At 38.3% G+C, this 72089-nt stretch overlaps 1 long non-coding RNA gene and 1 other non-coding gene across 2 annotated transcripts; both read right to left on the bottom strand.

Annotated features, from left to right (window-relative positions):
* Positions 1-5588: 5588 nt before the first annotated feature.
* LOC122478186 lies at positions 5589-5695 on the bottom strand. Its single transcript, XR_006295916.1, has one exon. It is a non-coding gene; the product is annotated as a U6 spliceosomal RNA (small nuclear RNA).
* Positions 5696-60960: 55265 nt separating this feature from the next.
* LOC122477306 lies at positions 60961-62544 on the bottom strand. The gene is made up of 2 exons (XR_006295674.1): positions 62498-62544; positions 60961-61044 (listed from the first exon to the last, which is right to left on the bottom strand). It is a non-coding gene; the product is annotated as an uncharacterized LOC122477306 (long non-coding RNA).
* Positions 62545-72089: the final 9545 nt, after the last annotated feature.

Below are 72089 nucleotides of genomic sequence, written 5' to 3'. Positions count from 1 at the left end.
AGGGGAATTCTTCCGCTTGGTCATTCTGGATAGTCCCTGGCATGGTGAGGACCTGCAGGGCACTTCCCCTGTGCTGTGGTGTATAACTGGAGTTGGTGGGCGGGGCTGCAGTCAGACCTGATGTCTGCCCCCAGCCCACCGCTGGGGCCACCGTCAGACTGGTGTGTGCCTTCTCTTCCCCTCTCCTAGGGGCGGGATTCACTGTGGGGTGGTGTGGCTCATCTGGGCTACTTGCACCCTGCCAGGCTTGTGATGCTGGGGATCTGGCGTATTAGCTGGGGTGGGTAGGCAAGGTGCACGGGGGCAGGAGGGGCAGGCTTAGCTCACTTCTCCTTAGGTGATCCACTTCATTTTTTTTTTTTTTCTCAACGTTTTTATTTATTTTTTTGGGGACAGAGAGAGACAGAGCATGAACGGGGGAGGGGCAGAGAGAGAGGGAGACACAGAATCGGAAACAGGCTCCAGGCTCTGAGCCATCAGCCCAGAGCCTGACGCGGGGCTCGAACTCACGGACCGCGAGATCGTGACCTGGCTGAAGTCGGACGCTTAACCGACTGCGCCACCCAGGCGCCCCAGGTGATCCACTTCAGGAGGGGCCCTGTGGCAGCGGGAGGGAGTCAGATCCGCTGCCGGAGGTTTGGCTCCACCGAAGGGCAGAGTTGGGTGTTTGCGGGGAGCGAGCAAGTTCCCTGGCAGGAACTGGTTCTCTTTGGGATTTTGGCTGAGGGATGGGCAGGGGAGATGGCGCTGGCGAGCGCCTTTGTTCCCCATCAAACTGAGCTCTGTTGTCAGGGGGCTCAGCAGCTTTCCCTCCCTTTGTCCTCCAGCCTTCCCGCTTTCTGAGCAGAGCTGTTAACTTATCACCTCCCAGACTCTAAGTTGCGCTTGTTGTGGGAACACAGCCCGTCAGGCCCGTCCCCTTTTGCAAGCCAGACTTGGGGGCTCTGCTTGGCCGGCGAGCCGCCCTTCCGCCCCGGCTCCCTCCCACCAGTCCGTGGAGCGCGCACCGCCTCACCGCCCTTCCTACCCTCTTCAGTGGGCCTCTTGTCTGCGTTTGGCTCCAGCGACTCCGTTCTGCTAATCCTCTGGCGGTTTTCTGGGTTATTTAGGCAGGTGTAGATGGAATCTAAGTGATCAGCAGGACTTGTGGTGAGCCCAGCGTCCTCCTAAGCCACCATCTTGCCCGCTTTACCACATCTTTTTTTTAATTTAATGTTTATTTATTTTTGAGAGAGACACAGAGCATAAGCGGAGGGTGGGGGGAGAGAGAGAGAGAGAGAGAGAATTTGATGAAGGCTCCAGGTTCTGAGCTGTCAGCACAGAGCCCAATGCAGGGCTCGAACTCACAAGCTGTGAGATCATGACCTGAGCTGAAGTCGGACACACAACCAAGTGAGCCACCCAGGTGCCCTTAACCACATCTTCTTTATCGATTCATTGCTTGATGGACATTTAGACTCTCTCCACAATTTGGCTATTGTTGAAAGTGCTGTTATAAACATTGGGGTACATGTGCACCTATGAATCAGCACTCCTGTATCCTTTGGATAAATTCCTAGTAGTGCTATTGCTGGGTCATAGGGTAGATCAATTTTTAATTTTTTGAGGAATCTTCATCACAATGTTTTCCAGAGCGGATGTACCAGTTTGCATTCCTACCAACAGTGCAAGAGGGTTCCCCTTTCTCCACATCCTTGACAGCATCTGTTGTCTCCTGAGTTGTTAATTTTAGCCACTTTGATAGGTGTGAGATGGTATCTCAGTGTGGTTTTGACTGATGATTACTGATGTTGAGCATCTTTTCATGTGTCTGTTGGCCATATGGATGTCTTTGGGAAAGTGTCTATTCATGTCTTTTGCCCACTTCTTCACTGGATTATTTGTTGTTCAGGTGTTGAGTTTGGTAAAAATTTTTTTTACAGATTTTGGATAGTAACCCTTTATCCAATATGTCATTTGCAAATAAATTTTCCCATTCTGTTGGTTGCCTTTTAGTTTTGTTGATTGTTTCCTTTGCAGTTCATAAGCTTTTTTATCTTGATGAGGTCTCAATAGTTCATTTTTGCTTTTAGTTCCCTTGCCTTTGGAGATGTTTTTAGCAAGAAACTGCAGCAGCTAAGATCAAAGAGGTTGTTGCCTGCTTTCTCCTCCAGGGTTTTTATGGTTTTCTGTCTCACATTCAGGTCCTTTATCCATTTTGAGTTTATTTTTGTGAATGATGTAAGAGAATGGTCGAGTTTCATTCTTCTGCACGTTGCTGTTCAGATCTTCCAGCATCATTCACTAAAGAAACCATCTTTTTTCCCATTGAATACTCTTTCTGCTTTGTCAAAGATTAGTTGACCTTACATTTGTAGGTCCAATTCTGGGTTCTCTATTCTATTCCATTGGTCTATGTATCTGTGTTTGTGCCAGTACAATATTGTCTTCATGATTACAGCTTTGTAGTAAATATGTAGCCAAGAATCCTTTATACAGCAAGCCTGTAATTCAGAATAAAAGAAGAGAAAAAGGTTTTCCCATCTATTTTATGCCTACAAGAGACCCATTTTAGACCTGAGGACACCTTCAGATTGAAAATGAGGAGATGGGAACCATATATCATGTTACTGGAAGCCAAAAGAGAGCTGGAGTTTCCATGCTTATATAAGGCAAACTAGATTTTAAACTAAAGGCTGTAACAAGAGATGAAGAAGGACATTATATTATAATTATGGAGTCTATCCATCAAGAAGAGCTAACAAGTATAAATGATCTGAATTTGGGACTATCCAAATATATAACAATTAAACACAAATGTAAGCCGTCTTATTGGTAACAATGTGGTAATTGAAGGGGACTTTAATACTCCACTTACAATAATGGACAGATCATCTAGGCAGAAAATCAATAAACAATGGCCCTGAATGATACAGTGGACCAGATGGACCTGACAGATATATTCAGAATTTTTCATCCTGGAGAATCTGAATACACATTCTTATTGAATGCAAATGAAAAGTTTCCAAGATAGATCACATACTGGGTCACAAAACAACCTTCAGTAAATATAAAAGAATTGAGATCATACCATGCACACTTTCAGATCACAATGCTATGCAACTTGAAATCAACCAGAGGGAAAAGTTTGGAAAGCCATTAAATGCGTGGAGGTTAAAGAACATCCTACTAAACAAGAAATGGATCAACCAGACAATTAAAGAAGAAATTTAAAAATATATGAAAACAAATAAAAATGAAAACAAAACAGTCCAAACCCTTTGGGATGCAGCACAGACAGTCCTAAGAAGAAACTACATTACAATCCAGGCCTATTTCAAGAAACAAGAAAAATCCCAAATACAAAATTGAACAGCACACCTAAAGAAACTAGAAGCAGAACCACAAAGAAACCCCAAAGCCAGCAGAAGAAGAGGAATAATAAATATCAGAGCAGAAAAAAACAATATAGAATAAGGAAAACAACCAGTAGAACAGATCAATGAATCTAAGGGATTGTTTTTTGAAAGAATAAACAAAATTGATTAAACCCTAGCCAGACTTCTCCAAAAGAAAAGAGAGAGGACACAAATAGATAAAATCATGAATGAAAATTGATTTATCACAACCAATCCCTCAGAAATCCAAGCAAATATCAGAAATTACTATGAAAAATTATATGCCAATAAACTGGACAACCTGGAAGAAATGGACAAATTTCTGGACACCCACACACTACCAAACTCAAATAGGAAGAAATAGAAAATTTGAACAAACCCATAAATAGTGAAGAAATTGAATCAGTAATCAAAAATCTCCTGAAAAATAAAATTTCTTGACCATATGGCTTCCCAGGGGAATTCTATCAGGCATTTAAGGCAGAGTTAATACCTATCCTTCTCAAGCTGTTCCAAAAAATAGAAATGGAAGGAAGACTTCTGGACACATTCTATGAAGCCAGCATTACCTTGATTCCCAAAGAAGCCAGTATTATCTTGATTCCCAAAGCAGACAGAGACCCCACAAAAAAGGAGAACTACAGGCCAATATCCCTGATGAATACAGATGCAAAAATTCTCAACAAGATACTAGCAAATTGAATTCAACAGCATATAAAAAGAATTATTCACCATGTTCAAGTGAGATTCATTCCTGGGCTGCAGGGCTGGTTCAATATTCGCAAATCACTCAATATGATACATCACATCAATAAAAGAAAGAATAAGAACCATATTATCCTGTCAATAGATGCAGAAAAAGCATTTGGCACAATACAGCATCCTTTCTTAATAATAACCCTTGAGAAAGTCGGGATAGAAGGAACATAGTTAAACATCATAAAAGCCATATATGAAAAGCCCATGGCTAATATCATCCTCAATGGGGAAAAACTGAGAGCTTCCCCCCTGAGTTCAGGAACATGACAAGGATGTCCACTCTCACCATTGTTATTTAACATAGTGTTGGACATCTTAGCATCAGCAATCAGACAACAAAATGAAATTAAAGGCATCCAAATTAGCAAAGATGTCAAACTTTCAGTTTCGCAGACGACATGATACTCTGCATGGAAAACCTGACAGACTCCACCAAAAGGCTGCTAGAACTGATACATGAATTCAGCAAAGTTGCAGGATACAAAATCAATGTATAGAAATCAGTGCCTTTCCAGACACCAATAATGAAGGAACAGAAATGGAGATCAAGAACCTGATCCCATTTACAATTGCACCAAGAACCATAAAATACCTAGGAATAAACCTAACCAAAGGTGTAAAAAATCTGTATGCCTAAAACTATAGGCAACTTATGAAGTAAATTGAGGAAGACATGAAGGAGTGCAACATTCCAGGCTCATGGATTGGAAGTATAACTATTGTTAAAATGTCAATACTACCCAAAGCAATCTACACATTCAATGCAATCCCAATCAAAATTGCACCAACGTTCTTCTCAAAGCTAGAACAATCCTAAAATTTGTACGGAACCACAAAAGACCCCAAATAGCCAAAGTAATATTGAAGAAAAAAACCAAAGTGGGAAGCATCACAATCTCAGACTTTAGCCTCTATTAGGGAGCATCAGTATTTTGATGAACGCAGGGTAAGTATTAAGATTAAATCATCTTTTGGGGGGAAATATATACAAACATTTTATACTATCAATTATCTATCAACAAGATATAAATCCTGAAGATAATTATGTTAAATTATAAATTTGAACATTTTCTAAAGAAAACTAGAATACTTAAAAAGTATGCATTCTATTTTGATATAAATCTAGATCTTAAACTGGTGGGCTTACATAAACCTTCAGGATCCAAGAGACTGAAATTGTATGCAAAATACTGTTTTAAATGGTGAGAAAACAACCAATTTTCATCATATTCTCAGAGATCCCTTGAGCTGTGTTAATCACTGTGTAGACTACTGACCACCAGCAGCTGTATCTATTATATTCACACTTTCTCCAACAGAATGAGAATTTCTGGAGATGAGACTTGGGGTTATGGATTACCAGTAAGCTGAAAAATAACTGATTCAGAAGAATTAAGAGTTTCACTTTCTCTAGGCCCTCCTTTGAATGTTCTGTAGTTTTTTTTATTTTTTTTATTATTTTTTTTTTTCACGAATTTGCGTGTCATCCTTGCGCAGGGGCCATGCTAATCTTCTCTGTATCGTTCCAATTTTAGTATATGTGCTGCCGAAGCGAGCACGAATGTTCTGTAGTTTTAAGCAGGCCTCAAACCAGGATTGGAAAGGAAATGATACAAAAATTAGATCGCTGGTAAACACTATTTTAACATGGGTCAAATATTATCTAGAAGTTTTTGGCACAAATTTGAATCCTATGTTACAATTGACCAAAGAAGATTGATGAAATGAGTGGAAAGCTGCCTCTTCTTGGGAATAAAATTATGAAACACCCCTGAGAAATAAATTTAAGATGTATAGAGTACAAAAATCATAGGCATTTTGTATGCTGTAAACTTGGAAAATGTGATGTGTAACTTATTTCACCTTTTCAGTAGTTTAGGGATATTTACTACAAGAACATACTCTTTCCTATAGTTCACCCATCTGTGATACTATTTTAACGTAAAATTTTGAGAAGTTACCAGAACCCTGTACCAAACCAGGTACTAGGCTGTCAAAGCATTTCCTGTTTTGTGTCTCCTTTTTGCAGTTAGACCCATACTTGATACTTTTCACATGCAACAGAACTATATTAAGGACATTTGGACTTCAGTTGGGTTAATGATTCCCATAGTAGGAGTCTCTGGTTTTGACACTACTTGATTTTGTTGTTATGATGGGGATGTCATGAAAAAAGTGAGAGAACAGCAACCTCAAATTGCAGGAAATTATTCTGTTTTCAAGTTAGTTCATAGCAGTAAAACACATACCTTTGTTGTAGTTTGAATGTTATAAGGTTAACATGGTATGATTCAAATGGATGAGGTAGATCAGGATTTTGAAGTCTAACTCCTTGCTTCAAGCATAAGTTACTCTTTCAGTATATGACATCATTAAACTTGTCATTCAATTAATTTTGTAGGGAATATCTAAGTGGTCTGAGACTCAACTTGGCAATTCTCCCATTCTTACAATTATATGTTTAACTCTTGGCAATGCTGAATCTTCCTTTTCTTTTCTTTGGTATGCCTAAGTGTTTACCATGGTGTTACAGTGCTGAGGTGAGGAAAATGTTATGCATGGTCATACTACAACTATAAATATCACTGACAAATTTATTGTTTTTACATTGCCAGGAGACATGGATACTGATCCAACTTGTTAAACATTCGACGACTCTTTTGAGAGATTTTTCCAGTCCATTTGCCTTTTTATTAAACAAACTTCTATTTTCATCTTTGTTATTTCACTTGGAATTGTAACTGTTTGGTTCATGCTCTTTCTAATGTTCTTTCTTCCTGTTTTAGATAATTTTCCTAAACCAAGGATCTATTACCAGGTGCTGGGAAATGGGAGATGCATGTAGTTCTGTTGAAGATTACGAGGAAAACAGAGGCTCTAATAGATGTTAAAGTGCTTTTTAGTTTAGTCTTGTGAGTCTATTTCACTTAAAGTTTTCTTCCTTTTTTTTTTTGATATTTAAGCTGCTGTGTCAAACAAAAGCACCTGTGCCTACTTTGCATTTTGCAAGTAAGTTTAAGTATTAGCATATATTTTTCTAAACATGTTTATATCCTCTGTTGGATGATATGTTAAGATATTTTAATTCTAAAGCTAGGAGAAATGAATATAGTTTAATATCACCAAAGGTGAAACAATGTGCTAAGGCTAAGGGAGATAAATTTACAGCAGAAGTCATCTAATATTAAAGATATGTAAATACACACTCTTGTGTGTCCTTTGGCTTTCCCTCTCTACCCTCCCAGCCTGCTTTTTGGTTAGTTACAAAATTAATATGATAATATCAAAGCTGTTGAACTTGCATTTTACTCTATAACTATGATTAATATGTGCTCACTGTTTATAATAATATAAAAAGTCTCATAAGTGACACACATTTCCTTTGTGTGTATCATTTTCACGTACTGTTGAATCCTCAAATATTACTTGATTATGTGTTAAATCCATTTTGGAGAGCACAGAAACTAACATGCAATTTTATAGTGACAGTCACAAGAAAAATAGGATTTGATGTACAGAAATTCATTTTCCAGGCAATTTTTTAAATGTTACAATATTTGTGAAGAAAGTATTCATCCAATTTGTCAAACACAATATCTGCATACACAGCAACCCAGTATTTTTGCTTGGAATTTTCTCAAATACTTTTATTATATATTTTTCATGGGAGAGTCAGAACATGGTTTTTTTAAAAAGCCTTCATAATTGAATAGTGTATTTTTACTATAAATATAGCCAGGAAAAATTCTGGAAAAGCATATGAACCCAAGCAAAATCAGTCCCTGACTGGAAAAATGTACATCTGAACATTCAAACATAGCTTAAAATTGGCTGTTTGGGGTCAAAACTGCAATGTCAGTTGAGTCATCACTACTTTAAGCTGTAATGCAATCCTCTAATAATGCTCAGTAATGTTGGAATGGACCTTTTAAACTGCAAAGTGTTTTGTCAATATTAACCCATCTTTCTACCACTGTGAAAGTGTAATTGAGTTAGTACTTGCATTCTCATTTTACAGAGAGAGGGAGGAAGAGATAGTACATGGCCATACAAAGTGGTTGCATAATTTGGAAGAGAGTAAAAGGTCACTAATAGCTTTGAAAAGACTAATGAACAAAGTTAACAGATCCATTTAGTGGTCCATTCAAACTCCCATAATATTAAGACACTTGGGAAGCTTTGTAAATCAGGTTTCTGGGGATGTTTACCCTTTCCATGGATATTATAGTGAACAGGGATATAGAAATAGATGTTAAGCCAAGACAGAAGTAGGCTTATTTATGTGCCATTACATCCCCATGGAAGAATACCACATGGTAGTAATACCCTCTCATTGTTGCGTAGTGTGGAGCAATTTACGTTGTGCTTGTATACACTTATATTATTTTATCCTCACAATGAATAAATTACTTTAATACTTCTTAATATGGTCATAAATATCAGATAAAACACACTACACATACAAACAATGGGGTGCCTGGATGGCATGTGACTTGATCTCGAGGTCATGAGTTCAAGCCCCAGGTTCACATAGAGCTTACTTTAAAAAATAAGTCTGCATATACACACAAAATAATTTAGAAAGAAACAAAGATTTTTGAAGCATTATGTTGAAAACAATCTGTCAATTACTGGACTGAAATCAGTTTTTTAATGCACTATGATCATAATAAATTAAAATGATTTGTGAGTATAGATATAACCTGAGAAGCATTTCCCTGCATATAGTTTGCATAACTCTTCCTTAAGAAAAGTCACAGGAGCTCAAATCTAAAGTGTACCAAATGTTACTCAATACCAATATTCCCTTATGGAAGACTAAAATCTAGGTATTCAGATTTTGTTAATTATGCTAGATAATCAATTTATATTCTTTGCAGTGTACTAAAATTGCATATTAATTTAGCAAGTTTAACCAAACTATAATTATATCTTTTTTTTTTCTGAAATTTATTGACAAATTGGTTTCCATACAACACCCAGTGCTCATCCCAAAAGGTGCCCTCCTCAATACCCATCACCCACCCTCTCCTCCCTCCCACCCCCCATCAACCCTCAGTTTGTTCTCAGTTTTTAACAGTCTCTTATGCTTTGGCTCTCTCCCATTCTAACCTCTTTTTTTTTTTTTTCCTTCCCCTCCCCCATGGGTTCCTGTTAAGTTTCTCAGGATCCACATAAGAGTGAGACCATATGGTATCTGTCTTTCTCTGTATGGCTTATTTCACTTAGCATCACACTCTCCAGTTCCATCCACGTTGCTACAAAAGGCCATATTTCATTTTTTCTCATTGCCATGTAATATTCCATTGTGTATATAAACCACAATTTCTTTATCCATTCATCAGTTGATGGACATTTAGGCTCTTTCCATAATTTGGCTATTGTTGAGAGTGCTGCTATGAACATTGGGGTACAAGTGGCCCTATGCATCAGTGCTCCTGTATCCCTTGGATAAATTCCTAGCAGTGCTATTGCTGGGTCATAGGGTAGGTCTATTTTCAATTTTCTGAGGAACCTCCACACTGCTTTCCAGAGCGGCTGCACCAATTTGCATTCCCACCAACAGTGCAAGAGGGTTCCCGTTTCTCCACATCCTCTCCAGCATCTATAGTCTCCTGATTTGTTCATTTTGGCCACTCTGACTGGCGTGAGGTGATACCTGAGTGTGGTTTTGATTTGTATTTCCCTGATAAGGAGCGACGCTGAACATCTTTTCATGTGCCTGTTGGCCATCCGGATGTCTTCTTTAGAGAAGTGTCTATTCATGTTTTCTGCCCATTTCTTCACTGGGTTATTTGTTTTTCGGGTGTGGAGTTTGGTGAGCTCTTTATAGATTTTGGATACTAGCCCTTTGTCCGATATGTCATTTGCGAATATCTTTTCCCATTCCGTTGGTTGCCTTTTAGTTTTGTTGGTTGTTTCCTTTGCTGTGCAGAAGCTTTTTATCTTCATAAGGTCCCAGTAATTCACTTTTGCTTTTAATTCCCTTGCCTTTGGGGATGTGTCGAGTAAGAGATTGCTACGGCTGAGGTCAGAGAGGTCTTTTCCTGCTTTCTCCTCTAAGGTTTTGATGGTTTCCTGTCTCACATTGAGGTCCTTTATCCATTTTGAGTTTATTTTTGTGAATGGTGTGAGAAAGTGGTCTAGTTTCAACCTTCTGCATGTTGCTGTCCAGTTCTCCCAGCACCATTTGTTAAAGAGGCTGTCTTTTTTCCATTGGATGTTCTTTCCTGCTTTGTCAAAGATGAGTTGGCCATACGTTTGTGGGTCTAGTTCTGGGGTTTCTATTCTATTCCATTGGTCTATGTGTCTGTTTTGGTGCCAATACCATGCTGTCTTGATGATGACAGCTTTGTAGTAGAGGCTAAAGTCTGGGATTGTGATGCCTCCTGCTTTGGTCTTCTTCTTCAAAATTCCTTTGGCTATTCGGGGCCTTTTGTGGTTCCATATGAATTTTAGGATTGCTTGTTCTAGTTTCGAGAAGAATGCTGGTGCAATTTTGATTGGGATTGCATTGAATGTGTAGATAGCTTTGGGTAGTATTGACATTTTGACAATATTTATTCTTCCAATCCATGAGCAGGGAATGTCTTTCCATTTCTTTAAATCTTCTTCAATTTCCTTCAGAAGCTTTCTATAGTTTTCAGCATACATGTCCTTTACATCTTTGGTTAGATTTATTCCTAGGTATTTTATGCTTCTTGGTGCAATTGTGAATGGGATCAGTTTCTTTATTTGTCTTTCTGTTGCTTCATTGTTAGTGTATAAGAATGCAACTGATTTCTGTACATTGATTTTGTATCCTGCAACTTTGCTGAATTCCTGTATCAGTTCTAGCAGACTTTTGGTGGAGTCTATCGGATTTTCCATGTATAATATCATGTCATCTGCAAAAAGCGAAAGCTTGACTTCATCTTTGCCAATTTTGATGCCTTTGATTTCCTTTTGTTGTCTGATTGCTGATGCTAGAACTTCCAGCACTATGTTAAACAGCAGCGGTGAGAGTGGGCATCCTTGTCGTGTTCCTGATCTCAGGGAAAAAGCTTTCAGTTTTTCCCCGTTGAGGATGATGTTAGCTGTGGGCTTTTCATAAATGGCTTTTATGATCTTTAAGTATGTTCCTTCTATCCCGACTTTCTCAAGGGTTTTTATTAAGAAAGGGTGCTGGATTTTGTCGAAGGCCTTTTCTGCATCGATTGACAGGATCATATGGTTCTTCTCTCTTTTTTTGTTAATGTGATGTATCACGTTGATTGATTTGTGAATGTTGAACCAGCCCTGCATCCCAGGAATGAATCCCACTTGATCATGGTGAATAATTCTTTTTATATGCCGTTGAATTCGATTTGCTAGTATCTTATTGAGAATTTTTGCATCCATATTCATCAGGGATATTGGCCTGTAGTTCTCTTTTTTTACTGGGTCTCTGTCTGGTTTAGGAATCAAAGTAATACTGGCTTCCTAGAATGAGTCTGGAAGTTTTCCTTCCCTTTCTATTTCTTGGAATAGCTTGAGAAGGATAGGTATTATCTCTGCTTTAAACGTCTGGTAGAACTCCCCTGGGAAGCCATCTGGTCCTGGACTCTTATTTGTTGGGAGATTTTTGATAACCGATTCAATTTCTTCGCTGGTTATGGGTCTGTTCAAGCTTTCTATTTCCTCCTGATTGAGTTTTGGAAGGGTGTGGGTGTTCAGCAATTCGTCCATTTCTTCCAGGTTGTCCAATTTGTTGGCATATAAGTTTTCATAGTATTCCCTGATAATTGTTTGTATCTCTGAGGGATTGGTTGTAATAATTCCATTTTCATTCATGATTTTATCTATTTGGGTCATCTCCCTTTTCCTTTTGAGAAGCCTGGCTAGAGGTTTGTCAATTTTGTTTATTTTTTCAAAAAACCAACTCTTGGTTTCGTTGATCTGCTCTACAGTTTTTTTAGATTTTATATTGTTTATTTCTGCTCTGATCTTTATTATTTCTCTTCTTCTGCTGGGCTTAGGCTGCCTTTGCTGTTCTGCTTCTAGTTCCTTTAGGTGTGCTGTTAGATTTTGTATTTGGGATTTTTCTTGTTTCTTGAGATAGGCCTGGATTGCAATGTATTTTCCTCTCAGGACTGCCTTTGCTGCGTCCCAAAGCGTTTGGATTGTTGTATTTTCATTTTCGTTTGTTTCCATATATTTTTTAATTTCTTCTCTAATTGCCTGGTTGACCCACTCATTCGTTAGTAGGGTGTTCTTTAACCTCCATGCTTTTGGAGGTTTTCCAGACTTTTTCCTGTGGTTGATTTCAAGCTTCATGGCATTGTGGTCTGAAAGTAAGCATGGTATAATTTCAATTCTTGTAAACTTATGAAGGGCTGTTTTGTGACCCAGTATATGATCTATCTTGGAGAATGTTCCATGTGCACTCGAGAAGAAAGTATATTCTGTTGCTTTGGGATGCAGAGTTCTAAATATATCTGTCAAGTCCATCTCATCCAGTGTCTCATTCAGGGCCCTTATTTCTTTATTGACCATGTGTCTAGATGATCTATCCATTTCTGTAAGTGGTGTATTAAAGTCCCCTGCAATTACCACATTCTTATCAATAAGGTTGCTTATGTTTATGAGTAATTGTTTTATATATTTGGGGGCTCCGGTATTCGGTGCATAGACATTGATAATTGTTAGCTCTTCCTGATGGATAGACCCTGTAACTATTATATAATGTCCTTCTTCATCTCTTGTTACAGCCTTTAATTTAAAGTCTAGTTTGTCTGATATAAGTATGGCTACTCCAGCTTTCTTTTGGCTTCCAGTCGCATGATAAATAGTTCTCCATCCCCTCACTCTCAATCTAAAGGTGTCCTCAGGTCTAAAATGAGTCTCTTGTAGACAGCAAATAGATGGGTCTTGTTTTTTTATCCATTCTGATACCCTATGTCTTTTGGTTGGCGCATTTAATCCATTTACATTCAGTGTTATTATAGAAAGATACGGGTTTAGAGTCATTGTGATGTCTGTATGTTTTATGCTTATAGTGATGTCTCTGGGACTTTGTCTCACAGGGTCCCCCTTAGGATCTCTTGTAGGGCTGGTTTAGTGGTGACAAATTCCTTCAGTTTTTGTTTGTTTGGGAAGACCTTTATCTCTCCTTCTATTCTAAATGACAGACTTGCTGGATAAAGGATTCTTGGCTGCATATTTTTCCTGTCTAGCACCCTGAAAATCTCTTGCCAATTCTTTCTGGCCTGCCAAGTTTCAAAAGAGAGATCAGTCACGAGTCTTATAGGTCTCCCTTTATATGTGAGGGCACGTTTACCCCTTGCTGCTTTCAGAATTTTCTCTTTATCCTTGTATTTTGCCAGTTTCACTATGATATGTCGTGCAGAAGATCGATTCAAGTTACGTCTGAAGGGAGTTCTCTGTGCCTCTTGGATTTCAATGCCTTTTTCCTTCCCCAGTTCAGGGAAGTTCTCAGCTATGATTTCTTCAAGTACCCCTTCAGCACCTTTCCCTCTCTCTTCCTCCTCTGGGATACCAATTATGCGTATATTATTTCTTTTTAGTGTATCACTTAGTTCTCTAACTTTCCCCTCATACTCCTGGATTTTTTTATCTCTCTTTTTCTCAGCTTCCTCTTTTTCCATAACTTTATCTTCTAGTTCACCTATTCTCTCCTCTGCCTCTTCAAGCCGAGCTGTGGTGGTTTCCATTTTGTTATGCATTTCGTTTAAAGCGTTTTTCAGCTCCTCGTGACTGTTCCTTAGTCCCTTGATCTCTGTAGCAAGAGATTCTCTGCTGTCCTGTATACTTTTTTCAAGCCCAGGGATTAATTTTATGACTATTATTCTAAATTCACTTTCTGTTATATTATTTAAATCCTTTTTGATCAGCTCATTAGCTGTTGTTATTTCCTGGAGATTCTTCTGAGGGGAGTTCTTCCGCTTGGTCATTTTGGATAGTCCCTGGCGTGGTGAGGACCTGCAGGGCACTTCCCCTGTGCTGTGGTGTATACCTGGAGTTGGTGGGCGGGGCCGCAGTCAGACCTGATGTCTGCCCCCAGCCCACCGCTGGGGCCACCGTCAGACTGGTGTGTGCCTTCTCTTCCCCTCTCCTAGGGGCGGGATTCACTGTGGGGTGGTGTGGCTCGTCTGGGCTACTTGCACCCTGCCAGGCTTGTGATGCTGGGCATCTGGCGTATTAGCTGGGGTGGGTAGGCAAGGTGCTCGGGGGCAGGAGGGGCAGGCTTAGATCGCTTCTCCTTAGGTGATCCACTTCAGGAGGGGCCCTGTGGCAGCGGGAGGGAGTCAGATCCTCTGCCGGAGGTTTGGCTCCGCAGAAGCACAGAGTTGGGTGTTTGCGCGGAGGGAGCAAGTTCCCTGGCAGGAACCGGTTCCCTTTGGGATTTCGGCTGGGGGATGGGCGGGGGAAATGGCGCTGGCGAGCGCCTTTGTTCCCCACCAAACTGAGCTCTGTTGTCAGGGGGCTCAGCAGCTCTCCCTCCCTTTGTCCTCCAGCCTTCCTGCTTTCCGAGCAGAGCTGTTAATTTCTGACCTCCCAGACGCTAAGTCGCGCTTGCTGTCGGAACACAGTCCGCCCGGCCCCTCCGCTTTTGCAAGCCCGACTCGGGGGCTCTGCTTGGCCGGCGAGCCGCCCTTCCGCCCCTGCTCCCTCCCGCCAGTCCCTGGAGCGCGCACCGCCTCGCCGCCCTTCCTACCCTCTTCAGTGGGCCTCTCGTCTGCGTTTGGCTCCGGCGACTCTGTTCTGCTAATCCTCTGGCGGTTTTCTGGGTTATTTAGGCAGGTGTAGATGGAATCTAAGTGATCAGCAGGACGTGCAGTGAGCCCAGCGTCCTCCTAAGCCGCCATCTTGCCGCAACTCCTCTCTCTTTTTCTATAATTATATCTTAAGACAGGTAGATTTTCCCAGCTAGTCCTTCATAAAAAAAGTTAATTAAAAAAATAAAAAAACAAAACAAAAAAAAAAACTGCAGTGTAAAATAGGTTTTAGCAAATTCATGACACATATCCAAGAAAAGATATGTATTAAAGAGAACTTGGTAGAGGGATTAAAGAGAAAGTAAACAGCTAATTTGTTTTGTTATTACCATGGCAGGAAAGACATGAACAACTCTTTCATTTTCTTTATTTTCTTATTTTATTTTTGTAGACTAGCTTCTCGGAGCCTTTTAAAGTTCAAGTAAGGCAAAAGTGTTCACTGCTGAAGAGAAAAGAGCTTCTTGTCTTGAAGTTTGAAATTCTTCTTTTAAAAACATGCAAAATACTGATTCCTTTAGATGGTTATGTAAAGGTCAGAGTTCAGTCATGCCTGTTCATCTGAATACTTTGATTTTGAAAATCTAAAATGGAAAACATGTAGAGAAGACTGCTCAGCATTTGTTTCTTGGCTAGAAAACAAATATTTCTCTTTCACCTTTTTATTTTCTTTCTACATATACACACACTTATATGTACCTAGAAGCATTCTTTTTTTAGAATGAGGTGTACCTTATCAAAGTGATCACTAAACAAGAAATCATATTTCTGTGCCAGCCCCAAAATTGCATTATCTCCTCTTGGACAAGACTATACCTGGGAGTCAAATCCAGAAAGGACACTTGACTTTTGACTCTTCAAAAATGACTTTTTTGTATCACTGAGATCACATCTAGGTATAAAAATAGTTCAACTAGAAGGAAGATGCACCAGCTAGATTAAGACTAGCTGGCTGGAAGACATGAATACCTCTTTTCTTCTTCTTATGACTTTAATCGGAACCAGGGTATATCTTCAGCACCCAAGGAAAGCACCGAGGTTTGGTGAATATTTTGTTTAGGGATAAAACCATTAAGATACCCCTGACTATCCACATTCTCTGGCAATATGAACACACCTTCATTCTGGTAGTAAATAATAGAATAATAACAAACACTTACATAGCTTTTACTAAAGGCCAGATACTATTTTAAGCACACTGTACACATTTCCTCATTGTATATTTACAACAAGTCTTTAAGGCAGGTGACTTTATTTATCCACCTTGTAGGAATAAAGAAAATATGGCATAGAAAGTAACATTAAGTAACCTTATTACCATTAAGATTGGCCCCATGCCACAACGTGGATCCTCAGTTAGTTGTGCTGGACCATGTGGTAAGCTCTCTTTTGCATAGACTAGAGCTAGCTTAGCATATAGGACCAATGCAAGCCAAACAGCCTCCTCTTTTGCTTTATCCACTTAAGGCCAATACAAGAGCCTCAGATACTTATACTGTGTTAATAAGGATGGGCCAATTCAGAGCACAGTAGCAGTAAGAAACATAAGCTGATAAGAAGAGTAAAAGAGGAAGACAGATTGCCCCAATTCTTTGAAGCATCTCAAGAAACATTTTATTCTTAAGACTGAGCAAGGATACCACATCTAGCCATCTAAGCCAAACAAAATAAAGAAAAGAGGGATGGAGGGAGGAAGGGTAGAAGGGAGAAAGGTACAGAGAGAAAGAGAGAGACAGAGACACAGAGAGAACATCTCAGTGCTACAGTGCCTATTTCCATGGACTCCCAGTTTCTCAGAACGGCTTCCAAATAGTAACATAGATTAGATGCTTCTGAATTGATTAAGTGGAGCAAAGGGTCAAAATATATAGCAAAACACAGATCAAAAGGAAAAAGAGAAATGACTTTTCCAAACTAGTAGACAAAAGACATTGCGAAAGAAGAAATGCCAGGGCCAAATGGCCATGGCTGTGTGTATTTGCAGATGCATAATAATGGCTGATAGCGCATCCTCATAGTACTGTCATTTATAACCGCCTGAAATTCAAAAACCTAGTGCACATCATGTAGAAATCCCATGATATCTTAAATAGCTCTGATATAATTCAGATAAGATCCTCCTGACTTGGAAAATTCAAGATCACAGCCACTTGATGACTTGCCCCTAGGTAATGTCAGGAAGTCTGGCAATACTATGGCCCAACAACAGCATTCCAGTCTATAATCGTCTGCAACTCTCGTTAACATCACATGCAACTCATCCTTTTCATATCTGTCCATCCACACACTAATTTTTAGATATAAAACTCTACGCTTAATTCACAAGTCAGTTATAAAATCCTTACTGTGTGACTACTATTCTGGTAAGTGCTAGGTCCAGAGATTTCACTCAATAACATGACCCTGCTGGCAAATACTTGCTAGTTTTTGGTTCCTGGCCTGAACTGATCAGAAAGGTTGTCTATATTGAAAAAAAATTGCTATTCCAGTTCAAAGTCATATTGTTAAACTTCCATGATTTACCAAGCCTAAACTTTTGTTTTCTGTATTCAGTTTGCTCAGGTTGATTGTGACTGCTGGAAGCACATTGCTCCATTCCAAACTGAATGTCTCTGAGCATTAATGTAGTATTTTCACAAAATCATTATTAAATTCCAAAGGGATCCTGTGGACAGATGCTGCAGTGATTTCATTTGGAACTTCTTTGTGCACAGCCCTGGAGTGCTCTGTACTTGAAATATAAGATATTCACATGGAGAGTTGCATTGAAGAACACATGTCATGGCTTGGAGAATGAAATGAATTAAAGGGCTTTTTATTGAAGTCTCTTCCTCCAATGACCTGAAAAATCCTAGTCTGTTAGTATTTGGATCTTGGTATAAAAATTCTAGATCTGGTTTGATCTATGGGTATTGTGACTTTGGCTTCCCTGGGGGAAGGATGGAGGTGAAGTTGTAATAAAACAACAAAAACAAAACTAAGTTAAAACAAACAACAGCAGGGCACTTGCATGGCTCAGTCAGTTAAGTGTCCGACTTCAGTTCAGGTCATAATCTCACGGTTTGTGGGTTTCTAGCCCTGTGACCTGCTCTGTGATGATAGCTCAGAGCCTGGAGCTGCCTCGGATTCTGTGTCTCCATCTCTCTCTGCCCTTTCCCTGCTTTCTCTCTCTCTCTCTCTCTCTCTCTCTCAAAAATAAACATTTCTCTGACAAAACTATGAAAAATAAATGTACACACACATCCACACATCCATTGTATTTCAAAAATAACAAACACATAGATGAGATAGTTAGTTCCAGTCTGTTGAGAAGCGACTCAGTGGTTATAATGAAAATTGTCAGTGTATTGCTCCTGTTTTATTCAAGGTGAAAATATCACTTTAATCGTTTTCAAAAAAAGGTGATCTTTTCTGTACTCCTGATCATTTAATATGACTAGCAAATACAGTTTGCACTAAAAATTGCATAATGAACATGGCAACTTCATAGGAAACTAAACGCTATGATCTCAAGTCCCCCTTAATCCATAATTCCCTTGGAAATATTTATTATATTAACATGAATGACAAAGAACTTAAGGGTTAGTGTTTAATCAATATATATATATATATGTATATATATGTGTGTGTGTGTGTGTGTATACACACATATATATATATATTTATTTTTCTAATGAGGATTTACTGATTATGACTAACCAAAAAGAGGCAAGGACATTAAATACAGATGTCAGCTCTAACATACACACTGATAAATATTGTCCTATTACTGAATACCTTTTAATAGAAGAGTTAATAGGAGTCAAGGTTGATGTATAATCAGAAATTCTACTCTTATTAGGTAGTTTGAAATTTATCGTTATGTGAGATATTCCTCAGTTTCTCATTTTAGTCATGTAGCCCAGCTGAATCCATACTGGTCACATGACAAATATTCAGGGCTCAAATATGAGTGTGCCACTATTCACCATTTAAAAACAAAAATTAAAAACAATTATGTCCAAAGACAAGGTAGCAAGACATATTTGGGGACTGTTCATTTGTTTCTCAAAGACATTGACCATCATTAAAAGAAATGAGATAAAAGCACCTTGGTATTAGGAGTTGAAGTTAGGGATAAATGGGAGTAGAGCAAATTTGGATTATGCAAAGCTAAGTGCACAGAGTGAAAATATTTTAACATATTTTTATTGTCATTTTAGATGTTTAGATATTTTGTCTCCCTGCACTTAGTTATTAATAATCCAATTTTTCTCCACTTCCATTCATCCCTAACTTTAACAAACAAAAAGCAGAATTTTAAATGTAGAGAAGAAACAGGTGGCTGCCAGAAGGAAAGTGGGTGCGAACAGGTAAAATAGATAAGGGGGATTAAGAGCTTCAAACTTCTAGTTATGGAATAAATAAGTCCCAGAGATAAAGGGTACAGCATAAGGAATATAGTCAATAATATTGTAATAATGCTGTCTGGTGATAGATGGTGACTACACTTATCATGGTGAGGACTAAGTATAGAATTATTGAATCAATCTTGTATATCTGACACTAATATAACATTTTATGTTAATTACACTTCAGTAAAAAAAATACACATAACATTTAAAAAATTACTTCCTGTGCTACACGTTAAAACTATCAGACTCTACACTGACCTAATTAAACAGAAAAAAAATTGAAGGTCAAGGGGGAGTGGCACTTAAGTCCAGGCATTAATTTTTTTTTATTTATTTATTGTTGAAATATGGTGGTGATGGTTTTGGTTGCAGACTCCAATGGTTAGGCATGTGAAATGTCAAGTGAAGAAGGAAGAAGGGATATTGCATGTGTGCAAGAGACAGGGGAAGATGTTGAATGAATCCAAGGGCACCCTTTCAGGTTCATTGGCATGTGAATTGGAGACAGGAGAAAGCCTATATGACTTTGTTACATTTCAGATTTAGCTAAAAATGCTAGTGCATGCAAAAGGACTATTAAATTCTTGAGCAGATGTTTCAAAATGCTGTATATTAGACAGTCCTCTTCAGTCAGAGATCTGCAGAATTCCTTCCTGAAAAATAATTCAAACTTTTATTATTATAAAAATAGCAAACAATCACCACCAGAACACGTGAAGGTCTGGTTTTCTCAATGGCCAGAAACACATCTATTTTAAATTCACTAACCACTAATTTTTTAATGGTTTAAGAAACCATTGTTATAAAAATAAAGGGAAAAAAACATGCTCTGAAAAAATTAAAGGAAAACCCATTTTCAACAAGGTATCTAAATTTAATACGAAACACACCTCTGAAAAATGACAGTCCCTGGCATTCATTCCCTCTTGATCTGCACCTTTAGATGAATTACTGGAACTATCCTCTGAAAGAAAGGGAGAGAAGATATTTTCATTGTTAGGTCATAAATGTGCAAACTTAGTATTTTATAGAAACTCTTTATAACCCTTTTCTCTAGGGACAAGACTAAAACATGTACTATTGGCTAGACTTTTTCTATGCCTTCTTTACTGTATATGCTTATTTTTTGAGAAACATGATTTGGCCATCAGTCAGCGTCTTTTTGAGCTATGTGCCTGTGTGGTTCAGGAATATAGTCCATCAAACATGGAGCCATGGGTTTATGTACACCATAATGCTGATAGTTAAACAAATTCTGAGTTTCTACTTGCTGGTTCAGGGTTTGTATGCATGCATTTCATCAGTCTGACAAAGGAAGAGGAGGAGTATGGTCTCTATGAGTAAAATTTTATGATTTCACAATTTTAACTGACCATGAACCTTTTGTTCCCAGTAATTATACAGTTAGTAGCTATGGTTCCTATCCACTGAAATGTGCTATTTTTGTCCCTCTACTGAATATCTATCAGATAAAAATGAGACAATGCCTGTGAATTGCCTACATCAATACCGAGCTTATAGTAGGTAAAAAGTATTAGACCCTATTCATCACCTTTGAGATCAAAACCTACCCCTGTATGTTAGTGCAATTTGGGGGACATTACTTATTGAAGCCAAAATTTTCTTACTTGTACAATAAGCATATACTAAATATGCTTTACAGCATTTTTGTAAAATTAAAGAAAACAACTTTGCCTTAAGCACAGAATATTGTACCTAACTCATAGTAGGAATATAATGAATTGCAACATTCAACATCATTGACATTTTTTTCAAATTAGTGAAACTAAAATTTGAAGAATTGTATTCCATTTGGGCTTTATATCAATGACTTATTATCACATTTTATGTAATTTTTCAAATGATTTATGTAAAAGTAATAGTCATTTACACCTATTGTATAGGTGTATAGACCATTTGAACATGAAATAGAATACAGTGGTTCTTCTTTTGGGCGATTAATTTTGTATGTGTATATTGGGGTGCCCTTAAAACCTTCCTTTGTTAGGAATGTTTACTGTTGACTCATTTCTGTTCACTTTAGGACAGCTGCCTACCATATTTTTCTGACTCCAATATATGTGTCTATGTCCAACCCAGAGGAGACATGTAACCATGAATATTATTTTAACACTAAAATTGACTGGGTTCCAGGTCAATTATAGTGATGATCCTATCTGTCTTTTCAGTTTCAGGAGGAGGTGTAGTATAGTGTTTGAAAGGTAAGCTCTAATGTCAAATTGCCCATGTGAATTCCAGATCTGCTTTTGCTATCTGGGTGACCAAGTATTGTTGTGAGGATTAAAGGAATCATTACATGTATAGTGCTTAATTTATGGCAAGTACTTAATACATTTCAATTATGATGACCATGACAATAATCAAACAATTGAAATGGCTCAAGAGATGTAAAAGATTTTCTTTAGCACGCTAAGGTTTTTTTAGTTCTATAAAAGGCAATCATGACTTTTCTCTAAATATTTTTGGTTTGGTATTTGACACTTTTATTTTAGGACAAGACTCTGTCCTTTACTTTCCCTAAAAGACACAGTGGCCTTTTTCATTCAGGGCTCTATTTCCTTGACAGTCATTGTATTCCAGTCTAGTACTGCCTGTGTAAGGGAACAAATTTCAGTACTTTGTTTCCAATGGGAATTGCTGTCTGGTTCGTGAGAATATGACCTTTATTGGCCTTTTCTCCTTTCCTAGCACTCATGGGAATATATAAAATATGAAAGAGGCTTTCTTACCACATAATTAACTTTTTAAAAAATGTAATTACCACATTTGAAAAATTCATTAAGCTAGTACTTTCATACAGAAACTAATATTCCTCCAGTTTACAAAATGAACTTGGAGATATAGCTACTTATGTGGCAAAAGTAAGCCATCATGTCTGACTCAGAGACCAAGTTATGGACCATCCTTTTTATTGTCATGGGCAACTTTCACTATAATGCAGTTAATGCAGGTCTTTAGAAATGTCTAGATACTTAGGTAGTCTTTAGAGTCAGATGCATCTGGGTTTGAATGTTTACTCTGTCAGCTGCATGATCATCTTACTGTAGTTGTAGTACAGGTTTAACCTCCTTAAACCAGAGTTTCCTTATCTTTACATTGGGAAGTATATGAGATAATCTATGTAATATACTTAGAAGATTTGGGGCGCCTGGGTGGCGCAGTCGGTTAAGCGTCCGACATCAGCCAGGTCACGATCTCGCTGTCCGTGAGTTCGAGCCCCGCGTCAGGCTCTGGGCTGATGGCTCGGAGCCTGGAGCCTGTTTCCAATTCTGTGTCTCCCTCTCTCTCTGCCCCTCCCCCGTTCATGCTCTGTCTCTCTCTGTCCCAAAAATAAATAAAAAATGTTGAAAAAAAAAAGATTTGCTACATAATAAGTAATAAATGGTTTCTCTTATTTTTATTTTAATCTTAATGTGCTTGGCTTCCTGGATTATTTTTCTATTTCACACACTCTTTAACAAAGAATACATAGAAATCTACTGCTTTTATCTATTTAATGACATTTAATTGTTTTTCCTTATTTTTTTCCCTCGGATATGGCCAGTGAGATGCCCCTGACCCCAATCTGAGGTGTTTTCTCATTTCATATTTTAGTTACAAAAGATGGGAAAAACTGGCACAGTGCTTGGCATGTACATATATCAGTTTTGCAAAATAATACCTTATTTATTATTATAACTGCTATTATCAATGTTATTATTTGATGAACAAAATTTTATTAAGTCATTATGTAGAAGGCCTAGGATGTTAGTTACTTTAGGGCAAGAGCACACCAATTGTTTTCTTTTTAAAAATTTGTTCAAGTTTAATTTATTTATTTTAAGAGAGAGACAGAGAGAGAGAGTGGAGGAAGGGCAGAGAGAGAGAGGGAGAGAGAGAATCCCAAGCAGGCTTCACACTGGCAATGTGGACCCCAATGTGGGGCTCAAACTCATGAACCATGAGATGATGACCTGAGCTGAAACCAAGAGTTGGACATTTAGCTGACTGAGCCACCTAGTCTCCAGTTTTCTTAATATGCTCTTCAGCAAAGACCACATTTACTGTTCATGGTAGGGGCCCAAAGCACTACTGTGATTCTGTGAAGTCAAAATAAATATGTTGTGCAGTACTGGTCCAAAGAGACTTAGAACAGATTTTTTAATACATTTAGCTCACTCACTTTCATGCTGAAAATGTAGGCAGCTGAACATGAGCTGAATAAAATTGGACTGCCTAGCATTAGTCTCTCAGGAGTTTGAAGAGATTATGCTCTTCACTTGAATGTCTTTCTAATCTAAATAAAAAGGACATACTAATGATAAATAAATGATGTAAATATTTATCAGCAAGACCATTAATATGACATTACAAATACAAGTTAACTATTCTTTTGGCACTGATTTAATTTTCCTTTAGATTTTTCAATTAATGAAGTACAGCAGTGAATTGAATTACTTATCTGTATAGTTCACATGTACCCATTTTGAGGCTCTTCCACCAGGTGCCATCCTGCCTGTAGCATCTCTATGGCCTTGAAAGGAGCTGCCAAAGTGGCAAGGATCTTTTAAGATTGAAGTAACTCCCAAAAGACCTAGGGCCTTTGCCCTTAACTTAAATAGTAGATAGCTATACCTGCAGACCCCTGCCTCTTCTGCTGGCTATAAACACTCACCTGAAAAGAGCTAACTCCACACAGCAGGAACTATAAAATAAGACAGAAAGCAAATAGCCACAGTTATAGTTTCAGAGCCTATCTGTGTGTTTTGCTCTTGCCAGTTCTCTGGACTATGGTTCTTAATTTGTCATGCTATAATTGACTTGCTGCTTTCAATATCTTATTTTTGCAGACCTCTAGTATTATTCACATGGCAGAGTAGGCCCTACACCAGTGAAAGTGGTCCATGCCTTCAGATATCACAAAGTTTCAGTGTGTGGTTTATAAACCCAATGAAATCAGACATACAATAAGTTGTGCTTCAAGTAGAGCAAAGATATAGCCCTTCTAGCAAGTTAACGTGTGGCTCTCCCTTCTCTCTTGGAAATTTATGTATTGCTCTCTCCATCTTCTATCTAGTAATTATTGAAAGGCATGAAAATTCCATACTGGATTCAAAATGGATCAAAGACCTACATGTAAAACTTGAAACCATAAAAATCCTAGAGGATAACAAAAGCAGTAACTTATTTGACATTGGTGACAGCAACTTCTTTGGAGATATGTCTCCTGAGGCATGGGAAACAAAAGCAAAGATAAACTATTGGGACTACATCAAAATAAAGTTTCTGCACAGTGAAGGAAACAATCAGCAAAAGTAAAAGGCAACCTACAGAATGGGAGAAGACATCTCCAAATGACATATATGATTCAGGGTTAGTATTCAAAATCTACAAAGTACTTATCAAACTAAACACCCCAAAAAACAGATAACCCAATTAAAAATGGGCAGAAGACATGAACAGATATTTCTCCAAAGAAGACATCCAGATGGCCAATAGACTCATGAAAAGACTTTCAACATCACTGATCAGCAAGGAAATACAAATAAAAACTATATGATAGGGGCCCCTGGGTGGCTCAGTCAGTTGAGCATCTGACTTTGGGTCAGGTCATGATCTCACAGTCCGTGAGTTCGAGCCCCCTGTCAGGCTCTGTGCTGAAAGCTCAGAGGCTGGAGCATGTTTCACATTATGTGTCTCCCTCTCTCTGACCCTCACCTGTTCATGCTCTGTCTCTCCCTGTCTCAAAAATAAATAAACGTTAAAAATTTTTTTAAAAATCTACAATGATATATCACTTCACACCTATCAGAATGGCAATAATCAATAACAAAAGAAACTACAGGCAAGGATGTGAAAAAAGGGGAACCCTCATAGACTATTGGTGGGAATGCAAAACGATGCAGCCACTCTGGAAAACAGAATGGAGATTCCCTAAAAAATTAAAAATATAAATAACCTACCATACAGCAATTGTACTATCAGTTATTTACTCAAAGAACACAAAAATGGTAAGCAAATGGGATACATGTACCTTAATGTTTATAGCAGCATTATCTACAATAGTCAAATTATGGAAACAGCCTAAGTGTCCAACAACTGGTGAATGTATATATATATATATACATTCACCACTTGATGTACATAAATAAATATATATATACATATATACATATATATATACACACACACATACAATGGAATGTTACTCATCTATACAAAATAATGAAATCTTGCCATTTGCAAAGACATGGGTGGAGCTAGAAAGTCTTATGCTAAGCAAAAAAGTCAGTTGGGGAAAGATTCCCTCATATGTGGAATTTAAGAAAGAAAGAAACAAACAAAAAAAACAAAGAGGAAAAAAGGTAGAGAGAATATCCAAGAAACAGACTCGTAACTATACAGAACAAACTTATGGTTACCAGAGGGGAGGTGGGTTAGGGGAGGAGTGAAATAGGTGATAGGGATTAAGGAGAGCACTTATTGTGATAAGGACCAGGTGTTGTAAGGAAGTGTTCAGTCACTATATTGTATATCTGAAACTAATACTACATTGCATGTTAACTTACTGGAATTAAAAAAAAATCTTTAAAAACTTTCTGTATATTTTGTTGTTCATCTTATTTGAAACTCTCTTCAATGTAAATCTTCCTAAAAGTATAATCTATGAGCACTAATTGACTTATGCAAATGCATACAAATTTTGGTTACAGGTCTAGGAAAATATGTTTTTTCCATGGTGTATTATATTTTTACTTCATTAGTTAAGAAAAAATTTAGACAGTGTGCTCATCTCCTTCTCATATAAAATATGGTTTCATCCTGATTAGCTTTTTATTTCTTCCCGTATTCAGAAAAGAAATTTGGTCAACATAATAGGATAAGATAGAATATTATATTATGAGAACAATTCTACTGTTTCATTGGCTTAAATTATCAAGATTTATTTCTCATTTTTCAAGGCTAATGGAGTCTCTACATGGCATTGTCAGTCACTATGGCAGAGCAAAAGAGATAAATCAATAAATTGCACAATGGATTATAAAGCTTCCACTTGAAAATGACACAAGTCACTTTTGCTCATATTTTAATGACCAAAAAAAATGACATAGTCACATATAATTTCAAGGATACAAAGTAGCACAAATCTATAATTTGTCCAGAGAAAAATCCATAAATTGTTGATGAAAAACATTAATGACTAACAAAATTCTCCATCGGATGACTTTTCAAGTAACTTCTAATATGTTTTTTAGTTGTCATTCCTACTTCTCCCACCCCCATATTGCAATCAGTCATATGCTTAGCAAATGATAACATCAAGGGCTCCATTTTCAAAATTAGGTGTATAATTAGATTGTTAACCCACTGGGTAGGAATTTTTTCAAAATGCTTCAGAGTCTATACAGTACTTCAAAAATAGTTTCCAGTGCTGTTGCTATTCACCAAATCCTTAATTTGATAACCAAGATTTGGAGCTGACTGTCTATATTCCTCAATTCCTGTTTGAGGGCTCCAAAGTGGACTATGAGTTACTAGAGGAGAATGCTCTAGAGATTGGCTATCTCGAATAAAATAGCCAGACCTCAAATATCTCACACTGATGTGTGAATGTATAAATATATTTAATACCATTTTATGGAACTTTCTCTTTGGTAGACTTTTGCCAGCTTTGAATCCCTTTGAGCAACAAACTCTCCTCAAAACAATTGAAAAGTGTTTATTAGAATATTCCATGTTGTAAATAAATTCAATGAGCAATTTAAAACTGTAATATGCCTTGATACCACCAAATATAAGCTGCAAACACTCCTTTTATTATATAATCCCAGTACTAAGAAAAGTTACCAGGCAAATGGGAATGATCATATGAATCATACATTTTAAATTTCAATTTCTGAATGAGATGATCACATCATTCATTATTACATTTCTAGCCATAGATGAAGGATCATACTTTCCATTTTCTCTAGAAACTGTATTTCTCTAAAAGCATATGCAAAAATTTAGTTCAAAAATTTTATTTTTTTTTTAATTTTTTTTTCAACGTTTATTTATTTTTTTGGGACAGAGAGAGTCAGAGCATGAACGGGGGAGGGGCACAGAGAGAGGGAGACACAGAATCGGAAACTGGCTCCAGGCTCTGAGCCATCAGCCCAGAGCCTGATGCGGTGCTCGAACTCACGGACCGCGAGATCGTGACCTGGCTGAAGTCGGACGCTTAACCGACTGCACCACCCAGGCGCCCCTAGTTCAAAAATTTTAAATATGGTATTTGGTTGCTGCCCTGTCTGTATGACGATGGTAAAGAAGTATGACTTTGAAATTAGACTGGTTCTTTAAAAAAAATTAATGTGTATTTATTTTTGAGAGAGAAACAGTGTGAGCGGGGGAGGGGCAGAGAAAGGGAGACGCAGAATACAAAGCAGGCTTCAGGCTCTGAGCTGTCAGCACAGGGCACAACGCGAGGCTCAAACTAGTGGACTTAGAGATCATGACCTGAGCCTAAGCTGGTCGCTTAACCTACTGAGCCACTCAGGCGTCCCAAGACTAGTTCTTTATTAGTGAAAGTTCTACAAATTTCTCTGTATAGCTATGCTTTGTGAACATTTCCCTCTACTTGGACCAACGGAAACTTTGTTGGATTTATATTTTTCCCATGGGACATCTATGCTTGGTGGGAAAAAGCAGCCATAGTCAAAACTTATTAAGACTTTTCTAATGTGTCAAAAAAAAAGGAGAGACACTAGTTTTTTCCAGTATTGTGGTTAGATTCCCATAACTGCCTCTTTTATCTTGAGGTACAGTTATGATGAACAGGGAGCATATACATGTTTGTCTGTTTTCTAATTTCTATTATATTAAGAGGAAGAATGATCCTTCAGAGACCATCTAGCTAAAGAAAAGCTGAATTGAGATCATGCAAGCACCACAGAGCTGCCATCCTTTTTTCAAAAAGGGTCAGCGTTATTGGTCCCAGTTAATGGTAAGCTTGATGTGGATTACAGTAACTGCTTCCTGAAGGTGTTACCATGGACACAGATATCAACATTTTTTCCAGGATAAGTTATACAGTGAAAGAAAAACTGTAAGAATATAGTTTCCACCACTGGATCTTGCAGAGAAGAAAGATATAAAGACCTCCTGGCCACGTGGTCACATGTGTTTCAAAAATTTGTGGAACACTTTCTATTATTATTTATTGAGTGATCTATATTTATTGTACTAAACACTTTTCAGACATTATCTCATTTAATCTTCATAATAATACTTTGAAATAAATACCCTTATTATTTTCACTTATTTTGGATGAAGAAATTGAATCTGAAGAAAATGAATTATCCAAGATTATGCAGCCAGTAAGTGGCCTAAGTGGGATTCACCTCTGTTATGTTTATTCTCAAAGTTGTGCTCTCCACCCGTTTATTATACTGGTGCAGATTTGTAATACAGAGGAAACCATAATCTGTGTTTGGAAGTAAGAACTCAAATACAGCAGTGCCTGACATGTAGCAGATACTTAAAAACCCTTTTATCAAATTAATTAATGGTGAGGTTAATTTTCTAAGTGTGTTGGCAGAACTTTAAGATTGCCTCTAAGAGCCCCTGCACACACTTTGTACAGTACCTGTGCCTGTGAATATTATGTATCTTAATTCCATGATTAGGTTACGCTATATGTCACATTTGACCTTAACACAGGGAAATTACCTGAGTGGGCCTAGCCTATTCACATGAACTCTTTAAAATAAGATAATTTTCTCTGACTCATTGTAGAAAAGAATGTCAGAGATATAAAGTATGAGAAGATTAACATGTTGTTGCTAGCTTGAATACGGAGAGGAACATATTATAAAGAATGTGCATGGCCATTAGTAGCTAAGAGTAGACCTCAGCCTACAGACAGTAAGGAAATAAGAACCTTGGATCTAAAATCATACAGAAGTGAATTTTGAAAAAAAAAAAGGGAACTTTTTCCCAGAGTCCTTAGATAAGAATCCAGTTCAACTATCACCTTAATTTCAGTCTTCTGAGATCCTCAGCAGAGAATCCAGGCAGGTGATGACAGACTTCTGAAATACAGAATTATAAGCTAATAAATAAGTGTTGTTTTACATTGTTAAATATGTGGTAGTTTGTTACATAACAATAAAAAAGCAATATACAAGTTGTTTTGTTTTATTTTATTTTTTTTGTAAATATAATTTATTGTCATGTTAGCTAACATAAAGTGTATACAGTGTGCTCTTTGTTTCAGGAGTAGATTCCCATGTTTCATTACTTACATACAATACCCAGGGCTCATCCCAACAAGTGCCCTCCTCAATACCCATCACCCATTTCCCCTGATGCCCCCATCAATCCTCAGTTTTTTCTCTGTACTTAAGAGTCTGTTATGGTTTGCCTCCCTCTCTGAAACTATTTTTCCCCTTCCCTTCCCCCATGGTCTTCTGTGAAGTTTCTCAAATTCCACGTATGAATGAAAACATATGACTGACTTATTTCACTTAGCATAATACCCTCCAGTTTCATCCAAGTTGTTGCAAATGGCAAGATTTCATTATTTCTCTTTGCCAAGTAGTATTCCATTGTATATATAAACCACAACTTCTTTATCCATTCATTAGTTGATGCACATTTGGGGTCTTTCAATAATTTGGCTATTGTTGATAACGCTGCTATACATTGTGGTACATGAGTCCTTATGCATCAGCACTCCTGTATCCTTTAGATAAATTACTAGTAGTGCTATTGCTGGGTCATATGGTAATTCTATTTTTAATTTTTTGAAGTACCTCCATACTGTTTTCCAGAGTGGCTGTACAAGTTTGCATTTCCACCAACAGTGCAAAAGGGTTCCCCTTTCTCCACATCCTTGCTAGCATCTGTTGTTTCCTGAATTGTTAATTTTAGCCACTTTGACAGGTGTGAGGTGGTATCTCAGTATGGTTATGACTTGTATTTCCATGATGATGAATGATGTTGAGCATATTTTCATGTGTCTGTTGGCCATGTGGATGTCTTCTTTGGAAAAGTGTCTATTCATGTCTTCTGCCCATTTCTTCACTGGATTATTTGTTTTTTGGGTGTTGAGTTTGGTAAGTTCTTTATAGATTTTGGATACTAACCCTTTATCTGATATGTCATTTGCAAATATCCTCTCCCATTCCATTGGTTGCCTTTCAGTTTTGTTGTTTGTTTCCTTTGCTGTGCAGAAGGTTATCTTGAAGAGGTCCCAATAGTTCATTTTTACTTTTATTTCCCTTGCCTTCAGAGACGTGTCAAGTAAGAAGTTGCTGCAGCTGAGGTCAAAGAGTATGTTGCCTGTTTTCTCCTCTAGGGTTCTGATGGTTTCTTGTCTCACATTTAGGTCTTTCATCCATTTTGTGTTTGTTTTTGTATATGGTGTAAGAAAGTGGTCCAGATTCATTCTTCTGCATGTTGCTATCCAGTTTTCCCAGCACCAGAGAACTAAAGAGACTGTCTTTCATCCATTGGATACTCTTTCCTGCTTTGTCAAAGATAGTTGGCCATACATTTGTGGGTCCAATTCTGGGTTCTCTATTCTGTTCCATTTGTCTATGTGTTTGTTTTTGTGCCAATATCATACTGTCTTGATGATTACAGCTTTGTAGTTATGGCTAAAGTCTGGGATTGTGATGCCTCCAGCTTTGGTTTTCTTTTTCAACATTACTTTGGCTATTCTGGGACTTTTGTGGTTCGATACAAATTTTAGGATTGTTTGTTCTAGCTCTGAGAAGAATGCCAGTGCAATTTTGATTGGGATTGCATTGAAAGTATATATTGCTTTGGGAAGTATCAAAATTTTAACAATATTTTACCTACAATCCATGAGCATGGAAGGTTTTTCCACTTCTTTGTGTCTTCTTAGATTACTTTCATAAGTTTTCTATAGTTCTCAGCATATAGATCTTTTACATCTTTGGCTAGGTTTATTCGTACATATTTTATGGTTCTTGGTGCAGTTGTAATTGGGATCAATTTCTTGATTTGTCCTTCTGTTGCTTCATTATTGGTGTATAGAAATGCAACCGATTTCTGTACATTGATTTTGTATCCTGTGACTTTGTTGAATTCATGTATCAGTTCTACCAGCTTTTCAGTGGAGTCTTTTGGATTTTCCATGTAGAATATCATGCCACCTGTGAAGATTGAAAGTTTGACTTCTTCTTTTTCAATTTGGATACCTTTTATTGTTGAGGCTAAGGCTTCCAACACTATTCAATACATTAGTTATAATATTAAATCAACCATACTGCATATAGTTCTTATTTTATTATGAGTTTTGTTTTTTAAGATTGTCAATTATCTATTTTTCCTATGAAATAGTTGAACCCATATTTTAAAATTTCATACAGAGGGAGTATCACAGTCTACAGATATTTTATTACCAATATTTATACATTTGTGAAAATAATCCAATGCTTTTTAAAAAAATATTTATGAATTTGTGTGTGTGTGTGTGTGTGTGTGTGTGAGAGAGAGAGAGAGAGAGAGAGATGGGGGGGGAGAGAGAGAGAGAGCAGGGAAGGTGCAGAGAGAGACAGAGACAGGAAATCTCAAGCTGGCTCCACACTGACAGCGCAGGGCCTTAAACTTATGAACCGTGAGATCATGACCTGAACTGAAATCAAGAATCAGAGGTTTAACCAGCTGAGCCACCCAGGCACCCCTAAGATAGTCCAATACTTTTAAGATCAACAACAAATTGAAAGAATCACATGTGCTTTTTTTACTTTAAACTCACCATATTTCACTAACCAGTATATTTTCACTCTTCTCTCTTTGTAGCCAACATACTGTAATTCAATGCTATTAATCATTCTGGTCTAGCATATTATAGATAGGTCTTTAAAAAGTTACAATCACCATGTCCTGCTGTAACATTATTAACTGAATCTTTGGTAGCTCTATTATAGCAATGTGTGATATATAGCTTAAGAGCTACCTAGAAATGTAGTTATGTATAAGAATTCAATCTGAATGACAGTTTCACCATGCTTTAGGCGTTATATAATGATTTACAATTTCAAATTGGACGATTTGTGTTCTTTACTGATATAATTTAAAAATGTTTTTTTAAACTTGTATTAAAAGGGAATGGTGGTGATTTCAATAATGATATACAGCAACAAATGTATTAGAAATGATGAGGAAGTTGGTAACACTGATGCAGCTTTTTCTTTATGCTCAACATGATATGATCTAAAGCTTGGATTGCAGAAATGTCATTCCAAGTAATAGTGTCATAGGTTGAGCAAATACAGATTTGTTTGTATTCTGATGGGAATTTCTTAAGGCTGAGAGCTAGGAAGAAAATCATCTTTTAACTTGTAAACTGAGCAAATTTAATCTGGAAATCATTGAAAGAAAATAAATATGAAGCCCCAGAATGTCATCTTTATAAGTTATTTTTATACCCATAAATATTTTTGAGTGAAAAAGCTGGCAGCTTTATTGAATACCATACCTGCATTTTGGTTGAAATGCTACTTACATCCCTATCAACTTCCAGTGGATTTCTCTCACAAGCATCAGTATCACTTAAAACCTGGGATAAGTTCTTGCTATTGTATGACTACTTCATCAAAGGCCTTTGATGAATAAGAAATAAGTATAATTGGGATAATACAATAGTATGAGTTGACTTTTTGCATGATCCAGATGATGTTAGGAAAATATGAAAATGAATATTTTCAATATTTCTTAGTTATAGTCAGACAGAACATTATTCTTTTCCTCTGGGAAATTCAGTTTTTTTTTAATCATTGTGTACTACATTAGTCAGGATTTCCTACATTTAAGCTGAACCATAATTTAATAGAGCTGGGTCATATGATCTATATTTTGCAAGCTAAAGAGCATCACATGATTTCAACAAATAAATTTTTCAAAAACCAATTTAAGGCTCTGATAATTCTCAGCTTCTGCTTCTACTTTACTAACCTATGTCTTCTAAGCTGCATTCCTTAAAGCTTCAAAATAAGAAGGCCTGAATTTCTTGTGGAAACATTTTCCTCCTTATACAGTCACCCAGAAAAGACTGGATAATAGCTATGTTTTAAAGAATTTATAGACAAATTTAGGCAATATCTTTGATGAAGTGTTTCCCTGTGCTACAGTCATGAAAGTGAGAAAAAGAAAGGTAGGTATATGCAGAGAAGTGGTAACATATTATTGCACTCTGATACCTTTTTTTTTATTACATTAAATTATTTTCTTAGTTGTAATCTGAATATAATCATATCGTTCTAAGTCTTATATAAATGAACAGACCAATCCAACTAGGAATCTCAAAAGAGGTATTTGAGAGTAGCCCTTTAATGGATTTAGGGAGGGAGATGATTGAAAGAAGAGAAGGCAGACTATCTTAAACCCAATTCATTGCTTAAAATGAGAGGAGTATTCAGATTCACCTGTTTTTCTCTTAAGCTTATTCTCCCTTCACCTGAGGCCATTAAATATCCTCCTGGAGTAGGAATTAACAAAGTACAGCCTGTGGGAAAAATTTGGTCTATAACTTCATTTTTTTGAACAAATTCTTTAGGAACAGAGTTACAAGCATTGGTTTTGTCGATGGCTGTTTTTGCACCACAATGACAGAGTTGAATAGTTGCAACTGTATAGTCCTCAAACCTGAATAGTTCTCTCTGACCCTTTACTTAAAAAGTTTTATCCCTTTCTTAAAAGTTTGCCTTTCCCTTATTTTCACCTCCATTGTCTTCTCTAGGAACAAGTCTATCCAGAAAATAACATAAGTAGCTATCATTCAGTACCCTGAAACTTAGTGTCAGCTTACCTCTACTGCAGGTGACTAATTTTTAAGTATATAATTAAATTTTTATATTTGTGCTTGATCATTTGACTTTGTAACCTACCGAATAGTACAGAGACTATGTCTCAAGTTTTCTTTGGTTTGCATTTCTCTGTCCCAAATTTTGTTACTGAATCCCAGCACAGTGACTGTACCTCTACTACCCACTGGATAACTTCATTCCTGCCTCTTGGTCACCTAGAGTTTGAGTATCACTACCCCACAATTATTACACATCCATTAATTGAGGCATATGGGCACCTGTATGCTTGCCTGGGTTTCAAAGTACAGCCATAATTCACTTTGAATGCTGTGTATTGGATGATAGATTGGGCTCTCAGAACTATTGACTGAGTCAGTCCAAATGAGTGTGTTTCTCATCCACATGCAAAGTTCTAGTTTCAGATTCCCTTCTTCCAAGTTTTCTTCATCTTATTACAGGTAAGTAGCCATGCTAAAACAAGAAAAAAAATATGTTGGGTCAGGAATTTAATTGGGGAATGAAGAAGGATGATTTTATCACAAGCACAGACCTATCAAAATAAAATATATAGAGAGAACAAAATAGTTTCTGGCCTTCTGAAAGGGAGTAGAATAGAATCCTGTCTCATTTTTTAAAAAAATTATTTTAATATTAACACTAAGTATCCATTGAGTTATTTATGCTAAGGGCAGAAATATACAATTTAAAGTAACTTTGAGCCTTGGGCCTCAAAGGGGATAATTGTGGTATCAGACTATGAAATCTGGTGTTGGGAGCAGCTCCCTTTACTCAAGCTGAATGTAAAATATGTGGCAGAGGAAACTTCAAATCTTGATGATATATCTCCTGCAGAGTTGAGGTAAGAACGTGTTCTTCAGGGATAGGCTAGATGAGCCCAAATAAGGAGTATTTGAGGCCTGTTCTTTAAGTAGTCCTTCATGTTAATTCAGATATCATTTTCAAAACTAAAACACACACACACACACACACACACACACACACACAAACATTCAGTATACAGCCTGACCTTCCAAGTAATCTTTGGAAAGAAACCCTGGGGTAAACAGCCTGGGAAATAACTGGGAAAGCTTGGAAGAAGGCAAATTGGGGAAAAAAAAAGTAACACACACGTACAAAAAAAAGGTATGTGCAAAATTTCTGCTTATAGAAAACCTACTCTTGGCTAATCACATCAAATTCTATATGCCTGAAAGTGGAATTAGCATATCTTCCAAAAGGACATATATTTTTTTATCTTTTAATAAATGATACATCCAAGCTAACAACAATAGAGTCACCTTGAAAGTTTTCATCTTTTTGATCTTCTGAATCTAATCTTTCAAGAAATTATGTTGATTCTCCCACTAAAGATATACTTGTCACATCACTGTATTTCCCTTGCTGTACTTCTGGACTTAGGACTCATAATCTCTAACCTGAATTTCTACTATAGTTTGTAAAGTTCCAAACACTCCCCACTGCAGGCAAGAAGAAAGCAGCCAAAACACAACAGTAGAGTGTACACAGCACACACCAGAGACACTTTCTAAAGTGTTAGGCCCTGGACAGTATATGACAACTTGATATAGCCATCAATCTCAAGAACAAGAAATACAGCAAGTTTTACTAACACAGAGAAGATAGAGACTAGACAAAATGCCAAGACAGGGGAATTCATCCCAAAAGAAATGACAAGAAAAGGTCATGGCCAGGGATCTAATAAAAACAAATAGAAGTAATTTTCCTGAAGCAGAATTTCAAACAATAATCATAAGGATACTACCTGGGCTTGACAAAAGCGTGCAAGACACCAGGGGGTCCCTTAAAGAAGAGACAAAAGCCTGAAAACTAATCAGGCTGAAAATTTAAAAATGCAATAAAGTTGCTAAACCTCCTAAATGTAATGACAGGCTATCAGAATGGATGAAAAAGCAAAAACAAGAACAAAAACAAAAACAAACAAACAAACAAAAAACAGAACAAAACAAACAAACAAACAAGGGGGAAAAAATACAAGACCCATCTATATGCTGCCTACAAGAGACTTATTTTAGAAGTAAAAATACTTATGGACTGAAAGGGAGGGGATGGAGAACGATTTATCTTGCTAATAAATGACAAAAAAACAGCTGGAGTAGCCATACTTATATCAGACAAACTAGATTGTAAACCAAGGACTGTAACAAGAGATGAAGAAGGTCACTTCATCATAATAAAGGGGTTTATACAACAAGAAGATTTAATAATTATAAATATATATGTGTTGAACTTGGGAGAACCCAAATATATGTCAATTAATAACAAACATGAAGACACACTGATAATAATAGAAAATACTTTAACACCACACTAACATCAATGGACAGATCATCTAAGCAGATTTAAACAATGAAAGAATGACTCTGAATGACACACTGGACTAGATGGACTTAACAGATATATTTAGAACATTCCATCCTAAAGCAGCAGCATACATATTCTCTTCAAGTGTATATGGAACACTCTCCATAATAGATCACATACTGGGTCACAAATCAGTCCTGAACACATACAAAAAGATTGGGATCATACTAACAATACTTTCCAAACACAATGCTATGAAACTTGAAATGAAGTACAATAAAAATTTGGAAAAATCATAAATACATGGAGGCTAAAGATCATCCTACTAAAGAATAAATGAGCTAAGCAGGAAAATTAACAAGAAATAAAGACATACATGGCAATAAATGAAAATTTAAAAATGACATGCCAAAACTCTGAGCTGCAGCAAAGGTGGTCATACGAAGGCAGTGTATAGCAACACAGTCTTACTTCAAGAAGCAAGAAAAGTCTCAAAACTAACCTTACACCAAAAAAAAGCTAGAAAATAAACAGTAAAAAAAAGCCTAAACCCAGGAGAGAAATAATAAAGATTAGAACAAAAATAAATGTTGTAGAAACAAACAAATACACAAAAAGTAGAATAGACCAACAAAACTAAGAGCTGGTTCTTTGAAAGAATTATAAAATTGGTAACCCCCTAGCCAGAAAAGAGAAGGCACCCAAATAAATAAAATCATGTAATGAAAGAGGAGAGATCACAACCAACACCACAGAAATATAGGCAATTATAAGAGAATATCATAAAAAATTATAAGCTAAAATATTTGGCGACCCGGAAGAATTGGATAAATTCCTAGAAGCATATAAACTACCAAAACTAAAACAGGAAGAAACAAAATTTAAACAGATTGATAACAAGCAAAGAAATGGATTTACTAATCAAAATCTACCAACAAGCAAAAGTCCAGAGCCAGTTGACCTCCCAGAGGAATTCTACCAAATATTTCAGAGTTAATACCTATAATTCTCAAACTGTTCCAACAAATACAAATGGAAGGAAAACTGCCAAACTCTGTATACCAAGCTAGCATTACATTGATCCAAAACCAAAGACCCCACTAAAAAGGAGAATTACAGTTCAATATCCCTGATGAGGATGAATGCAAAAATTCTCCAAAAGTTACTAGCATATTGAATCAAACAGTACATTTAAAGATTTATTAACCAGAAATAAAAGACATCCAAAATGGCAAGGAAGAAGTCAAGTGTTCACTATTCACACACAACATGATACTCTATGTAGAAAACCCACCTGCTTCAGATTCTGTGTCTCCCTCTCTCTCTGCCTCCCCCCTACACACTCACACTCTGTCTCTCTCTCTTCCCAAAATAAACACTAAAAAGGGGGGGGCATGGGTGGCTCAGTCAATTAAGTGTCTGACTTCAGCTCAGGTCATGATCTCACAGTTTGTGAGTTCAAGATCTTCATCAGTCTCTGTGCTGACAGCTCGGAGCCTGGAGCCTGCTTCAGATTCTGTGTCTCCCTCTCTTTCTGCCCCTTCCCCATTCACATTCTGTCTCTCTCTCTCTCTCAAAAATAAATAAACATTGAAAAAAAAAGAAAACCCGAAAAGCTCCACCAAAAAGTTGCTAGAGGTGACACACGAATCAGCAAAGTTGCAGGAGACAAACGTGAGGTATATAATGCTGTTGGATTTCTATACACCATAATGAAACTCCAGAAAGAGAAACCGAGTAATCGATTCCATTTACATTTACACCAAAACACATATGATACCTAGGAATAAATCTAACCAAAGTAGTAAAAGATCTGTACTCTGAAAACTGTAGAAATCCTGTGAAATAAATTGAAGATGACACAAAGAAATGGAAAAAAAACCTTCCTTGCTCATGGATTGGAAGAACAAATATTGTTAAAATGTCGATACTTCTGAAATCAGTCTACACATTTAATTCAGTCCCTGTCAAAATAACACCAGCATTCTTCACAGAGATAGAACAAGCAATCCTAAAATTTGTATGGAAATACAGAAGACCCTGATTAGCCAAAGCAATATTGAAAAAGAAAAACAAAGCTAGAGGCATCACAATTCTGGACTTGAAGTTCTATTGCAAAGCTGTAGTGATCAAGATAGTATGGCACTGACACAAAAACAGACATATAGATCAACAGAATAGAATAAAAAACCCAGAAATAGACCCATAACTATATGGTCAACTAATCTTTGACAAAGCAGGAAAGTATATCCAAAGGAAAAAAAAAAGTCTCTTCAACAAATGTTGTTGAATAAACTGGACAGTAACATGCAGAAAAATGAAACTGGACCACTATCATACACCATAGAAAAATAAATTAAAAATATATGATAGACCTAAATGTGTGACAAGAAAGCAACAAAATTCTAGAAGAGAATTCAGGCAGCAACCTCTTTGACCTCAGCTAGAGCAACTTGTTACTTGACATGTCTCTGTAGGGAAGGGAAACAAAAGCAAAAATGAACTATTGGAACTTCATCAAGATAAAAAGCTTCTGCACCATGAAGGAAACAATGGACACAACTAAGAGGCAGCTTATGGAATTGGTGAGGATATTTGCAAATGACATATCAGATAAAGGCTTAGTATCCAAAATCTATAAAGAACTTACCACACTCAACATCCAAAAAACAATCCAGTGAAGAAAGGGGCAGAAGATATGAATAGACGCTTTTCCAAAGAAGACATCCAGATGGCCAACAGACACATGAAAAGATGCTCAACATCACTCATCATCAGGGAAATACCAATCAAAACCACAATGAGATACCACTTCACACCTGTCAGAGTAACTAAAATTAACAATACTGGAAACAACAGGCTTTGGCAAGGATGCTGGGAAAGGAGAACCCTCTTGTATTGTTGGTGGGAATGGAAACTGGTGTAGCCACTCTGGAAAACATTATGGAGGTACCTCAAATTGTTAAAAATATAACTGCCCAACGTCCCAGAAATTGCACTACTAGGTATTTACCCAAAGGATACAAAAGAGCCACGTGTACTCATATGTTTACAGCAGCATTATTAACAATGCCAAATTATGGAAAGATGCCAAATTTCCATTGATGATGAATGGGGATAAATATATATATATATATATATATATATGTATATATATATATACATATATATATACATATATATGTATATATATACACACACACACACACACACACACATATATATATATATATATATATATATATATATATATGGCAAGCCATAAGAGACATTTAACTATAGAGTACAAACTGAGGGTTTGTGGTCGGGAGGTGGGAGGGAGATGGGCTAGATGGGTAATGGATATTAAGGAGGGCTCCTGTTGTGATGAGCCCTGCGTGTTATATATGTGATGAGTCACTAAATTCTATTCCTGAGACCGATATTACAATATACATTAACCAGAATTTAAATAAAACCTTGATATAAAAAAAATCCACTTTCATATGACCCCATCAACTTTCTTTCTGTGACACCAAAGACTTTTATCAAGTGCTCACTCTGCCAGTAACATTCTAACCGTTTCCACCTTTCCTTGTACCTACTAAAATTGGTATTTCTCATTACTACTCACCTCTCCCCAGCACCATCAAGGGTAACCACTAACCTGAATTCTAACACTATACATTATTTTTTTAACTTTCTATATATGAAATAGTATATTATATATCCTTTAATGCCTGGTTTCTTTATGTAGTATCATATTTGTAAGATACAACCATATTGTTATGTGTAGTTGTAATTTTTCATTCTTCATTCTTTATAAAGCATTTTGCTTTATGAAAATACCACAATTACTTGCTTATCAATAATGTTGATAAAGACAAGTGGAACTCTCATAAACTGCTTGTGGGAAAGTAAATTGAAACATTTTGGAAAACAGTTTGGCAGTTTATCCTAAAGTGAACGTGTACACATTTTGAGACAGCAATGTCACTACTAAATATATGCCCGACAGATAAATTAAATGTGTCCACCAAGTGACAGATATAAGAATATTTCCAGAAGCACCACTTATTATCTTTTTTTTTTCAATTTAGCCATTCTACAATGTATGTAATTGTATCAAGTTTTTTTTAATTTGAATTTATTTTAATGAAAACTAAAGTTTAGCACCTATCACCAGCTTGAATATCATTTTTGTAGGGTACTTGTTTAAGTCTTTTGTGTATTCAAAAATTGTACTCTCTCTCTCTCTTTTCCTATTTATTTGGAATGCTTTTTTTTATATATTATGTATATCAACATTTTCAGAAAAGGATTAATATATTTTGGGAATACCTTCCCCCACTTTATGCATTACCTTTTCACTCTAATTGGTATCTTTTGATGCACAGAAGTCTTAAATCATAATATAGTCTAATATATCAATTTTACCTTATGATTTGTAATTTTAGTTTTCTGTAGGAAAATATGTGCCTACTCCAATGTTATGAAGTTGTTGTTATATATTTCTTATAAAAGTTCTGCCTTTATCTGATTTATTTATTTATTTAAAATGTTTATTTACCTTTAGAGTGAGATCGTGCAAACAGGGAGGAACAGAGAGAGAGGGATAGAAAGAATCTCAAGCAGGCTTCATGCAACCAGCATAGAGCCCAACACAGGGCTTGACATGGAGCTTGAACTCACAAATGGTAAGATCATAACCTAGCTGAAATGAAGAGCTGAACACTTAACTGACTGAGCCATCCAGGAACCCCTATCTGTCATATTTAGATCTGTTTTTCTTGTCTTTTTTTTGTTTATAATAATATATAGGAGCAAAATTCATTTTTCCACATTTGATAGCAAATTGACCCAGTATAATTTACTGCAATAGCAGGCCTTCCACCGTGCCATGTAGTTTCAACTTCATCATATACCAGGTAATTTACATAGGTGTTAGTTTCTGGACGTTCCTAGATGATCCATTAGTCTACTTGTGTCTTCTGGTTTCAGTATCACACTTTCTTAATTTCTGTAAGAGGTCATTATAAGCCTTCCTGCTTTGATTCTCTTCCAAATTACTTTGACTATTCTCTACTATTTACATTTCTTTTTTTTTTAATTTTTTTTTCAACGTTTATTTATTTTTGGGACAGAGAGAGACAGAGCATGAACGGGGGAGGGGCAGAGAGAGAGGGAGACACAGAGTCGGAAACAGGCTCCAGGCTCTGAGCCATCAGCCCAGAGCCCGACGCGGGGCTCGAACTCACAGACCACGAGATCGTGACCTGGCTGAAGTCGGACGCTTAACCGACTGCGCCACCCAGGCGCCCCTACTATTTACATTTCTATATAAATTTTAAATCAGCTCATCATACTCAATAAAAAGCCCGTTGGGGTTTTGGAGAACTGACATCTTCATATGGACCTTTCTAATTTGTAATCATGAATTTTTCATGTTATTTTCAGTTCTTTTCTCAGTGATATATTGTATGTTTCTGTGTAGCAGTCTTGCCTGCCATTCTTCAAAATTATCCCTTAGGAACTTAGTATTTTAATGCTATTTTAAATGGGATAATAAAGTGTAATTTCCTAATTTTGTTGCCTATATGTGGGAAAATTATATTTTATATTGGTTTTGTATGCACTGAACTTGTTAAATTTATGTTTTTATTCTAAAACATTACAGATGTCTTTTAGATTTTACATGTACACTGACAATTTCTATGTGAATGTTTTATTACCTTTCCAATGTCTTATAGCATTGGATAGAACCTCTATTAAATAATAAATATAAATGATAGTTGGACATCCTTAATGAGTGAAAACTTCAGGGGTAAGTTTTCTATATTTTGCCATTCAGGTTAATATTTTCTATACATTTTAGTGGACATTGTCTATCACATTAAAGAGGCTCCTTTCTTTCCTTAATTTTCTGAGAGCTTTATCATAAATGGGTGTGCAATGTTATCAAGTATTTTATCTGTCTCAAGATGATCATATGTTTTCCCCTTTATTATTTTAAAATGCAGAAATATGTTGATTGATTTTCTAATTTTTTTATTTATTTTTTGAAGGAGAGAGAGAGAGACAGAGCATGAGTGGTGGAGGAGCAGAGAGAGAGGAAGACACAGAATTCAAAGCAGGCTCCAGGCTCTAGCCTGTCAGCACAGAGCCCGATGTGGGGTTCGAACCCACAAACTGTGAGATCATGACCTGAGCCAAAGCCAGATGCTCAACTGACTGAGCCACCCAGGAACCCCTATGTTGATTGATTTTCAAATGTAAAACCAACATTGCATTCTCTGAATAAACTCTACTTGATCATGATGCATTATGCCTTTTATGTACCACTGAATTATTTTTGTTAATATTTTTGTTGGAAAACTTTTGCATTTATGTTTAATATAGCTTTTAGTCTTCTTTCTTACAATGTCCTTGTCAAGTTTTGGTATTATGGCTACGCTAGGCTTATATAAAGAGTTGGAAAGATTTTTTTTTTCTATCCTCTGAAAGGATTTGTGTAAGTTTGATATGATTTCTTCCTTAAATATTTGGAAAATTTCAGCAGTGAAACAAACCAAGATTAAAATTTTCTTTGTGGAAGTGTTTTTAATTACAGTTTAAATTTCTTTAGTAAATTATCTTGCTATTCAGATTTTCCATTTTTTGGTCTCAACTTTAGCAAATGATGTCTTTCAAGGAATTTGTCCATTTCAATTATTATTGGGAAAAAGTTGTGTAATAATATGCTTTTATTACCCTTTAATGTACACAGGGTCTTAAAGATAACTCCTCTTTCCTTTCCTGTATTGGTAATTTGTGCTTTCTCTCTCTATTACTCAATCTTCCACAAGAATTTTTAATTTTGATAAAGTCCAATATAAGTATTTTTGTTGTTGCTTGCATTTTTCATATCCTATCCAATAAATCATTGTCAAGTCCAACATCATGAAGCTTTCCCCTCTGTATTTCTAGGAGTTCTATAGTTTTACCTCTTATATTTAAAACTTTGGTCAACTTTCCTTTTTTTATCTATGGTATAACGTAAGAGTGTAATTTAATTCTTTTGCATGTGGATACCCAGTTTTCCCCATGCAGTTTGTTGAAAAGACTATTTCCCTATTGAATATTCTTGAAACTCATGGCAAAAATCACTTGGCCATATATGGAAGGGCACTTCTGGGCACTTTCTTCTATTATTTTGTTCTTTATGTCTTTTTAAAGTTTATTTATTTATTTTGAAAGAGAGAGCAAGAGAGTGTGAAAGAGTGGGGAGGGGATAGAGAGAGAGGGAGAGAGGGAGAATCCCAAGCAGTGCGCAGCCTGATGTGAGGCTTGAACTCATGAATGCAAGATGATGACTTGATCCAAAACCAAGAGTCACACACTTAACTGACTGAGCCACCCAGGTACTGCTTATATGTCTGTTTTTATGCCAGTATCACAGTTTAAATTATTGTAGTTTGCAGTCATATCTGAAATCAGGGAGTATGAGACCTCCAACTTTGTTCTTTTTCAACACTGTTTTGGTTATTTGGAATTTCTTGAGAATCCATTTGAATTTTAGGATAGATTGCTATATTTCTACCAAAAAAACATCATTGGGATTTTGATAGGAATTTAATTGAATCTTCAGATTTCCTTCGTTATTAACATCTTAATATTAAATCCTCCATAAGCATAGCTTCACGAACATGAATTTATTTGTATCTTTAATTACTCTCAGCAATGTTATACAGTTTTCAGTGTACAATTCTTTCATAACTATGATTAAATTTATTCCTAAGTATTTTATTCTTTCTCATTCTATTGTGAATGGAATGGTTTTCTTCATTTCCTTTTTGAATGGTAATTGTTAATGTATAAAAAAGAAACTGATTTTTGTATGTTAATTTGTATTTTGTAACTTAATTTTTAAAATACTTCAAACACATTTTTTGTGGAATCCTTCAGATTTTCCACATAGATAATCATGTCATCTGCAATCAGAGAAAATTTTACAACTTCACTAACGATTTGTATGCTATTTATTACCTTTGCTTGCCTAATTACCCTGCCAGATACACAATTCTCATCTGACAGTTTATTCCTTCAGCACTTTAAAAATTAAAAAAAAAAATTAACATTGATTTACTTTTGAGACAGAGAGAGACAGAGCACAAGTGGGGGAGGGGCAGAGAGAGAGGGAGACACAGAATCCCAAGCAGGCTCCAGGCTCTGAGCTGTCAGCACAGAGCCCGATGTGGGGCTCGAACTCACAGACCACAAGATCATGACCTGAGCCGAAGAAGCTCAACCAACTGAGCCACCCAGGGGCCTCTGTTTTTTCAGCACTTTAAATATATTATTCCAAATCAATCAATCAATCAATCAATCAATCATTCAATCCACTGCCTTCTGGCCTCCAACTTTTCTGCTGAGAAATCAACTGCTAATCTAATTGAAGATTTTTACATGACCACTTTTCTCTTGCTGCTTTCAAGATTCTCTCTTTGTCTTTGTCTTTCAACAGATTAATTATAATGTATCTTGGTGTGGGTATCTTTGAATTTATTTTACTTGGATTTTGTTGAGCTTCTTGGACTTGTAGACTCATCTCTTTCCTAAAATTTGGGAACATTTTAGCCATTATTCCTTCAATTTTTCCTACTTCTTTATCTCTCTTGTCTTCTTCTGGAAATCTAACAATTATTACATTTATCATTTCTTATAGATCCCTTAGCTTTTGTTCACTTTTCCTTGTTCTTTTTTTCTTTTTTCTTCTTGGAATTGATAATTTCAAATGTCATTTTTAAAGGTTGGCTGATTCTTCTGTCCCTTTAATTCTGCTGTTAAACCCCTTTAGTAAATTTATTTTAGTTATTGTATTATTAGGTTCCAGAATTTCTCTTGCATTTCTTGTTATGATTTCTATCTCTTTATTGATATTTATGATTTTGTTTACATAATTTTTCCTGATTTCCTTTTGTTCTTTGTTGATGTTTTCATTTAACTCTCTGAACACATTTAAGATGGTTGATTATGATTATTTGTCTATTATTTTTGATTCCAGGTTCTTTAGGTAATTTTTCTGCCACATCATTTTATTCCTTTGAAGAAGCAATATTTTTTTTCTATTTTGTGTATACCTTGTAATTTTTTTTTAAAATAAAATCAGCCAGCTCTGAGCCTCTGCAGACTATGCAGATTGGCTCTCTGTCAGGGAAGACCTTCACTAGTTAGCAGGCCATGATCTGTGCTTGAATATCAGCCTGACATGAAGACCTATTGTTTTCTCAGGCCTTTTCTTGGCATGCACCTTGCCTGTGTGTGTGTGTGGGGGGGGGGGTGTGGGTGCGGGTGTGGGTGTTGGTGTGGGTGTGGGTGTGTGTGTGTGTGATTCTATACATGGCTGTTTTTAAATGTCTTTTTTTTCCTCCACAAGGAGTGTCACTTCTGTTTCTTTTCAGAGCCTGAATGTTCTATTGTATTTTCCTATGATCTCTTGCTATTGGACCCTTCAGTTATGTAGTCCACTTGCAGCTTTCCTAATCAGTTCTCATGTATAATGCCTTCCACTTCCTGCAGATTTTCCCTGACTCAGATATGCACTATATTGCATTTCCTTATCTAAGCCCTGATTTAGGTGAAACAGATCAATTCTTTATTTATTGTTTAGACTGTTTAAAACACTGCAAATAAAGTCTACTCTCCTTTTTCTAGTTTGAGGGAATGGACTAAAACTTGTCCAACAGGTTTCCCCTGACTGCACTGTGCTGTGCTGTTGAAGAGGTGGGACAAAGTTGAGTACAAATGCCATGAAATTTCTTACCATTTTGAATGTGGCTTTTTCTTAATTGTGCAGTCTGTTGGTTGCTGTAGACTTTGACTGTTTTCCATATCTCTTATAAATTCAATATAATTAATGCTTAACATCACACATAATCAGGGAAATGCAAGTTAAAACTACAATAAGATATCACCTCACACCAGTCAGAATGGCTAAAATTAACAACACCAGAAATAACAGGTGTTGGTGAGGATGCAGAGAAAGGGGAACCCTCTTACACTGTTGGTGGGAATGCAAACTGGTGCAGCCACTGTGGAAAAGAGTACAGGGGCTCCTCAACAAGTTAAAAATAGAACTACCCTATGATCCAGCAATTGTACTACTAGATATTTACCTAAAGGATAAAAAAAATACTGATTCAAAAGAATACATGCAACCCAATGCTTATAGCAGCATTATCTTCAATAGCTAAATTATGGGAAGGACCCAAATGTCTGTGGACTGATGCATGGATAAAGAAGAAATTATTTATAAATACACATGGGACACACACACACACACAATGGAATATTAGCCATAAAAAGAAATGAAATCTTGTCATTTGCAATGACATGTATAGAGCTACAGATTATTATGCTAAGTGAAATGTCAGTCAGAGAAAGACAAACTCATGATTTCACTCATATGTGGAATTTAAGAAACAAAACAATCATAAGGGGAAAAAAGAGAGAGGAAAACCAAGAAAAAGACTCTTAACTATAGAGAATCAACTGATGGTTACCAAAGGGGTGGGGGTGGGGGTGGGGGATCGGTGTAATAGGTATTTCAGTGATGAGCACCAAATGGTGCATGTAAGTGTTGAATCACTAAATTGTACACCTGAAACTAGTATTACGCTGTATGTTAATTGACTGAAATTTAAATAAGATCTTTAAAAAAGTCAACATAATTGTTTTCTAAAAGTTTCTGTGGGGTAATATGGACCTGGAGTTTGCTAGTCTACCATCTTGTGGACATCACTCTTCTCTTTGGAATTTTTGAGGTCTAATTTATATCCAAGGGTATGTTATTGTGGTGTGTGTCCCATGTGTATTTGGGGGAAAAAAGTGTATTCTGTAGATGCTGGATATAGTAGTATAGACATTTAAATTAGATCATTTTGTTTCTTTGTCTTATTTAAATTTTCTATATCTATATTGACTGCTTTTTCTTATTCTGTTACCAAAAGAAGTGTTTTAAAATCTCCAGCTTATAGGATGGATTTTTTTAAATCTCATCTTTCACTCCTGTCAATTTCTGCTTTATATATTTTAAAATTATGTTACTTGATAAAAACAAGTTTGGGATTTTTGTATATTCATATTGTACTGCTGCATTATTATTTTTATGAAATATCCTCTATTATTTCTCATAATGCTTTTTTCTTAAAGTATACTTTTCCTAATGTCAATGAGACCACAGCAGCTTTCTTTAAATAGGTTTTGCATATATATATTTATATTTCATCTCTCCATTTTCACCCTTCTCTATTATTATATTTAGCAGATTTTGATTAGGGGTGCCTGGGTGGCTCTGTTGGTTAAGTGTCATCTGGCCCTGGACATTTGTTTGTTAAGGGTTTTTTGATTACTGATTCAAATTCTTTGCTGATTATTGGTCTGTTCAAGTTTTCTATTTCTTCTTGTTTCAGTTTGGTAGTTTATATATATCTATTAATTTATCCATTTCTACCAGGTTGTCTAATTTGTTGGCATATAGTTTTTTCATAATATTCTATTATAATTGTTTATATTTCTGTGGAGTTAGTTGTTATTTATCTTCCCTAAATTGTGATTTTATTTATTCATGCCCTTTCTCTTTTCTTTTTGATAAATCTGAGTATGGATTTATCAATTTTATTAATTTTCTCAAATATCCAGCTCCTGGTTTCATTGATCTTTTCTATTATTTTTTTTGTTTCTATATCATTTATTTCTTCTCTAATCTTTCTTATTTCCTTCCTTCTGCTAGCTTTTGGCTTTGTTTTGTGTTCTTTTTCTAGCTTCTTTAGATGTAAGGGTAAGTTTTTTTATTTGATATTTTTCGTGCTTCTTGAGATAGACCTATATTGCTATATACTCCCTGCTTAAACTGCTTTATTGCATCCCAATGATCTTGGACCATTCTGTTTTCATTTTCATTTGTTTCCATGTATATTTCACATTTCTTCTTTGATTTCCTGGTTAATCCATTCAATGTGTACAAGCATTTTGTTTAACCTCCATATATTTGTGGTTATTACACATTTTTCCTATGGTTGACTTCAAGTTTCATAGCACTGTTGTCAGAAAATATGCTTGGTATGATCTCATTTGTTTTGTATTTGTTCAGGCCTGATTAACATGTAATCTATTCTTGACAATGTCTCATGTGCATTTGAAAAAAATGTGTATGCTACTGTTTTAGGATGAAATGTTCTGAATATATCTATTAAGTCCATATAGTCCAGTGTGCTGACTCAAAGCCATTGTCTCCTTGTTGATTTTTTATTTAGATGATATGTCCATTGATGAAATTAGGATGTTAAAGTCCCCTACTATTATTGTATTGTTCAATGAATTCCTTTATGTTTGTTGGTAACTTATATATTTAGGTTTTCCAAGTTGGGGGCATAAATATTTATAATTGTTAGATCTTCTTGTTGGGCTGTCCCATTTATTAGTGCCCTTCTTCATCACCTGTTACAGTCTTTGGTTTAAAATCTAGCTGTCTGGGGGCGCCTGGGTGGCTCAGTCGGTTGAGCGTCCGACTTCAGCTCAGGTCACGATCTCGCGGTCCGTGAGTTCGAGCCCCGCGTCAGGCTCTGGGCTGATGGCTCAGAGCCTGGAGCCTGTTTCCGATTCTGTGTCTCCCTCTCTCTCTGCCCCTCCCCGGTTCATGCTCTGTCTCTCTCTGTCCCAAAAATAAATAAACGTTGAAAAAAAATTAAAAATAAAATAAAATCTAGCTGTCTGACATAAGTATTGTTACTTTGGCTTTCTTTTGTCCTCTTTTTGTATGATAGCTTGTCCTCCATCCCCTCACTTTCAATTTGTAGATTTCGTTATGTCTAAAATGAGTATCTGTAGGCAAAATATAGATTTTTTTTTATCCATTCTTACACACTATGTCTTTTGATTGGAGTGTTTAGACCATTTCCATTCAGAGTAATTTTTATAGATATGTATTTAGTGCCATTTTATTACTGTTTTTTTCATTGTTTCTGGAGATTTTTTCTGATCCTTTGTTGTCTTTGTCACTTTTGGTCTCTCCTATGTACTCAAATAATCCCCTTTAATATTTCTTACAGGGATGTTTTAGTGGTCACAAACTCATTTAGTTTTTCTTCAGGAAACTCTTCATCTCTTCGTCTATTATTAATGATAGCCTTTCTAGATTTAGTATTCTTATCTGCAGATTTTTTCCCATTCAACACTTTGAATGTATAATGCCACTCCATTCTGGCTTGCCAACTTTCTGTTGAGAAATCTGCAGCTAGTCTTATGGGTCTTCCCTTGTAATTTAAGGACTTAAATTTGTTTTGCTGCTTTTATGATATTTTTTATAATTTTATTTTGTGGATTTAATTACAATATGTCCTGTTATTGGCCTGCTTTATTTATTTCTTTTAAAGGGAGTTCTGTGTGCCTCCTGGATCTGGATGTCTGCTTCCTTCCACAGATTAGGGAAGTTTTCTGCTCTTATTTCTTGAAATAAATTCTATGCCCTCTTTTCTTTCTCTTTTTCTAGCAGTCTTATAATACCAATGTTATTATGTTTAATGGAGTCACTGTGTTCCCTCATTCTATTCTCATGTTGCACAGCTCTTCTTTTGCTCTTTTGTTCAGCTTTATTGTTTTCCATTATTTTGTAATCAGGTCCCTAATTCATTCCTCTGTTTCTTCCATCATGCTGTTTCTTGCATCCATCATGTCTATTTCTAATTTTGTTTATTGCATTCTTAATCCCTGGTTCTTTTTTTTTAACTCTTTTATCTCTGTAGTAATCGTCTCACTGATGTGTTCTAATCTCTTTTCAACCCCAAGGAGTATGTTTATGATTGTTGCTTTAAATTTTCCATCATGCATGTTACTTATTATATCTGTTGCACTTAGATCTCTGGCCATGGCCTTATCTTCCATTTGGGATAAATTCCTCTGTCTTTGCACTTTGTCTAAATCTCTGCCTTCTTCTTTGTATTATAAAAACCACTTATGTCTCCTGTTCTTGAAAGTTATAATTTTATGAAGAACAGGTCTTGAGTACCCACAGCTTGATGTTCAGGGAGGGTGTCTGGTGTGTGCTGGGTACACTCTGCTGTTGTGTTTTGGCTACTGTATCCTTTAAGCCTGTCTTCTACAGAGGTTCTCTTTGCCTGTTGTGGGCAGTGTTTAGTCATTAGCCTGAATATGGAGAGTTTTAACTAGATGTGCTCTATTCTGCTTGTCAAATGAGACTTGTCCTCACCTCCAGTGGAACTGAGGCTCTGCAAAACTGTCTGATCTGGAGGCATGGCATAGGCACGTGTTTGTGCCAGTCTTCAGGGGAAAGAGGCTGTTGCACTGGGACTGAGGCAAGCTTGACTGAGAAAAGCAGTCTTGCCAGAGTGCAGCAGTGTGGGTTTGGTATAAGCACGTTAGGCAGCTAGTATAAGTACTGAACTATTTCAGCCAGGTAGCTTTGTGTTTATGCTGAGAAGTGGGGGAAGGAAATGGCACTAGCCAACTGTTTTGTTTCCAGAGAGGCATTTCTGTGAATGTTGCCTCTTAAAGATGTACTCTAAGAAGAGCAAATAATTTCAACATGTGCTCCAGATATTCTTCAAATCACCACTTCCACGCTGTCTTCCTCCAAGTTGTTTGCCTGCCTTCCTCCAAGAGAATCATGGAAGTGTCCTCCAGTCTCTATCTCAGCCAAACCCACTGACTTTTAAAACTCCAGGCTTTAAATACCACTTGTTGCATGAACTCACAAAGTTAACCCCTCTTTTTTTCCAAGCCAATGTTTTTGGGGAAACATTCTCTTTGTGTGTTTCCTTTTTCTCCTCTTTATTGTCCTTCTCTGTGACCATGGCTCCCTCCCTTATGTAGAACCTCCAGTCCATTTCTCCCCTAAGCCGTACATCCCCACTTCCTACCTTTTTTGATGTGAACCTTTCTCTCCCTTTAAGTTGTAGAGTTTGTTCTATCAGTCTTCAGGTCAATTTGAACGGTATTTAAGATGATTTGATAGGTACCTAGTTGTGTCCATGGGACTAGATGAGCCTAGAGTCCTCCTACTCCACCGCTCTCATCCCTCTAAATCCTAAGTTCCATCAATTTTTACAGTCGTATTTCTGATTTGGAATTTTTACAATCTAAGCTTTTAAGAAAATACTATACTAATGTAATACTCTATATTCCTGTCCCTTCAAATATATGTACATGTATATTTCATATTAAGAACAAATGAAATAATACTTGGCTAGCACTTTTCTATATATCTATATTTATCTATCATTTATGGAGAGAAACAATGATGTAGCTCCTTACACTCATTCCTTACATGTCAAATCCAAAGATCAGACGGAAGCCTCTACATGTCAGATATAATCTTTGATTTCCCACTGCATCCAAATTTTTAGATCATTTCCTATCAACCATTTCGCTTGGTGTCAATTTGGGGCAGTCTTCTTAACATATTGGAAAGAATACTTGAAGGGTATGACAAGAGAAAGGAAAATTTTATGTGACTGAAGAAATCACAGAAAACAAAAATGCTGCTATTTTCATTATCAAAATCATCTGATAACTTGGTTGCTTGGGTGGCTCAGTCCAACTCTCAATTTTGGCTCAGGTCATGATCTCACTGTACATGAGATTGCGCCCTTCATCAAGCTCCACACGGACAGTGTAGAGCCTGATTGGCATACTCTCTCTCTCTCTGCTCCTCCCCTATTCGTGATCTCCCTCTGTCTCTCTCTCTCTAAATAAATAAATAAATAAATAAATAAATAAACTTAAAATTTCTGAGAACTACTATAGAGAAAAAGGAATGTAGAAGAATCTGAAGAGATAACTAAGAAGTAAAATCTTATAATGGCACCTGGGTGGCTCAGTCAGTTAAGTGTCTGAGTCTTGATTTTAGCTCAAGTCATGATCTTACAGTTCATGAGTCTCAGCCCCACACTGACAGTGGGGAGTCAGTTTGGGATTCTCTATCTCTCCCTCTGTGTCTGCCTCACCCCCTTACTCCTTTTCTCTCTCTCTCTGTCTCTCTCTCAAAATAAATATTTTTTGTAAAAGAAGTAAAATCTTATGAAGAAATTTTGGAAACAAAATTATTTCTAAATTTAAACTTTATGATACATTGTTTGCTATTTCTTTTTTAATTAAATTTTTTTAATATTGATTTATTTTGAGAGAGAGAGAAAGTGGATGAAGGGCAGAGAGAGAGAGAGAGAGAGAGAGAGAGAGAGAGAAAGAGAATGCCAGGCAGGCTCCATACTGTCGGCACAGAGCCTGATGTGGGGTTCGAACCCACAAATTGTGAGATTGTGACCTGGGCCGAAACCAAGAGTTAGATGCTTAACTGGCTGAGCCACCCTGGAACCCCTATTGTTTGCTATTACTACTACTCATTGAAGATATTTATTTACATGTGACAAAAGGAACCTACAAATTTGAAGGAGCAAAAAATCTGTTATTCCTATTCACAAACTCTAAAATTCTTAATTCAAATAATTGTGTAATATTTGAATGTAGTTGACTCATCAAATTCTAGCTCGTTCTTAACTCCTATGTCAAATTTGCACACCAGCCAATGATTTGTCTACAAGTGGTTGACCTAGGACATCGGTTTGATTATTTTTGCTTTGGTAACTTAGACAAGAAAAATAAAGTACTTTAGATTTTCATTGACTTAGACATGAATGGGCTCTCTGTTCTCTGAAGGATATGCAATAAAATAAATGATTCTTTATTTTTTTAATCAAAAAATATATATTTGAGAGCCAGAGAGAAAGACAGAGACAGAACATGAGAGGGGGAGGGGCAGAGAGAGAGGGAGACACAGAATACAAAGCACGCTTCAGGCTCCAATCTGTCAGCACAGAGCCTGATGCAGGGCTCAAATCCATGAATTGTGAGATCATTACCTGAGCCAAAGTTGCATGCTTAATTGACTGAGCCACCCAGTCGCCCCAATCATTCTTTTTTCTTTTTTTGTATATAAAATTTATTGTCAAATTGGTTTCCATGCAACACCCAGTGCTCATCCCAAAAGGTGCCTTCCTCAATACCCATCACCCACCCTCTCCTCCCTCCCACCCCCCATCAACCCTCAGTTTGTTCTCAGTTTTTAACAGTCTCTTATGCTTTGGCTCTCTCCCACTCTAACCTTTTTTTTTTTCCTTCCCCTCCCTCATGGGCTTCTGTTAAGTTTCTCAGGATCCACATAAGAGTGAAACCATATGGTATCTGTCTTTCTCTGTATGGCTTATTTCACTTAGCATCACAGTTCCATCCACGTTGCTACAAAGGGCCATATTTCATTTTTTCTCATTGCCACGTAGTATTCCATTGTGTATATAAACCAAAATTTCTTTATCCATTCATCAGTTGATGGACATTTAGGCTCTTTCCATAATTTGGCTATTGTTGAGAGTGCTGCTATGAACATTGGGGTACAAGTTCCCCTATGCATCAGTACTCCTGTATCCCTTGGATAAATTCCTAGCAGTGCTATTGCTGGGTCATAGGGTAGGTCTATTTTTAATTTTCTGAGGAACCTCCACACTGCTTTCCAGAGCGGCTGCACCAATTTGCATTCCCACCAACAGTGCAAGAGGGTTCCCGTTTCTCCACATCCTCTCCAGCATCTATAGTCTCCTGATTTGTTCATTTTGGCCACTCTGACTGGCGTGAGGTGATACCTGAGTGTGGTTTTGATTTGTATTTCCCTGATAAGGAGCGACGCTGAACATCTTTTCATGTGCCTGTTGGCCATCCGGATGTCTTCTTTAGAGAAGTGTCTATTCATGTTTTCTGCCCATTTCTTCACTGGGTTATTTGTTTTTCGGGTGTGGAGTTTGGTGAGCTCTTTATAGATTTTGGATACTAGCCCTTTGTCCGATATGTCATTTGCAAATATCTTTTCCCATTCCGTTGGTTGCCTTTTAGTTTTGTTGGTTGTTTCCTTTGCTGTGCAGAAGCTTTTTATCTTCATAAGGTCCCAGTAATTCACTTTTGCTTTTAATTCCCTTGCCTTTGGGGATGTGTCGAGTAAGAGATTGCTACGGCTGAGGTCAGAGAGGTCTTTTCCTGCTTTCTCCTCTAAGTTTTTGATGGTTTCCTGCCTCACATTCAGGTCATATATCCACTTTTGAGGTTATTGTTGTGAATGGTGTGAGAAAGTGGTCTAGTTTCAACCTTCTGCATGTTGCTGTCCAGTTCTCCCAGCACCATTTGTTAAAGAGACTTTTTTCCATTGGATGTTCTTTCCTGCTTTGTCAAAGATGAGTTGGCCATACGTTTGTGGGTCTAGTTCTGGGGTTTCTATTCTATTCCATTGGTCTGTGTGTCTGTTTTGGTGCCAATACCATGCTGTCTTGATGATGACAGCTTTGTAGTAGAGGCTAAAGTCTGGGATTGTGATGCCTCCTGCTTTGGTCTTCTTCTTCAAAATTCCTTTGGCTATTCAGGGCCTTTTGTGGTTCCATATGAATTTTAGGATTGCTTGTTCTAGTTTCGAGAAGAATGCTGGTGCAATTTTGATTGGGATTGCATTGAATGTGTAGATAGCTTTGGGTAGTATTGACATTTTGACAATATTTATTTTTCCAATCCATGAGCAGGGAATGTCTTTCCATTTCTTTAAATCTTCTTCAATTACCTTCATAAGCTTTCTATAGTTTTCAGCATACAGATCCTTTACATCTTTGGTTAGATTTATTCCTAGGTATTTTATGCTTCTTGGTGCAATTGTGAATGGGATCAGTTTCTTTATTTGTCTTTCTGTTGCTTCATTGTTAGTGTATAAGAATGCAACTGATTTCTGTACATTGATTTTGTATCCTGCAACTTTGCTGAATTCCTGTATCAGTTCTAGCAGACTTTTGGTGGAGTCTATCGGATTTTCCATGTATAATATCATGTCATCTGCAAAAAGCGAAAGCTTGACTTCATCTTTGCCAATTTTGATGCCTTTGATTTCCTTTTGTTGTCTGATTGCTGATGCTAGAACTTCCAGCACTATGTTAAACAACAGCGGTGAGAGTGGGCATCCCTGTCGTGTTCCTGATCTCAGAGAAAAAGCTCTCAGTTTTTCCCCGTTGAGGATGATGTTAGCTGTGGGCTTTTCATAAATGGCTTTTATGATCTTTAAGTATGTTCCTTCTATCCCGACTTTCTCAAGGGTTTTTATTAAGAAAGGGTGCTGGATTTTGTCAAAGGCCTTTTCTGCATCGATTGACAGGATCATATGGTTCTTCTCTTTTTTTTTTGTTAATGTGATGTATCACGTTGATTGATTTGCGAATGTTGAACCAGCCCTGCATCCCAGGAATGAATCCCACTTGATCATGGTGAATAATTCTTTTTATATGCCGTTGAATTCGATTTGCTAGTATCTTATTGAGAATTTTTGCATCCATATTCATCAGGGATATTGGCCTGTAGTTCTCTTTTTTTACTGGGTCTCTGTCTGGTTTAGGAATCAAAGTAATACTGGCTTCATAGAATGAGTCTGGAAGTTTTCCTTCCCTTTCTATTTCTTGGAATAGCTTGAGAAGGATAGGTATTATCTCTGCTTTAAACGTCTGGTAGAACTCCCCTGGGAAGCCATCTGGTCCTGGACTCTTATTTGTTGGGAGATTTTTGATAACCGATTCAATTTCTTCGCTGGTTATGGGTCTGTTCAAGCTTTCTATTTCCTCCTGATTGAGTTTTGGAAGAGTGTGGGTGTTCAGGAATTTGTCCATTTCTTCCAGGTTGTCCAATTTGTTGGCATATAATTTTTCATAGTATTCCCTGATAATTGTTTGTATCTCTGAGGGATTGGTTGTAATAATTCCATTTTCATTCATGATTTTATCTATTTGGGTCATCTCCCTTTTCTTTTTGAGAAGCCTGGCTAGAGGTTTGTCAATTTTGTTTATTTTTTCAAAAAACCAACTCTTGGTTTCGTTGATCTGCTCTACAGTTTTTTAGATTCTATATTGTTTATTTCTGCTCTGATCTTTATTATTTCTCTTCTTCTGCTGGGTTTACGCTGCCTTTGCTGTTCTGCTTCTAGTTCCTTTAGGTGTGCTGTTAGATTTTGTATTTGGGATTTTTCTTGTTTCTTGAGATAGGCCTGGATTGCAATGTATTTTCCTCTCAGGACTGCCTTTGCTGCGTCCCAAAGCGTTTGGATTGTTGTATTTTCATTTTCGTTTGTTTCCATATATTTTTTAATTTCTTCTCTAATTGCCTGGTTGACCCACTCATTCGTTAGTAGGGTGTTCTTTAACCTCCATGCTTTTGGAGGTTTTCCAGACTTTTTTCTGTGGTTGATTTCAAGCTTCATAGCATTGTGGTCTGAAAGTATGCATGGTATAATTTCAATTCTTGTAAACTTATGAAGGGCTGTTTTGTGACCCAGTATATGATCTATCTTGGAGAATGTTCCATGTGCACTAGAGAAGAAAGTATATTCTGTTGCTTTGGGATGCAGAGTTCTAAATATATCTGTCAAGTCCATCTGATCCAATGTATCATTCAGGGCCCTTGTTTCTTTATTGCCTGTGTGTCTAGATGATCTATCCATTTCTGTAAGTGGGGTGTTAAAGTCCCCTGCAATTACCACATTCTTCTCAATAAGGTTGCTTATGTTTATGAGTAATTGTTTAAATATTTGGGGGCTCCGGTATTCGGCGCATAGACGTTTATAATTGTTAGCTCTTCCTGATGGATAGACCCTGTAACTATTATATAATGTCCTTCTTCATCACTTGTTACAGCCTTTAATTTAAAGTCTAGTTTGTCTGATATAAGTATGGCTACTCCAGCTTTCTTTTGGCTTCCAGTCGCATGATAAATAGTTCTCCATCCCCTCACTCTCAATCTAAAGGTGTCCTCAGGTCTAAAATGAGTCTCTTGTAGACAGCAAATAGATGGGTCTTGTTTTTTTATCCATTCTGATACCCTATGTCTTTTGGTTGGCGCATTTAATCCATTTACATTCAGTGTTATTATAGAAAGATGTGGGTTTAGAGTCATTGTGATGTCTGTATGTTTTATGCTTGTAGTGATGTCCCTGGTACTTTGTCTCACAGAGTCACCCTTAGGATCTCTTGTAGGGCTGGTTTAGTGGTGACAAATTCCTTCAGTTTTTGTTTGTTTGGGAAGACCTTTATCTCTCCTTCTATTCTAAATGACAGACTTGCTGGATAAAGGATTCTAGGCTGCATATTTTTTTCTGTTTAGCACACTGAAAATCTCGTGCCAATTCTTTCTGGCCTGCCAAGTTTCAAAAGAGAGATCAGTCACGAGTCTTATAGCTCTCCCTTTATATGTGAGGGCACGTTTATCCCTTGCTGCTTTCAGAATTTTCTCTTTATCCTTGTATTTTGCCAGTTTCACTATGATATGTTGTGCAGAAGATCGATTCAAGTTACGTGTGAAGGGAGTTGTCTGTGCCTCTTGGATTTCAATGCCTTTTTCCTTCCCCAGTTCAGGGAAGTTCTCAGCTATGATTTCTTCAAGTACCCCTTCAGCACCTTTCCCTCTCTCTTCCTCCTCTGGGATACCAATTATGCGTATATTATTTCTTTTCAGTGTATCACTTAGTTCTCTAATTTTCCCCTCATGCTCCTGGATTTTTTTATCTCTCTTTTTCTCAGCTTCCTCTTTTTCCATAACTTTATCTTCTAGTTCACCTATTCTCTCCTCTGCCTCTTCAATCCGAGGCGTGGTCGTTTCCATTTTGTTATGCATTTCGTTTAAAGTGTTTTTCAGCTCCTCGTGACTGTTCCTTAGTCCCTTGATCTCTGTAGAAAGAGATTCTCTGCTGTCCTGTATACTGTTTTCAAGCCCAGCGATTAATTTTATGACTATTATTCTAAATTCACTTTCTGTTATATTATTTAAATCCTTTTTGATCAGCTCATTAGCTGTTGTTATTTCCTGGAGATTCTTCTGAGGGGAATTCTTCTGCGTGGTCATTTTGGATAGTCCCTGGCATGGTGAGGACCTGCAGGGCACTTCCCCTGTGCTGTGGTGTATAACTGGATTTGGTGGGCGGGGCCGCAGTCCGACCTGATGTCTGCCCCCAGCCCACCGTTGGGGCCACAGTCAGACTGGTGTGTGCCTTCTCTTCCCCTCTCCTAGGGGTGGGATTCACTGTGGGGTGGCGTGGCCCATCTGGGCTACTTGCACATGCCAAGCTTGTGATGCTGGGGATCTGGAGTATTAGCTGGGGTGGGTAGGCAAGGTGCACCTGGGCAGGAGGGCAGGCTTAGATCGCTTCTCCTTAGGTGATCCACTTCAGGAGGGGCCCTGTGGCAGCGGGAGGGAGTCAGATCCGCTGCAGGAGGTTTGGCTCCGCAGAAGCACAGATTTGGGTGTTTTCGGGAAGCGATCAAGTTCCCTGACAGGAACTGGTTCTCTTTGGGATTTTGGCTGGGGGATGGGCGGGGGAGATGGCGCTGGCGAGCGCCTTTGTTCCCCACCAAACTGAGCTCTGTTGTCAGGGGGCTCAGCAGCTCTCCCTCCCTTTGTCCTCCAGCCTTCCCGCTTTCCGAGCAGAGCTGTTAACTTATGACCTCCCAGAGGCTAAGTCGTGCTTGCTGTCAGAACACAGTCCGTCAGGCCCCTCCGCTTTTGCCAGCCAGACTCGGGGGCTCTGCTTGGCCGGCAAGCCACCCCTCCGGCCCGGCTCCCTCCCGCCAGTCCGTGGAGTGCGCACCGCCTGGCCGCCCTTCCTACCCTCTTCCGTGGGCCTCTTGTCTGTGGCTTGGCTTCGGCAGAGACTCCTTTCTGCTAATCCTCTGGCGGTTTTCTGGGTTAATTAGGCAGGTGTAGGTGGAATCTAAGTGATCAGCAGGACGCGCCATGAGCCCAGCGTCCTCCTACGCCGCCATTTTCCTCACCGCACACCCCAATCATTCTTTATTTTCTTTCACTAAAGGCCATCTGTAGTTCCTAACAAAATCCAATATGAAAATAGTCTTTCATAAACTGGTCCTAAGAATGTGAATTTTTTGCAAAATTTAGCAACAGCAACAACAACAATATCCAGGGTTTACATAAGTTGTAAGAACTAATGCTGCTTACTAAATAGTGTTATGCCCAGAATTCGCGATCCCCAAAGACCACTAGGGAGCCGAGTCCGATGCAAAAGCAAAGAGCCTTTATTCGAGCTAGCTCGAGCTCAATCCCCTACCTGCACCGACGCAGCAGTGAGATAGCAGGGAAAGAGAGCGAGTTTCAAAAGCACAAAGGTTTTATAGGGGTCTAGGGGCAGCCGATTGGCTGGGGAAGTGGCGTGTTTTGATCAGGAAGCTTGAATGGGTGAGCAGGAGGTCACTCAAAGGGAGGAGGCGTGGTCCAGGTGAAGGACACAGAACAAGATGGAGTCGGCTGGCGTAGGTCCGCCCTTTCATTCCCCCCTTGTCATGTAGCTTACGGACCCAATCATGGGGCCGGCTGCATTTATGGTGACAAGGGGAACAGAGTTTGGAGGTTTACGCAAAGTTCTGGGAAGCAAGTGTCCCTGGGGTGGCTCTGGGAAGTCTGATTAAGTATTGTCCCCGAGCTGGTGTCTATGATCTGCCAGGTGATGTTTTGGGGGGCGTATGAGCAATGACAAGCAGAGTTAACAGAGTTACCAATATTAGGTGGGTCGAATGCGCTGTAGCTTGAGCTTGAGCGGGTTGTGTTGGTCCCGACTGATGGCCCATCGCGTGACGAAGTCCTTCCGGATCGAGGAGGGGTCCGCTGGCTGAGCGTGGGTGTGATGGACCCAGGTCGCGATGCCATCTACCTTGAGAGCGGTGGGGGTTGTCAACACCACGATGTAGGGTCCCTTCCAGCGCAGCTCGAGAGTCTCTCGGTGGTGCCTCTTGACATAGACCCAGTCTCCCGGCTTGTACTGATGAGGTGTCGGGGTCGGGCCAGCCTTGTAGATGGCACGGAGGTGTGGCCAAATGTCCTCGTGCGCCCTCTGCAGCCCTCTCAAGGAAAGAAAAAGTTCTTGATCTTTAAACTCAGCAATAAGTTCAGCTCTAAGGCTGGGAATAACAGGGGGTGGCCTGCCAAACATGATCTCGTAGGGAGTAAAACCCAGAGTGTAAGGAGTGTTTCTAACCCGGTAAAGGGCGTATGGTAGGAGAGTCACCCAGTCCCCGCCAGTCTCCATGGTTAATTTGGTAAGGGTCTCTTTTAGGGTTCTATTCATTCTTTCTACCTGTCCTGAGCTCTGGGGCCTATAAGCACAATGTAATTTCCAGTTTGCCCCCACTGCCTTGGCTACTGCCTGTGTTACCTGCGAGATAAAAGCTGGTCCATTGTCCGATCCTACCATGGCAGGAAAACCATACCTGGGTAAGATGTCTTCTAGTAGGTTCTTAGCCACCGTCTGAGCCGTTTCATGCTTGGTTGGGTATGCCTCCACCCAGCCAGAGAGGGTGTCTGTAAATACTAAAAGATATTTAAAACCATACTTTCCTGGTTTGACTTCAGTGAAGTTGACTTCCCATTGGGCTCCCGGTCTGGTGCCTGTGAGCCTGGTTCCTTTTAGATTTGATGTGGCCCTCGCATTGGTGAGTTAGCAGGTCTTGCAGGCAGATACAAATTGCTCTATTTTGGTGTCCTGTTGGTGAATCTTGATTCTGGCATGTCAGATTAAGTCTTTTAATTTTCGGGCCCCCATGTGAGTAGACCGATGCATGTGCTCTAATATTGAGACTCCGAGCTGGTCTGGCAACAAGAGTTCCTTGTTAGGTGTATACCACCATCCCTTTATCTCCTGGGCCATGGGGAGTTTCTTGATCCGCTGTAACTCCTCCTGGGAGTATTTGGGCTGGTCTGGTAAAACTGGGTCTCCCGGGTCTGGTAGTTGTATGGTCATGGTGGGGACTGGAGTAAGGGCTACTGCCTTGGCTGCCTGGTCAGCCTTTCGATTACCTCTAGCTACTGGGTTATCAGCTTTTTGGTGCCCTTGGCAGTGGATAATGGCTAGCTTGGCAGGAAGCCATAAGGCCGTAAGCAGGTTAAGTATCTCCTGCTTATTTTTTATAGTCCGTCCTTCTGCCGTCAGTAACCCCCTCTCCTGATAAATTGCCCCATGAATATGAGCTGTGGCAAATGCATAACGGCTGTCTGTGTAGATGTTGAGCCGTTTTCCAGCTCCCAGCATCAGCGCCTTGGTGAGGGCTATGAGCTCTGCTCGCTGGGCTGATGTTCCGGAGGGTAGAGCCTCTGCCCATACGGTGTCGGTTTCGGTGACCACCGCTGCACCTGCATACCTGTGTCCGTCTCGCACAAAGCTGCTGCCATCAGTGAACCAAGTAGCCTCAGCATCGGGGAGGGGCTGATCGGTCAGGTCCGTCCGGAATCCATGTACTTGTTCCAGGATTCCCGCACAGTCATGTAATGGAGCACCTAGGTCAGGGTCGGGCAGCAGGGTTGCGGGATTGAGGGCTGCACTGGGGTGGAACTGCACTCGTGGAAGGTTGAGTAGGAGGCTCTGGTAATGAGTCATATGTGTATTGCTCATCCATCTATCCGGAGGCTGTTTCAGGACCCCTTCAATGGCGTGTGGGGTCGTGATCCAGATCTCCTGTCCTAGGGTCAGTTTGTCTGCATCCTTGACTAGGAGTGCTGTCGCCGCAATAATTCTTAGGCATGGCGGCCAGCTGGCAGCCGTTGGGTCTAGTTTCTTAGACAGGTAAGCCACTGGACGGTTCCAGGGGCCTAACGCTTGAGTTAGAACTCCTTTTGCTATTCCCTTATGTTCGTCTACAAAGAGGTGGAAGGGCTTCGTAATGTCCGGTAGGCCCAGGGCTGGGGCACTTAGGAGGGCCCTTTTTAACTGATTAAAGGCAGTTTCTTCTTTTTCAGCCCATTTAAATGTTTTCCCCTCTTTGGTAGCTTCATATAGGGGCCTGGCGATCTCAGCAAAACCTGGAACCCAGAGGCGGCAGTAGCCGGCTGATCCTAGGAATTCCCTCACTTCTCTTCCGGGAGGTGGGAGTAGGGATCTTTAGGACAGTTTATTTTCTGGCTTCTGATAACCGCCGCTGTCCGCCCTCCAGGATATATCCCAGGTAACTTACCCTCTCCCTGCATATCTGAGCCTTCTTCGCGGATGCCCGGTATCCTAAGGCCCCCAGGGTAGCCAGCAGGTCCTGGGTCCCTCGCTCACAGTCTTTGGCAGTGTGGGCAGAAATCAGGATGTCATCTACATACTGTAGAAAGGGTGAGGCCAGGGTGCTCCCTTCTGTACTCACCCAGGTCCTCGTGTAGTGCCTCGTCGAAGATGGTGTGTGAATTTTTGAATCCCTGAGGTAGCCATGTCCAGGTGAGTTGTCCACTGTAGCCCTGCGGATCATGCCACTCAAGGGGAACAAGGGTTGGCTCTGGGGTGCCAGCGACAGAATGAAGAAGGCGTCCTTTAAATCTAGTACAGTATACCAGACCCTGGAGGGCGCTAAGGAGCTCAAGAGAGTATATGGGTTGGGAACAGTTGGGTGTATGTCCACGACCCTCTTATTTACTTCCCGGAGGTCTTGTACTGGTCAGTAGTCATTTGTGTGAGGCTTTTTGACCGGCAGTAAGGGGGTGTTCCAGGCAGACTGGCAAGGAACTAGTACCCCTAGGCTTCGTAGTCTCCGGATGTGTGGCTGGATCCCCTTCTGGGCCTCCTGAGACATGGGGTATTGTTTGATCCTTACCGGACTCTCTCCTGGCTTGAGCTCTACCAAGACTGGGGTCCTATGACCGGCTAGTCCCATCCCCCCTGTCTCTGCCCAAACCGAGGGGAATTCTTGTAGCCATCTGTCTATATTATCCTCTCTCGGGAGCGCCTCCTGGTGGTGGAGGTATTCATCCTCCAGTTTCATGGTCAGGACCTGGATGGGGTGGCCCTTGCCAACGGTGACCTGAGGCCCCCCTTGTCTGAAAGTTATCTGAGCTCCAATCTTGGTCAGTAAGTCCCGTCCTAACAGCGGGTAGGGGCATTCTGGTATTACCATAAAAGAGTGGGATACCCGGCCCATTCCCAAATCTACTGTTCTTCGGGTAGTCCATGAATACTGGCTCATACCAGTTGCCCCTTGTACCCAGGACTTCTTGCTAGCTAGTTTTCCTTGTGGGGTGCGGAGGACCGAATGTTGTGCTCCGGTGTTGACAAGGAAGTCAATAGGGGTCCCCCCCACTTTAAGAGTTACCCTGGGTTCGGGGAGAGGGTCCGAACCCTGACTCCCCTAATCACTTAGTTCATCCAGCTCTAGGACTTTTACTCGATCAGTCTTGCTTCCCTTCCCGCCGGCCCTTTTCGGACAATCTCGGGCCCAATGCCCTATCTCCTTGCAGTATGCGCACTGATCCTTCTGCAGCCTCTGCTTCCCCCTCTTGGTGGTTCCTTTACCTTTTCTTGCGTCGTCTGCCAGCTGCCGGAGATGGGGGTCTCGTTCCTCGGGGAAGTCAGCAGTGGTAGCTAGCAGTATTCTGGCCACGTCTCTAGTCTGCTTACTGCTGGCAGCCGCCATGGCACGAGCCTGCTTGTCCTCAGGAGGCTCCCGGTTATTATATACCTTTTCAGCTACCACCAGTAAGTCCTGCAGACTTTTTTCTCCTAGTCTATCTATTTTCTGTAATTTTCTCCTAATGTCTACGGCCGATTGGTTTACAAAGGCCATGATAACAGCTGCCTTGCTTTCCGGAGCCTCTGGATCCATGGGGGTATAGGTACGGAATGCCTTCATGATCCTTTCTAAAAAGGCAGCCGGAGATTCATCTTTTCCCTGTTGTACATTTCCTACCTTGGCCAAATTGGTTGGCTTTCTAGCAGCCATTCGGAGACCCCCCATTAGAGTCTGGCGGTAGACCCGGAGCCTCTCCTTACCTTCTGCCGTGTTGAAATCCCACTGGGGCCGAGTTAAGGGGAAGGAGGCATCTATCTGAGCCTGGTTGGTGGTGGGATTCCCATCTGCGCCCAGAACTAGTTTTTGGGCCCCATTGAGGATTCTTTCTCTTTCTTCAGTCGTGAACAGGACCTGTAAAAGCTGCTGGCAATCGTCCCACGTGGGCTGATGGGTAAAAAGAACAGAGTCTAATAAATCAATAAGCCCTGCCAGTTTCTCGGAAAACTTAGGATTCTGAGCTTTCCAATTGTAGAGGTCACTAGTGGCGAAAGGCCAATAGTGATGGGGCTGATTCCCCTCCACGTCTGGGGGTCCGGTGGCTCGCAGGGGCAGAATATTGGAGTCAGCGGTGGAGGCGGATTGCTCCCTCTGAGCCCTTTGTTTTTTTTTTTTTTTTTTAATATAGGCAATAAACTTTTATTCTTTTTTTTTTTCTGAAATTTATTGACAAATTGGTTTCCATACAACACCCAGTGCTCATCCCAAAAGGTGCCCTCCTCAATACCCATCACCCACCCTCTCCTCCCTCCCACCCCCCATCAACCCTCAGTTTGTCCTCAGTTTTTAACAGTCTCTTATGCTTTGGCTCTCTCCCATTCTAACCTCTTTTTTTTTTTTTTCCTTCCCCTCCCCCATGGGTTCCTGTTAAGTTTCTCAGGATCCACATAAGAGTGAGACCATATGGTATCTGTCTTTCTCTGTATGGCTTATTTCACTTAGCATCACACTCTCCAGTTCCATCCACGTTGCTACAAAAGGCCATATTTCATTTTTTCTCATTGCCATGTAATATTCCATTGTGTATATAAACCACAATTTCTTTATCCATTCATCAGTTGATGGACATTTAGGGTCTTTCCATAATTTGACTATTGTTGAGAGTGCTGCTATGAACATTGGGGTACAAGTGGCCCTATGCATCAGTGCTCCTGTATCCCTTGGATAAATTCCTAGCAGTGCTATTGCTGGGTCATAGGGTAGGTCTATTTTTAATTTTCTGAGGAACCTCCACACTGCTTTCCAGATTGGCTGCACCAATTTGCATTCCCACCAACAGTGCAAGAGGGTTCCCGTTTCTCCACATCCTCTCCAGCATCTATAGTCTCCTGATTTGTTCATTTTGGCCACTCTGACTGGCGTGAGGTGATACCTGAGCCCTTTGTCTGGTAAAGGGCGGGCTTCCCCCTGGAGCGTTTCCGCCTCCTGCTTTCGGAACAGCATCTGCCTCCCCCGGAGGGGGAGGATGGTGTTCTTCTGGCATCCTAGAGGGGTTATACGGGGGAGGAAAAATTAATTCTTCTTCAGTACCCCCCTGTAGGACAGGGTAGAGGGGTGCTGAAGGCTGGGTAAGACTTTTCTTCTTCTTTGTCCCTTGCAAAGCAAGAATGGGTTTTGGCTCCAGAGGGAACGGGGCTAGGAAGGGCTTAAGCCAAGAGGGTGGGTAGAGGCATAGTCTGAGTCTGTCCCATAACGTCCGTCCAGTAAGTCCACAGAGCAAAACAGAGAAACACAAAAACAGACAAACAGAGGGCCCCTAGAAAATCTTCCAACTCCATGGAAGCAAAACTGAAAGCTAGCTTTTGAGGGGATTCCACGTCCCTCCAAAACCGAAAGCTAGACGACGGCCTCACGCCGACCAGCGGGAGCGACCCGCCTCGTCTCAGACCTTTGAGGGGATTCCACGTCCCTCCGAAACAGATGAGGGGATTCCACATCCCTCCAGAAGGGAGAATCGGAACGTCTTCCGTAAACTCCCGGCCCGTGGTCCTCCAGTGCGTCCACTTAGACCGCGTCGGGCACTACCAGAATTCCAGAAATGAGCTCACACAGAAAAGACAGAACAAACAGACACTAACCGTGGCCAGTCAGGCTCTCCGGGTCGGGGGTCCCTTGGGGGTCTTGGGGATCCCGGGCCGAGCCCCCAAATGTTATGCCCAGAATTCGTGATCCCCAAAGACCACTAGGGAGCCGAGTCCGATGCAAAAGCAAAGAGCCTTTATTCGAGCTAGCTCGAGCTCAATCCCCTACCTGCACCGACACAGCGGTGAGATACCAGGGAAAGAAAGCAAATTTCAAAAGCACAAAGGTTTTATAGGGGTCTAGGGGCAGCCGATTGGCTGGGGAAGTGGCGTGTTTTGATCAGGAAGCTTGAATGGGTGAACGGGAGGTCACTCAAAGGGAGGAGGTGTGGTCCAGGTGAAGGACACAGAACAAGATGGAGTCGGCTGGTGTAGGCCCGCCCTTTCTTTTTTTTTTTTTTTTTTTCAATTTTTTTAAATTTATTTTTGGGACAGAGAGAGACAGAGCATGAACGGGGGAGGGGCAGAGAGAGAGGGAGACACAGAATCGGAAACAGGCTCCAGGCTCTGAGCCATCAGCCCAGAGCCTGACGCGGGGCTCGAACTCCCGGACCGCGAGATCGTGACCTGGCTGAAGTCGGATGCTTAACCGACTGCGCCACCCAGGTGCCCCAGGCCCGCCCTTTCAATAGAACCATACCATAAAATGGCTATTGGGAGGAAAAAAAAAGATAACAGCCAGATTGGAGTGAAGTTTAAAATTTAAGTTAATTTTCATTATAAAATAAGGTTTTATTGAAAAAAATTTCACAAAAAGAACAATAGATGTCTATTAATATAATTTTGAGACTATCAAAAAATTGAATATAAAATATTTTTAAAATGTTGGTTATCAGTAATTGCCTTTTAACTGGAAGTCAAGGTTTCCTACCAAAGGGAAGGGAAGTAAACAGTCTCCATTGTTAAATTGACCTATTACAGAAAATAGAGGAAAATTAGTCATAATAAATCTTGTGGTCAGTCCACCTGGAGCCAAGCCATATGACAACATGTCATGGAGCCAAGCCATATGAAAACATGTCACCCTTTTCTCTCAATCTTTTCACACTTAAAACTATTTTAGGGGCGCCTGGGTGGCGCAGTCGGTTAAGCGTCCGACTTCAGCCAGGTCACGATCTCGCGGTCCGGGAGTTCGAGCCCCGTGTCAGGCTCTGAGCTGATGGCTCAGAGCCTGGAGCCTGTTTCCGATTCTGTGTCTCCCTCTCTCTCTTCCCCTCCCCCGTTCATGCTCTGTCTCTCTCTGTCCCAAAAATAAATAAACGTTGAAAAAAAAATTAAAAAAAAAACTATTTTAATGGGTATTTCATTCACATCATATAAAACTCAAGATATATTAAAATATATTATAAAAAGTCATTCTTCTTCCTTCTATTCTGCAACCATCTAGTTCTCTTCCCCAGCATTAAAAACTGTTAGGTTTCCTGTATATCCTTCCAGAGACAATTTGTGTTTATATATTTCTATATAAACTATAGAATAGTTTGGATAGTATGGATAGTAATTTATCTTCTTTTTATGTTATATATAAACATATATGTGTATATACATAAAATGTTTTTACACATGAACAAGTACGACTATATATTCAACTATCTCCACATTTTTAACATAAGTTATCATACATTATATACACTTTTATAAGCTTAAATAAACAAATAAGATTATAGATTTCTCCCTTTATACATACATGAAAAGATATTAAAATATTGGTCTCCATGTTTTATACTTAACAATATATCAAGAAAATTATTTCTTTTTTTAATGTTTTATTATTTATTTTTGTTAGTGAGAGAGAGCACAAGCAGGGGAGGGGCAGAGAGAAAAGGAGACACAGAATCCAAAGCGGGCTTCAGGTTCTGAGCTGTTAGCACAGAGCCCCATGCAAGGCCTGGACCTGTGAATCACTAGATCATGACCTAAGCCAATGTAGGCCACTTAACCAACTGAGCCACCCAGGTGCTCCCCCTTTTTTTTAATAAGAAAATAATTTCATATCAGTACTTAAAGAACACCTTAATATCTGGGAGCATGATTTTCTTTTTTAAAATTTTCTTTTTTTTTTGGACGTTTATTTATTTTTGGGACAGAGAGAGACAGAGCATGAATGGGGGAGGGGCAGAGAGAGAGTGAGACACAGAATCGGAAACTGGCTCCAGGCTCTGAGCCATCAGCCCAGAGCCTGACGCGGGGCTCGAACTCACGGACCGCGAGATCGTGACCTGGCTGAAGTCGGACACTTAACCGACTGTGCCACCCAGGAGCCCCTGGGAGCATGATTTTCTATTTATAAATATGCCATTGATAATCAAGTTGTTTTCAATATTTTGCTTTGATGAATACTATATACACATATTATTTTTCACATTTTCAAGGCTATAAGAATAGAAGACAAAGAATTTAAAATATGGATTAAATTAACATTGTTTAAATATATTATTTGTAAAGTATTACACATTTTGAAAAGCATACCAAAAAAAAAAAGAAAGAAAAGCATACCAATTATCAAGTGTCCAGTTCAATTAATTACAGCAAAGCAAACAAACCCATAGTCAATAGATGGAAGATTATCCATTCTCCAGATGCACTCTTACTATTCTCACCTAAATAAAACCCTTATTTCTTTAAAAGGCAAATTTATCCTGACTTCTAACACCATCTATTATTTTTGGCTGTTTTTTTGAACCTATAATAATAGGATCATATAATAGGAATTAATTATGGCTGGATTCTTTCACTAAGTATTATATAAAATTTATCCTAATTCTGAATAGCTGAGGTTTGTTCATTTTTACTGTCTTATATGGATATGAATATGCTTTATATTTTATACATATATCACCATTTATCAATTTTAGAATTTCTGGGCATTTTGGTTTTCCCCCATTTTTTACTGTCATGAAAAATGCTGCTATGAATATTCTTGTACTTGTACCTTTAGTACCCATATATATTAGCTATTTACATCACATATAGACATGAGAATGGAATTCTTGGAGGATAAGTTATGTGTATGTTCGAGTTCTCTTTTGTGTGGTGTCTTTATCTAATATTGGTATTTAGGGTAATTGTGGCCTCGTAGAATGAATTTGGAGTTTTCCCTTCCTTTTCTATTTTTTGGAGTAGTTTGAGAAGATTAGATATTAACTCTTCTTTAAATGCTTGCTAGAATTTATCTGTGAAGCAATCTGGCCCTGGACTTTTGCTTGTTGGAAGTTTTATGATTACTGACTCAATTCTTTACTGTTAACTGGTCTATTTTGTTTCTTCCTCTTTCAGTTTTGGTAGTTTATATGCTTATAGGAATTTATCCATTTCAACCAGATTGTCCAAATTGTTGGCATATAGTTTTACATAATATTATTTTATGATTGTGTTTCTCTGGTGATATTTCTATTATTTCACTTATGAATTTATTTATTGGAGTCCTATCTCTTTTTTTTTTCTTTATAAGTCTAGCTAGTCGTTGATCAATTATATTGATGCTTTCAAAGAACCAGCCTCTGGTTTCATTGAGCTGTTCTATCATTTTTTTTAGTTTCTATGTCATTTATTTCTGCTCCAATCTTTATTATTTCATTCCTCTTGCTGTTTAGGTTTTGTTTATTGTTCTTTTTCTAGATCCTATAGGTGCATTGTTAGGTTGGTTTTTTGTTTTTTGTTTTTTTTTTTTTTTTTGTGATTTTTCTTGATTCTTGAGGTAGGACTGTATTGCTGAAAACTTCCCTCTTAGAAATGCTTTTGCTGCATACCAGAAGTTTTGGACCATTTGTCTTTTCATTTTAATATACTTTTTTTATTACTTCTTTTATTTCCTAGATGACCCATTCATTGTTTAACATGTTATTTAAACTCCATGTATTTGCAGTGTTTCCAGATTTTTTCTTTTGGTTGACTTCTATTTTCATAGCATTATGATCAGAAAATAAGCATAATATGATTTCAATCTTCTTGAATTGTTGATATTTATATTTCTGGCTAATATGAGATCTATTCAAGAGCAACGTCCCATGTGCTGTTGAAAAGAATGTGTATTCCCCTGTTTTAAGATGGAATGTTCTGAACATATATGTTAAATCAATTTTTCTATTATGTCATTCAAAGCCACTGTCTCCTTGTTGATTTTCTGCTTCAATGATGTGTCCAACAGTGTAAGTAGGGTGTTAATGTCCCCTATTATTATTAGATTATTATCAATTAATTCATTTTTCGTTATTAACTGTTTTATTTATTTGGGTGTCTTTATGTTGGATGCAAAAATATTACAAGTGTTAGATCTTGTTTGATTTTTCCCTTTATTATTATATAATGTCTTACTTTGTCTCTTATTACAGTATTTGTTTTATTTTTTATTTTTTTTTTTCAATGTTTATTTATTTTTGGGACAGAGAGAGATAGAGCATGAACGGGGGAGGGGCAGAGAGAGAGGAGACACAGAATCAGAAACAGGCTCCAGGCTTTGAGCCATCAGCCCAGAGCCCGACACGGGGCTCGAACTCACGGACCGCGAGATCGTGACCTGGCTGAAGTCGGACGCTTAACCGACTGCGCCACCCAGGCGCCCCTACAGTATTTGTTTTAAAGTCTATTTTGTCCAATATAAGTATTGCTACTTTGCTTATCTTTTGACATCCATTTTCATGACAAATATTTTTCCATTGATTGTCTCACCCTATGTCTTTTGATTAGAGCATTTAGCCATTTACATTCAAAGTAATTGTTGATACTTTGTATTTATTGCCATTGTATTACTTTTGTGCTTATTTCTGATGATTTTCTATGATCTTTCTTGTCTTTCTTTTTCATATTTTGCTGGTTTGCTTTAGTAACATATTTGGATTTCTTTCCCTTTATTCCTTACACGTGTATTAGAGGTTTTTGATATATTAGGTTTGTATATAACCTTTTCTGCATATAGTAGTATATGTTATGCTTGTGCCTCTTTACTTTTTAACTTATTTTTTCTCCTCTACTCTCCACATTTTAGGTATATGTTATTCTATATTATATTATTTTACTTGAGTTCCTTGACTGTTTTCTTAGAGAAATATTCATTTTCTCTGCTTTCGTGTTTCTTATCTTTATACTGTCAGTTTGGGTCTCCTTCGCACTCAAAGTTTCCCTTTTAATGTTCCTTTCAGGGATGGGTTAGTGGTCATGAACTCCTTTAGTTTTTGTTTGTCTGGGAAACTCTTTATCTCTCCTTCTATTCTAAATTGTAGCCTTTCTGGATAGAATATTCTTAGCTGCAGATTTATCCCATTCAGCACTTTGAATACATTATGCTACTTCCTTCTGGCTTATCAAATTTCTGTTGAAAACTTTCCTGCTAGTTTTACAGGTTTTCACTTGTAAGTTAATGACTTATTTTGACCTTTTTTTATTACTAGGATTTTCAAGTTTAATTACAATATATCTTGGTGTTGGCCTGTATTTGCTAATTTTGATTTGCCTCTTCTGTGCCTCATGGATCTGGATCTGTTTCCCTTCCCAGGTTAAGAATGCTTTCAGCTATTATTTCTTCAAATAAATTTTCTGTCCCCTTTCTCTCTCTTCTTCTTGGACTCTTATAATACAAATGTTATTACATTTGATAGAGTAACTGAATTCCCTAAGTCTATTCAATTTTGTGTAATTCTTTTGTCTCTATTTTTTTTCAGCTTGGTTACTTTCCATTAATCTGTCTTTTTGTCACCCTTTTTTCCTGTTTCTTCCATCCTGCTATTCATTCCATCAAGTGTGTTTCTCATTTCATTTACTGAGCCTTTTATCTCTGCTTTGTTATTCCTTATATGTGTTAAGGGTTTCACTCATGTTTTCCACTCTTTTCTCAAGTTCAGTGAGTATCCTCTGATCATTACTTAAATTCTCTATCAGCCGTGTTACAGATGTTGGCTTTCCTTAGCTCTCTGGATGTGGCCTTCACC

This window comes from Prionailurus bengalensis, chromosome X (genome assembly GCF_016509475.1).
Source record: "Prionailurus bengalensis isolate Pbe53 chromosome X, Fcat_Pben_1.1_paternal_pri, whole genome shotgun sequence".
NCBI classification, from domain to species: Eukaryota; Metazoa; Chordata; class Mammalia; order Carnivora; family Felidae; genus Prionailurus; species Prionailurus bengalensis.
This window is presented reverse-complemented; position numbering and strand designations above follow the sequence as displayed.